The 72,089-nt window shown below is 37.1% G+C and overlaps 1 protein-coding gene across 1 annotated transcript; it reads right to left on the bottom strand.

Moving 5' to 3' along the window:
- Positions 1-33,404: 33,404 nt before the first annotated feature.
- LOC149140508 (uncharacterized) lies at positions 33,405-34,304 on the bottom strand. Its single transcript, XM_089451000.1, has one exon. It carries the CDS (start codon positions 34,302-34,304, stop codon positions 33,405-33,407), a length of 900 nt encoding a protein of 299 aa, XP_089307126.1.
- Positions 34,305-72,089: the final 37,785 nt, after the last annotated feature.

The raw sequence follows: 72,089 nt of genomic DNA, 5'->3' as shown, positions 1-72,089 counted from the left end.
GATGGTTGATTTTGGCTAGAAGAATGTTGTATAATTTGTTAAACATTTTATGAATTTTGAAACATATTCATTATGTTTTTTCTTCACTGCATTGAATTCAGTGAGGATGTACCCATGGTCCCTTTTCTCTCCCCATTTCTACACAAAAGAATTTTCCATCTCTTCCCAGGTAGTGATTGAGGTGTTTGGAGGGATTTGAACCATTGCATTGCCTCCCCATACAAATATTGAAAAAAAAAGTCTCAACACCACATCCAATTGTTATACATTCAAATTTTCTGCAAATGCACAAAATATTTCTATATGTCTTTGTGTTGAGATATCATCTTCTCCAGTGAATCTTGGAAAGAGCTTAAGATAGTCTTGTGGCATACCATTTAGGGGTTGTGGCAAGTCTAGTGGAGCATATTTATTTAGGAGAAAACCAGGGACAACCATGTTTTGCAAAGGAGGTGGTAGGAGGTTTATCACAGGGCCCTACTAAGGAGTTGTCCGAATTGCAGCTAATAGGATCCGAATTGGAAGGATATTTACACTCTTTGTTGAACTGTTTATGAGAATGTAGTATTTAACCTCGTCAGGTTCAAGGAAGGAATGAAATGTGAAAGGAGGAGAGTTGACAGAATCTTCTTCATTTTTGACTCTCAAGGAAAATGGGCCAAACAGTGCACAATGTTCCTCGGGATATTCCAAGACTTTGGAGGAAGACTCAAGGTAATTTATCACAACTTTTTGAGAGCTAGAGGATGATACTTCTGGAAAAGAGGTCATAGGAGTTGGAGTGACAAGACTTATTTCTTTCCTGACTCTCCTAAATATTATATTTTCAGGGTCAAACACAAGAGGAGTTCTTTGTTGTGAGGTATCTGAGCGAGTGTGTGGTTTTTTGAAAGCCACAGTGCTCAAAACGAGACTTAAATAGTGGAGTCACCAAGGTGAGAGATATATAACCCACACCCCTTATTGCTCACCTTACTAAAGGGTGTATGAATTGCATGCCCAACGAAAATGTTTTGATTCGTCCTTGACAATGACTTCAGAAGATATTGTAGCTACTAGATATAGCCTCTGGGTTGAAAGGAGACTAGTGCCTTGGACATCTTGATGATTTCGTCAAGGATTTGGCGAGATTTTCTATTACACTTCAATATTTAACATATTTGAGATGAAATTGATTTAGAACGTTCCTTTAGAGGAGAAATACAAAGTTGAATGCCAAATATAACTCACAAAACCATTAATATTTGGCCTTGTGGCCAACATCATATGCACATGAAATTTTATAGGTCATTTGTAGTATATTAGATAGAAGAATAAAGGAATAAAGAAAACCAACACGCAGGGCTTGAACTTAAGATTCTTGTTCATTGAAGTTCAACATGAAATGTATGAGAAGGATGTTTAAATGAAGTGCTAAGATACATGGCACACATTTTAAGGATAACAATTCATATTAGTATAGGCATATTTAATCAAAATTAGATCTAGATGAATCCAAAAATCCATGAAAACATATCCAACAACTACTATTACATGTAATCTGAGAATAAGAGCGAGAACATATGGAACAAACACAAGAAGGAATACATACTACACATTTATATGAGCTAGAATCGCCAAAAAATTTCATTAGTCTTCCACAGAGCATACATTTCATTGGCAACTTGCAAAGCTTCTCTATTGGAAAACCAAAATTTTGAACCTCTAGTTCTGTATCATGAGCTATTTTTATAGGGCCTCAAAGGGATAGCCCATTACAAAATATTTTTTCTTGATTTTGTAGTGAATCATCATAACAAAATAGCAGCGCGCTCAGTGGCATAGTTGTACTAACTGGATTCTAACTAACTCACATTGTTTCTTCTGAAATAAAATATTTACATAATACAAAAAATCAAAGTATCATGATCGACACGATCAGAAGTATCCTTAGTCATGATAAACATGTTCTAGAGGAAGCATCACTAGGTTGATGATCTAGAGCACAAGATTATTGAAAAATTGTTCACACCTTTGCCATAATTCTGGAGTTGGCAGAGAAGGGTGAAATAATCGTTGATATTCAATCTTGAGATTTGTAACCCATATATAATTCAACCTAGGGTGGAATAAGGTATTTACCAACCCTAACAATTGAAATTCCTTTCTGAGATAGCTAACCATTGTTTTACCTTTAAGGGTGGAAGTCTTCTCATGAGAGGAATTCGCCTTGCTCTTGGCCTCCACTAAGATATAATTATATTGTCTCCATGGGGTTAGCATTCCCACAAGATACCAGCAGCTAGGAAACCCTTCCCTAACTCTATCATCAAAATTATCATTAAAAGCAGCCACATCTTTGAGTACCACCCCTAGGCATTCCTTAGATTTAACTCTGGCCTCCTCCTTCTGGAAAACTTTAGAGATATCCATGATAGCAGACACTCTATCCACTACATCTAATGGCCTCAACTCACTGAGTGACCTTTCATTTACAAAATAAATGAACTTATTTTCAATCTAGGAGTTATTTTCACCATATTCTTTCGCATTTAGGATGAAAAACTCATAATCCTTGATTATAATCTTCTGTTCATCCATCAGAGTTATGTACTCCTAGTTTATTTTCATTTCTACTATGATTTCATCATAGACAAGTTGCTTGGCCTGTGGGAGAAACATTTTTCCTTTCATCTTGCCTTTTAGCTCAGAAATTCCCTGGTTTGTTGCGTGTAGGGCCTTACTGATCAGGTCAGCAATGGTCCTGGTTGTCTCAAGCTATTTTTATTTTTGTGCTAGGTTTCTCTGGGAAGTGTCTAAATCCTTTTGCACCATCTTAAGTTGCCCTTCCGAAAGCTGGATTTCGGTGAGGGTCTTGTGAGTTGTTCTGTGGGATTTTGTGGGTTTTCAAGCACAAACACTGCACAAAAGTGTGTTTCTATCCTCATCTAAAGTTATGCTTCCTATTTCCTGAGGGATATTATCTCATTGTTTCTTTCTATCAGTTATTTGGCCAGGATTTCTTTCTCTTCTTCCACCTGTGCGAGTTCCTTAGATTGCACATGCTCATTAGCTAGAATCTTCAGTTTCTGTCTTAACTCCTGTATTTATGCTTGTGAACTTTAGAGAAGGGCTTCGAATGTAGCTTTGTCTTCTGGGTTTAATTCTAACTTCACAATCAACTCTTTGAAGCTCTCACTCTGTATGTGTAGAGATATGGAGTTAGCTCTCTCTTGTTTTTACCTTGTTGTAACCTTCTCTAGCAGCTTCCAAGCCTTGCTGGTGGTCATTGAATTTCTATTAAGCTCATTGTACAACATTTCTCCCACTTTTCTATGGAAGTCGATATTATCTGTCAGAGGGACACTTTTCAAGTATAATGAAATGTCTAGGGCCTTGAATTGAGATCCTGAAGGTAATGACTGTGCTAGTGGGTATTGCAACGAGAAATTCACTTGAATTCTCTCTAAGTCCATAATAGCCAGAAGTATAGTCTGATATAGGACTGAATGAGATGTCATCTTTTATTGCATCTATTCCCTTACCTTATTGTTTCTTTCTTCAATGGCCTTTCCAATAGGCCATCTTCGCTCACTAGTAGTTTCACTTCCTTTTGAACTTAAAATATATACCTCTAAACAAGATGAGGCAACAGTCTATAATGGGTTTTCAAAAGTCACCTGGAATCTTGGTTGATCTAGTCTTGTCTCTACTAACTTAGTCTCAATTTCTTCTTCCTCTATCTCTTGTATCTTTTCCTTTCTACTGGGGTGTACATCCTCCATCTCGATGTCTTCAGTTTTGTCAACTGTCCTTTTATGTGCCTTTTCCTTCGTTGTCAGAGTCTCGATCTCCATCTTCATTTTAATAGATTGTGAATCAAAGTTAGCCTTCCATTCAATCTGAGGCCTATCCTCATGCTCATAAGTTTAAGCCTTTATGCTCTCCCTTCTCTTGGAAATGACACTAGGTGAGTTTTCTAGGTGAGTTTTGCTTTTATTGTCTTTTGCCTCCTTTTCTATCGCTTTTCTCTTTTTCTCTTATGTGAGTGATATTTTGCTTATTTCTCTTCATGGTTGCTAACTTTTCAACTTATTTTAGCTTTTAGAAGTTTTTTTCTAAGTTTTCGTTTGTCTTTCACAAGTGTCAGATCGATTTTCTTGATTCTAATGGTCGTCATTGTGGTGAATCTCCTCACATAATTGATTTTCCTTTTGTTTGTTCAGTTTCTGGACTTGATCTACATTGATTCATTCATACTTAGTAAGATTTACACCCAAGCTCACATCATCACTTAGTTTTGCTCATTTTTCACACTTCCACCGGGCAGATCTACACTTTCCTTGACTCGATCTTACCTTGCCTAGTTGGGTACTGTGCAATCCTAAGGCTTAAGCTAAGAGCTTGGCCTCTAGAACTGCGTAGTGCATAGTACAGGCTAGCCCAACTACACATTGTGCAATTCCATTGCCCAGCCTTCCAGCTTGTCCACTAAGACTCCACAATTCACACCGATAAGCTTGTCATGTAAGAAGTGTTATATCATCTTGCCACGGGGTTGTTAGCAGCTTTGCACAGGAAGAACAAAGCACCATGGCCCACTCTTCATTTGCAAATTGGATTATACAAGATATATAACTTGAAATTCATGGATACTGAGGGAAAGGAGATAGTGAAGTTTTCATTTAGTACTTGAGACTTTAATCTCTATGATCCCTGTAGTATTTGCAAAGACCATTGTGCAATAGTTCACTTCCAGTGGACCAGCAGGTATTTTCATTGGCGAGAGGAGGATCCATGGATGAATTGCTGCAATGCCTCAAAACTCTGTGAGCCAGAAAGTTTAGCAGAGACTTCATTGGTTACTCCGCATAGGATAGCAACTCCAGAAGAAACACTAGCAGAAGGTAGCAATCCCATGTAGGGAAAGGGAAAGAGAAATATTGTCGACAGTCTAGGTGGAGAAAAAAGCTGCAAGATGAAAGCGGATCCTTTTATTATGAAAGCATGTTTAGCAGCTGAAGCGAAGAGGAAGAAGAGCATACAAAGAGTAGAGAAGAGGAAGAGAGAAAAGCAAAGGTTGCAAGAAGCAGAATTGAATTTGCAGGAAGCATAACATAAGCTAAAAGAAGAATGGGACCAGAGGAGGAAAGAACAAGAAGAGAAGCAGAAGAAGGAAGAAGAATAAAGGCAAGGTGTAATAGTAGGAGAAACAATGCCAACATAGGTTAAAGAATAGGAACAAAACTAGCCAATAGCTGAGGAGGAAAGTAAACAGATGCAGTATCAGGAGCTTATTCAACATATTGAGCACTTGATTGAAGTTACAGACATGGATATGGAATAGGAGCAGGAAAATGAAGATGTTGATATGATGTCAAGCACACCACAGGTCACCGTTCAGTCTCCACCACCTCTAGTAGCAGAGCCATCCTCGAGCGAGGAAAGGGATGGTGTTCCTCTTAATGATGATCCAATAATGGACGTGAACAATATTTCATTTGATGAGTTACAAAATAAGATTGTACAAGCATGGAGAAATCATTTTCTCGATGATCACACATCACCTGCATTCGTTACAGAAAGGGTGATAATGTCGGACATCCGGAAGAATCCAAATGCCATTTTTGAAGTCAACTCAACCTTTGCAGGTGCAATAAGATTAAACATTCAGTATTTGACGACCAAGAATGAGTAATTGGCATAGAAATTATAGGTTTCCAGGAAAAAGGCAGAACAACTCCGTGCAACATCACAGAATACAGTTTCCGCACAGGTCTACTTAAAGGGGATGAGAGAAATAATACTTGCTGAAGTATCAACACTTGGAGAAACCATGCGGAAAATCTATGAGGATTTTGTGACCGTACATATAGTTCTCCATTTCCATGACCTACAATAGCAAAGAAAAGATTTTGTTAAAAATCTCAAGAACGTACAAGCTGGAAAACCTATGTGCAAGAATGGAAAATGCGATACAAGGGGGCACGACTTAACTTAGGGAAGAAAATGAAGCCGCGAGTAGAGCTGGAGAGAGTGAGGGTTAGGATGTTAATTTAGAACAACAAGCAAATAGCCTCATTTGTTGGTAGTATTCAGGCCTCATATGTACGGTTATTCAGTAGTTTAGTTGTCTTGATGAAAACACACAAGATCCCATTAGTTGGCTTGCTCACCAAAGCCAAACCCAGGAACCAGGTCTGGCAGGAGATCGAAGAGTACTTGGAGCAATTGAGATAGATTACCACCAAGGAATATTTGGAGCTGAACTGACAAAACATGCACAACCACATCGGTGGTCTTGTCAAAATTAGAACAATGTTGCTCACACTTCAGAGGGAAGTTGAAACTGGTTCTAAGTCATTATACCTGGATGCCATGGAGGCTAGTGTCTACTTCCAACCAGACACCATCATGCAATTTGGGTATTTCATCGCATGGTACCAAAATTGGCAGCAATATATGACTGAGAAGCATCAACTGGAAGTTGTTGAGCTAGAGTTTCCCCAAACTCAAGCATCATCTTGTCAGGATGTCAAGTTGTCTCTACCCTATTTTCTCTTATATGGGTATGGTTGTAAAATGTAATATTATTTGTAATTATTTTGTAAAGTGAAATTCCAAGTCTCAATATTGGAATTTGAAGAGTCATGATGTATTGTTATGAGTCATTTTAAAGAAGTTGAATATTCATTAGGGTAGTCCAAAGGTCACAAAGGGGAGTTTAAGGCCACCTACCCCCTTGTTATAAATAGAACCTCATAACTCATGTAAGGGGATTTTGGGAGCCCATATTTTGGCTAGGCTTAGGCTTAGGAAGATCTTAGGATTTTTGTGAGAGCCTTGGCTTCTCCGTAGCGTAGAGCGAGTATAATTATTTGGAGGAGAAAGTGTTCTTGACTTTAATGTTCCATTATTGGGGCCAGTGGTATGTTAATGGTGTATGTATGAATGAAACTTTCACTTATAATAAAAATCAGAGCCGGCACAATCATGCATATGTTGTGAATATAGTAGGACCATTCTTGTTGTATTTGCAATGTATGCTATTTAAATTATGCTTATGCTAATGAACTATTTCGTTTGCATTTGTCTGAATCTTGTTGAATGTGTGTTATTGTGTTAGTTCATCACCTTAACTCGTGGACTATTCTGCATGTTAGCTCGTGGTCTCATTATGCTTGTGTGTTCCTTTTAAGTTGCATACTATTACAATATTCCAAGGGGTGCACTTCCTTATCCCTTCGTGTGTTGTAACCTTCATCTGTTGCACTTGACTTTCCACAGGGTCACACACTTGCTCTCACCAAAGTTACCATAGTTCATTCTCCCTGTTTTCGCAGTCAAGGCATAACATTACCACCCACTGTTGGGACTCCTACTCCAAACATTGTGAGGTCTAGTTCGGACTTCATATTGAGGAGATCCATTGAATGTTTGTGGGTCCAACATCGTCAACAAGAAGACAATGAATCAAGCAAGTAAGTAAAGACTTAGAAATTAAATTTGTTGAAATAACGAGACGAAAGTGGAAGAAGACATATATAGAAACGTTGGCATGCACCCTATCACATGGATTTTCTTTTATTATGCTTTTCTCAATCCATGAGTTCATCAAGTCCCCACTCTTCACCAACTCTTCATCTATAAGAGGTGTATCCATGGCATGGCATTGCAAGCACCACAATAGTTTGTCATTAGACCCACAATGATGTGTTTTTTCCACATCCAAAATGCCAACAACATATACATGGTAGACTCCATTAGTATTATTAAGCACAAGATTTTTGGGTCAAAGCATGGAGTTGGGTTACACTTTTTGCCGAAATGAGTGCGCGTTTTGCTAAAAAATGAATGCTCGATCAAGCAATTTTAAGCGCTCAATTGAGAAATTTTTAAGTGCTCAATCGAGCTATTTAGGTGCTTAAAAATAGCTCAATCGAGTCGTTTTCTAACCCGAGTTGACGGCTCGATCGAGAGTTATGGCTCAATTGAGAGTTATGGCTCGATCGAGTTGTATATTTTAATCTAACCTTTGGCTTGATTGAAAAATATAACTCAATCGAGCATTATTTATACTTAAAATACCCCAGCCGAGACTTGCACAAGTCATTTTGCTCAAACTGCGAAAGGAAAAAGGATTCAACGAAACATTTCTAAGGTCAACTGAGATGGAGGAACTCAATCTAGCTATCCATCAACCCCGTGAATGACCAAAAGGCACAAGCTGAGGTATGTTTCTTGTCATTTTTGTCTCTTTAATTTTTTTTTTTCTACAAAATGAAATAAATTAATTTGATAAAAAACATAGCATACAAAAAATCCTGAAAGTCACCATGAAAACCACAAAAAAACACTAAGAAAACCCTTGAAAACCACAAAAAGCAACTTAAAAAACCACCAAGAAAACCTTTGAAGACCAAAAACAACTTAGAAAACCACCAAGAAGACCCTTGAAAAGAACCAAAAAATTACTATAATTTAAGTTTTGTTTTTTTTTTTTTTTCATTGTATATGTTATATGCAATATTAACATGTTTATTATAAATATTTTCTATGGTAAATTTTATTTTTAATTATTTTACGTTTTAAAGCTTTTTTCTTTAGTCAAATAAAATTTCAAAAAAAAAAGATTTATTGTTATTAAAAATGCATTTTAAATTTCGAACAAATTTGATAAAAAATATAGCCCAAAAAATTTCAAAACAAAAAACAATTAAACTATAGAACTCCAATAAATAAATTAGAAACTTTGATTTGACATAATGAATATTATGGTTCATGGTGAACCTTTATTAAATCAAATAAGAAATTTTATTTCATTTTTTTAATTTAAATAAATTATATTTAAATAAATAATTTTTAAAAACAAATATAGGAATTTGTTTTATAAAATCAATTGTATTTTAAAAAAGTATTTTAAATAATATTTTTTATTTAATTAAATATTATTAACCCCCATATATATATATATAAATAAATTTATATTTGAAAAAATTATTTTTAATAATAAATATAGTAAAATTTGTTTTATAAAATTAAGTATACTTGAATAAAATATTTTAACTAAATTAAAAGTCTAAAACAGTTTTTTTTATTTAATTTAATTTTATTAATATATATATATATAACAAAACATAAAGTTATATATATAGATGTTAAGTATAAGTATAACTATAACTATTATAATATAAATATATATAACATCTAACACTTTATATATATAGTTATATTATTACAATAACTATATATATAATAGTTATAGACTATATATATATATATAATAGCTATATCTATTTTTTATATATATGAGACATAACTAGATATATAAATTTTATTTACCCTATATATATAGATAGATAGATATATAACCAAATATTATATTTAGATAAATTTATATTTGAAAAATTATTTTTAACAATAAATATAGTAAAATTTGTTTTATAAAATTAAGTTTACATGAATAAAATATTTTAACTAAATAAAAGTCCAAAACAACTTTTTAATTTAATTAAATTTTATTAACTAATATATATATAGAGATAATAACTATTTTATATATATATATATATATATATAGCATGTAACATAACTATATAACTAGATATATAACATATTTATAGTTTTATATATATATATATATATATATATATTAAGTGTTAGATATATATAAATATAAATATATATATATATATATATATATATATATATAACATAATGTGTAACACAACTATATGACTAGATATATAACATAACTATAGCTATAACATTTTTTTCTCATACATATTTAACATAATATGCTTTTCATAATTTAACATAAGATGAGTGATGCTCAACAACTCGAGTTGATCTATAAACTATAATTTTCCTTAAAATTTTCATTACTCATATTTGTAGAATTATTTAGTATAATGATGTACATGACAATTATATATCTCTTAGTTCCCACCCTTATTAAAAAATTAGTTGAGTAATGATTTTGTAACTTATGCTTCCTATATTGGGGTGTTAGGAGGTGGAGGTATTCTCATTAATCCCGAAGGGAACATCGAAGACAAATATGCTTGGGGCCTAGGTAGGAAGATAAACAATCAAGCTGAAGCTTATGGTTTATTCCTGGGACTTTCTCTAGCTCAAAAAAAGGGCATCAAGAAGATCCAAGTCTTAGGAGACTCAATGTTGATAATAAAACATACGAAATATAGTTCATCAGCAAACAACATGAATCTAAATCAAATCATTCAGAGATCCCAAGGTATGATTCCTCTCTTTGATATGGTGTCATTCTTTCACATCCTACGAGGGAATAACTAGGAAGCAGATAAGAAACCAAATCTGGCCTGTCATTTGAATACAGAAAGAAGTATAGTGAATGAAATAGAGGCAACACTATTCATTCCCTAATCATGGTCGAGTTTTTCAATCATTGGACTGGGGAAGGCACTCTTGGCACGACCAAGAGATTAGGAAATTAAAGCAACATGGAAAATTTGGGGTTTGTAACTATATATCCCTTGCCCCCCCCTCTCTCCCTTCATTCTTTATATTTCCTCCCCACCCCTTCCTCCCCCTACCCTCCTCTCCCATGTCACTTCTCCTCCCTAGCCCTCATCACCCTTCTCCATTCCATTCTGTGATGCCTCCACTTGATACGATCCATCTCCCGCTCCCCCGACCCTGTCTCATTAGCCTTCACTAAGCTCGGACCATCCTTGCACCTCGTGGCATAGGTAGGCTTGCCTTGCTGCTACAACGTGGCTGTTCCCATCACATATGTACTATACGGATTCTGGGAGGTCTCACAATGTGAGAACCTAGCCCTCACGACATATAAACTATTGTAATGGTCGGTTATCTAGCACAGGAGAATTTAAGATAATGGGAGAGCATCAGAAACATTTAATCCCTCTGATCTGAATTGCTCAGACCGCGCATGGGAGGAAGGCATGGGTAAGGATGAAGGATGAAGTGAAAATATGGGAAATTATTGTGGACCATTGGGATCTCGGCTTCATAAGTACCAATTTCTAGTCTTGCATCAGAATCTAGACCTGCATATTCTATAAATGGGGTAACTATTTGATCTTATGTCATGGTTTTTGGTTAGTTTCTACTGAGGTGGTCTCTGCAAAGGCCCTATGACTGAGGATGAGGTCACTAAGCAATAGTTGTGGGTTTCGGGTCAAGATATTGGCCATAAGGGTGGTCACTGGTGGTGTGTGCAGTTGGGCAAGGAAGTTGTGTGTTGATAAGCTAAGTATTGGTAACCTGAGTGTTGGTAAGTTGAGTGCTGGTAAGTTGAGTGCTGGTAAGCTGAGTCAAGTGGGGAAGTTTAATCAGCAAAATCAGGGCTTTGTGTTGATTGCTTGGAATAATTCTGAGTGGGGGGTTCACACACCTCAAATATTGGCACTCAAGTATCTCCCCAGTGGTGAAAATGAGTGTGGAGAGTAACTCAATGGAGGAGGGCTCAATGTCTTGTTCCTGTGGCCATCGGCGGCCTAGGACGAGGGGTTCAAGGGAGGGAAAAGCTCATAAAGGTGGCATCAGTATGCATACATGTAAGGACTGTGTGCAAGAGCATATGGAATTCAAGGAGGGTCTAGCTATTTTGCATAGGTGCATCTGTGTCAGCAGCATAAGGAGGCACTAGATATGTAGGAGCAACAACTCGAAAAGAAGGAGCGCATCTGACAACTGGAGGACGAAGTAGATGCGTAGAGACATCAAATTGAGCTTCTAAAGCTCAAAATGGAAGAGAACATCTCGAGCACTAAGGGAGAATATACTAGACTCGATCTTAATAGTCCACCGCTGATGGAGGAGTAATAGGTTTTCTCTCTCAGTTTAAAAATGTTTTTTGATGGTAAACTATACATGTAAATATTTACTATATCAGTATTGTAGAATGTATAGCCATAGGCTACCAGTTATGGGATATCTTTTTTGGAACTTTGGGAAAAAAAATCTTAGGGAAGGGATGGGGAACAAATGAAATTTTAGAAGCCCTCGACGGGCTCAAAATTTTGATGTAAACTCCCAATTTTGAATGCGAAAAGGTGTGATTTATATATAAATATACTACTCTTTCTAGTTAAAAAAAACTTACACTTCCTATATTTTTATTTAATTATATAACACAATATATACGTATATACATACATATATATATATATATATATATATACATATACATATACATATACATATACATATACATATACATACACATACACATACACATACACATACACACACACACACACACACACACATACACACACACACACACACACACACACACACACACACACACACACACACACACATATATTTATAAGTTTCGATACATACGTTAAATCTATGATGAAAAGTTCATTTAAATGTAAAATATATAAGCATTTTGACTCTTTTCTAATTTGTACCATATCATTTCATTCTGTAGTGTGTCATACCAGAAACATTGTCTTCATGTGCTTGCACCTAGCGCACATCATGTGTCAAAATCAAACATTATAAGAACTTTTCTTATGGAGTATTTGGTTGGCATGAAGTTTTATTAGTTTTGCAAATAGGTTTATTTCATTTTTTTACATATATTTACATATTTCTTCTCTATGAATAAAATGCATTAGTTATGAGATGTGGATGTGAAATGAAGGGGGAAGAATGGGCTCCGTGGTAGACCGTAAGGGTTTTGGTTAACCCCTTCACTGTAACCTGTTACGTCTCAGCCCGAGAACCTGTTGCTACCTGTTACCCGGCCTGATTTTTTAGGTCCATCTGTCGCTTTCAGGATGACTTCAGCTAAAATGGGTGAAGCTATGGAAACGGAGGAGGCTGTTGATTATTCAGAAGACCCGCACCCTGAACAGGTGATATTTGGGTGCCCTTACATTTCATCTGCAGATGTCGGCCCTAGCTGTCCACCGACCACATCGCCGCATATACCTTCTCCGGTGGTAACCCTACCGGTTCATAGCTCTGCTCAACTTTCTACCAGAAATTCTCCCCGGGGTTCTCCTGCCTTGGACCTTCCCCCCCTGTCCCCTGGGACCCTTCGCTTTCTGTCGATTGTTATCCCTCCATCGCTCTCTTTTGATCCACATCCGCACAATACAACCTTCTTCGACGCGACATCTTCGGGTCCTCCTATTTCGGCAGCCGCAGCCCCCTCTGTCTCCCTTCACTCGCCCTTAGGCTGTTTTGAGGCTCCAGCTGTTAGGGTTAGACCTTCAAAATCGATTCATTTGGAAGGCTCCCCGGACCCATTAGTGGATCACCCATCTGCACCGCGTACCGGGAAGAAAATAATGAAGTGTTTTAAAGCAACTTCAAGGGACATCTCGATTCATTTTGGAGATACCTCTGCTATCGAGGAAGCAACTATCATGGCGAGTACCATACTTGTTGGGCATGTCCGCAGGAGAGCGTATTCGGTGACCCAACTCACCCTATGGGTAAAGGAAATTTGGGGAGGGGTCCTCAAGGAATTACCCGAGGTACAAGTTTTACCTAGAGGTTGGTTTTCTCTTCATTTTGCAAAGGAGAACTATACAGACTTGGTGCTGGCTAGGTATTGGCACATTGAGATGGCGTCGGTACTGTTAAAGAGATGGAGCCCTCTCTTTGATCCGGAGAGAGAAAAAATTGGAGCTGGTCCACTGTGGGTTCGTCTGTCGGGGCTCCCTCTATAGTACTAGAGTGAGGAGGTCTTCATGCGCATTGGGAATGCACTGGGATCATATCTTGATCATGATCGAACCTTTGTAGAGTCAAGGAACAGAACTCTCGCACGCATCTTGGTATATTTGGATACCCGCGAAGGTTTGGAGGAGAAGATTACCCTGCACTAGGGGAAATATACAAAGGTTTAGATATTGGATTACGAAGGGGTTCCATTTAGATGTCGTCGTTGCCATAAGGTGGGGCATATATTCAAGGACTGTCCACTCAAAAAGAAACAGGAAGAAACCCCTGCGCCATCCAATGTTCCCTCGAGGACTATCCCGCCATCCACACTGCGTACTCCGGCGCCTGGACCTCCCATCAGCAACCCTCAAAATGTACCTGGAGTCACTCGCAGAACTCTCTCGCCACCGGTCACCGGATCTCGTGCTGCTGCAGTAGTTGCCACTGCTTCGGGTACATCTCTCTCTCCTCCTTTACCTTGTATTTCTTCTTGCTCCTCATTACATATTCCATCCATGTCTGTTGCATATTGCACTTTACCCACATCTCCGGTCTATACTCCATCGACGCCCTCTTTGTATTCTCTCCCCTCGCCATCCTCTTCTCCATCCTCATCTCGAGAGTCAAAACACCATTATAATCTTCGCCCTCATCCTCATTCCCATGGATCTCATCTTAAAATTGCTGGTTTGGGTCTTGTATCATCCGGGTCGACTCCCTTGACTGCCCGGGGGAGAAAATATTCTTTTTCTAAAGCTATCAGGCGTGCTGGAGCGGAGGTGGCCTCCGGGCACCAATCTACAATTGATGGGGTTCTTAGAGCAGTGAACACCCCTGGCAATCTCCCTCCATGAAGTGCCTTTCTTTTAACTGTAAAGGCTAGGCTAGTACCTCCAAGAAACTAGCACTATGCAGACTTTTTGAATCTGTACCTGTTGACATCTTTCTCCTCCAAGAAACCCTCGACCCGGCTGACCCTATTACCGATTCCTTATCCTCCATTATCCCAGGATGGTAGTTTTTGGCTTTGGATTCTACTGGAAGATCGGGGGCCTCACAATAGGCTACAATCCATCTACCATCAAAGCATAAGCCTCCTGGGGAGGTCAGGGGTTTATGGGCATAGACCTCTTCTCGGCAAACCTAGGGACCAGCCTTAGGGTTATTAACATATACGGCCCCTGTCAACAAAGGGAGATTTTTTGAAATAATTTGCTGGGTCTATCTATCTTCTCTGCTGACAACATCATTATTGGGGGTGATTTAAACTTTTCCTTGGGATATGGTGAATCTTGGGGATCCATGGCTCAAGTAGACTCGATCACAGGTTATATGATAGACCTTCTGGAGCGACATAACCTGATTGATGTCCCTATGCACAAACCACTTCCTACTTGGAGGAATAGAAGAATTGGAGAGGCAGCACTTGCCCGCAGATTAGATAGATTTATTATGAAAGGAACCCTTATACAACAGCTGCATTTCTACAAACAATGGGTGGGTACCGGAGGTATTTCGGATCACTACCCAATATACCTGGAGATTTTGGGTCCTCATAAAAAGCCAAAAGCCCCATTTAAGTTCAATCACAACTGGCTACAAGATCCTTCATATATCAATATGGTAAAGGAATTTTGGACTCAAAACCCGATTGATAGGTCAGATTCCCTGGCAAAAGGTTTCTGCTATAACCTATCACAGCTCAAGACCTCTCTATAAAATGGACCAGAGAAAAATACCAAAAGGAAAACACAGCCCTTCTGCTCATAGAATCTGAACTCTCCACATTATTGGATGAACAAGGATTGGGGTTTACCATAGCAGAGGAGAAATCCCACCTAGTGGATCTAGAAAACCAGAAGTAAAAAATATTAAAAGATTGAGAGGAATCCATCCGTCTTCGTAGCAAAGCCATTTGGTTAAAAGCAGAGGATGACAACACTCGGTTCTTCCATAATTATGCAAAAGGCAGAAAGGTCAAAAATACAATCTGGAATATCCCAATGCCAGAGGGAAGAGTAGCAAACTCCTTCAATAAGCTCTCACACCTGGGATCTTCCCATTTCATGAATCTCTACAAACAACCTCCTAGCTCGACTCTTGCTGATATTATCAACATTGTTGGACACTTCCCCAAGTTTGTAAATGAGGATGAGTTGGAGGCACTATATGATCCAGTGACACCTAGGGAACTTGAGGGAACTCTAAAATGCTTCGAAAAGGAGAAAAGCTCGGGCCCGGACGGTTGGACCATTGAGTTCTACATTGCTTTCTATGAACTTCTCAGCCATGATTTACTAAGGGTTGTGGAGGAATGCAGGGTATCTGGGTCACTTTACAATGCCATCAATTCGACATTCATAGCCCTTATTCCCAAATCGGACTCCCCTTCCTCCTTCGATGATTATCGCCCCATCTCTCTATGTAATGCGCTCTACAAGATCATCTCCAAGATCATCACAAATCGCCTCCAACCTATACTGTCCTGTAATATCGCCCCTCGACAATTTGCTTTCCTTGAACATCGGCAGATACATGAAGCCATTGGTTCGGCTCAAGAAGCCTTTCATACCATTTGGACCAGGAACCTTAAAGCCATTATCCTAAATATTGACTTGGCTAAGGCATTTGATCATGTCAGTTGGCTCTACATCAAGATGGTCCTCATCCACTTGGGCTTCCCCATCAATTTCATTACCTGGATCATGGCTTGTATCACCACCCCCACCTTCAGTGTTCTGATAAATGGGTCGGCATCAAAGTTTTTCCATTCTGAACGTGGTCTCAGATAGGGTTGTCCTCTGTCTCCCCTACTCTTCTTGATTTTTATGGATGGTCTGAGTCGATTGATTGCTTCAGCTAAGAGAAATGGGGAATTTAGTGGACTCAAAATATCTGATGACTGCTTTCTCACCCATCTTCTTTTTGTGGACGATGTCATGATTTTCCTTGATGGCAGCATCAGGGACTCTCGTACATTTTTGAAAATCCTCACCCTTTTTTTGTCTACCACTGGGATGCTTGCAAACCATTCAAAATCATCAATCATCCTCACCAGAACCTCTATCCATGAGTCTCAATTTGCTCGGAAATTGTTTCCATTATGTATTGGTCCCTTAGATCATGGTCTCAAATATTTAGGTTTCTGGATCAAGCCTATCAGCCAAAAGATAGCTGACTGGGTCTGGCTTGTCACAAAACTAGAAAAGTGCCTTAACATATGGAGTCACCGACATCTATCCAGAGCTGGTAGACTTGTATTGATTAAATCTATTCTGGAGGCTACACCGGTCTTTTGGATGGCTCTTGCTTGGATTCTGAGGAACATCTTGGCAAGATTACACCAAATATGCAACGGATATCTTTAAAATGGGAACCAGGACAAACGAATTTTTGCATGGGTGGGATGGAAGAAGATAGCACTGCCCAAAAAATGGGGAGGCTGGGGAATAAAAGACATGCCCACATTTGCACAGGCTCTTGCTGCAAAAATGGGGTGGAAATTACTCACAGGTCATAATCTCTGGACTAGCATTACATATCACAAGTACATTTGGCCTATGCACATAATGGAATGGATCCGACTTCTAAATTGGCCTAAATCCGGCATCTCATCTGTATGGAAAGCACTTCTAAAATCCATGCCTCTCATCAGGGACAAACTGGTTTGGAAAGTCAATGATGGATCTATGGCTCGTATCGGTACAGACCCATGGAATGGGTGTGGAGGCAAACATCTATTATCCGAGGCTCTCATACAGCACCTAAATACACACGAGATCAAAGTACTAGTTGACATCGGAGATCCTCACAGTTCATCCATTTTAGAACAGCACTGGAAATCCGCACTACAGATCAATCTCCCATCCCACTGGCATCAGGAATGGACCAATTATATTAATGCATTGATAGAATCTCACATCAGGATTAAATAGGGTCTGGATGAACTTATTTGGCATCAATCCGAGAATGGAATGTATACACCAAAGTCAGGCTATTTAACACTGATCTTGCATAATGTACTGGATCTGATCTCATTTTGGTGGAAGTCAATTTGGAAGCTCACTGCGCCTCCCCAAACAAAACTCTTTTTTGGTGTATTCTAAAAGGTATAGTCCCCACTGGCGAATATCTTATGCGCAAAGCTATATACGGACCTACCTGGTGCACTCTATGCAAAAGCGCAACTGAATCAGTCTCCACCTATTCCTAAATTGCACAGTATTGATGAACCTGTTGCAATCTGTATCCACAACTATACACTTCTCAGGCACATGGGAAGGCAATGATATTAACAGAGCCTGGGAATCATGATATAATCGACACAAAGGATCCAAAATACAGAGCCTTCCCATCATTATCAGCTGGTACCTCGGGTTGGCTCGGAACCGGGCTATTTTTGATGATAAACCTGTGAGCTAGCCACATCTATCGACTCTTATTATATCAGCTTATAATGATATGCCTGAGCCTCCGCAACCTCATACTCGAAGACCGCGCGACCCTCCGCATATTGATAAATGTTCTCCTTGGGCCTTTTTTGATGGTGTTGCCCAGCAGCAGGCGTGCGGGGATGTTTTATTTTATACATCAACAAACATCATTTCTATAAAGTCCGAATGGGTTTGGGGATTGGCTCAAACAATTTTGTTGAACTCATCACTCTTCTTCATCTCATGCATTTCTCATTGGGGCATAATTGCATGAACATTCATATATTTGGAGACTCGAAGATCATCATAGATTGGTTCAACAATATTATTGTTTGTCACACACATACACTCAGTAACATATTGGATGAAATAAATATATTGAAGGCACAATTTATTGACATTACTTGCAATCATATCTGCAAGGAACATAACAACAGTGCCGACCAACTTTCCAAGGAGGCCATGACACTTCCCCGAGGAGAGTGGATGATTCAGGAGCAGCAAGGGTCAAATTCATATCAATACTATCATCGACCTTATATAGACCCACATTATCATAGGGCGGTTAGCCCATGAGATGCAATATTAGACAAAATTTTGTTTATCTTTTGAACAGATTATTGTATATATTGGACAAAATCTTTTTTACAAAGCCCTGCGTGGCAAATATGTACATATAAATAGTAGAACTATAAACGAACATCATGTGCGATGTTTTTGGTTATATACTGATATTATAGACCACATACTGAGCCCACAGAAGGCTAACTGATGCTATAGCATATGCATAGTGCATCTACAATATGTAATTTTTCAAGTTAATGAAAGATTACGATTTTTCCAGTGGAAAAAAATGCATTATTTATAAATGAGAAAAAGTGTAAGTTAGATTTTCAAGATCACATTTTTCGATTGTATTTACATGGAACTCAATACTTTGGTTGATAATTTATCAAAATAGACACTCTATTTAGTTTAGGACTTTAGCCTAGATTATTCTACTTGAGTTTATAAATGGTTTTCTTGTCAACATTCTTTCTATGTCAACATTTTTTTCTTGGATTAGTTTATATGTATTATATGTAATTTGCAGAGCCATCTCCCATACACCCCCAAACCGCAACCCGTCGGAGTGTTGGGGGATCTATTATACATGGTCAGACTAGATCACATAGTCATACTAGAGTGTTTGCTGCACTTGTAGATCCTTGCTCCAACACAAGTCGGAGTGTCAGAGATAGTGCTTCTATCTTTGTTGATGAAACTTGCTACAGATAGTGGACCTTCTTCACCTGTGACATTTATACATATTGCATTTTAAATCCTCTTTAAACTTTATCCGTTTATGTCTTGAAATAGACTTTAATTTTTAAATCGTCTTCAATTGATGTGTTTGAATTTAATGTATACGTTATTATTGTTCTAGTTTGTTATGTATATATTAAATTATGTTTATGATTTGCAGATCCTCAACAGGGTCAGGAGAGCATCAAAGTGAAATGCCGATCCCTCCATGGAATGACGCTATATCCAGTGTCACAATTGAGGATTTTAGGGCCCAACATACATGGATCATATGAGATTTGGATAAAATCTCTTCTAGTTCACCTACTAGGCATAGTTTGTCTCTGATGTTGGATAACTCAACAAGTTAATTGATCCATACCAGAGGGAAGGCCCATAAATCCACCTCCTATATTATATACATAAGATTAGGAGGCTAGAGGTTAGAGGCCCACATACTTGGAAGGTAGTGAAAGATGCCACCAAGAACATTGATATTCATGGAGAGTTGTTTGACATCCCTCCGGAATGTCGTGTTAGACATGCTAGTCTAATTCCGCTAAAATATTTTAAGAATATTGATGTGGCCCATTTTTTCTATGATCAATTCATTGCAGCTTGGGGCTAGTTCCCGCACCATTTTTATATGTAGATTTTGTGCTACATATGAAGCCACATTACACCAGCACCGGATCTAAGTTTTATGGACCTCGTTTGGGACATAGTTATGACCGTGTCAGGCTTGTAGGGACCCCGCGCATGTAGCACCACCTTCGATATTGTTGTCACGACTATCATTTAGCGTGGTATTTCCGACGAAGCTAGAGCAGTTGTCACAACTTGGTGCTAAGACTAGGAATACCATTGAATATAGCATGTAGAGGACATTGGCCATTGCACATGTCACATTGCGTGGGGAGATAAGAAAACCACCTTCAATGCCTCATGGCCCACTAGTTGCATTACATGATGATTCATATCTCGAGAGTCTAGGTCATGACCAAATTTTGTCATATGCACATACGTGTCATATACCAGCTGTGACACTTCGAGTGTGCACGACCCATGTGACATAGACCACGTACATATATATGAGACTTTTGACTCTTATCGTCAAATTTTACATTATTTATATTAATAAGTTTGTATCAGATTGAATTTATATTAATAATTTCATGATAACATGCATGCACAACCCAACTACACAGATGATCTTATGAGGTCATCTGAGGGGGCAGTTGACTAGTCAAAGCAACCTCCTCTAGTGCATGTTTCCATGGCTCGGTCTCCTCCACCTCCACCACCTCATAACACTCATGAACTAATAGTTGAGGTGAATTTTTTTATTCATAATATTTCAACAAAAAAATTTTAAGTTACATGTATGCATGCTAATTAATTCGTAGACTAATTATAATTTGTCTTTGTCATTGTGTACACAGGCCCAAATGCAGAGGGGTGTCAATGTTGTAGTTATGTGGACACATGAGTGGGATGTTGGGTATGGAGGCATTGAGCCACAGGAAGGGCATCATCAAAATGAGATTGATCAGACCCCCATCCCACCTAACTTCCATTTGCACTTGACTGAGTCATAGGTAGGGGACTATTTAAATGCACAGTTCAAAATCATTTATTTCCATATTGTTTATATTTTTACAAATAATGTTTTAATTAATTTTAATTTGAATCTCACTCTGCACAACAGAACACACGTAAGAGTTCTAGAAGTGATAATTTCTAGAGTGGACCATAGATAGTTTGTATATTTTTAGGCCCATTTCATAGGGCATATTCACATGTGATGTACAAACTTTGTATATTTTCATACATGGACAATTTATGGATGCATGAACATTATTTCAGTTTATGGATGCTTATTATTTCAGTTTGTGGATGTTCATGTGTATAATTTAATTTGTATATATTTTCATATGGATAGTTTATTATCATACATAGCTAACAAGATAACAATTTTGACTTCTCAAGAAATAAACTAAGAAAATAAGTACAATCTTAACCTATGATGTAGGTCATTTTGATACTTAAAATGAACTAAAATATATGTTCATTGTTAAAGCAAAATACACAAATATGATTGAAATACATTTTAAATTTAGTTTTAAAAAATGTCTTCAATTGAAATGTTCAACTAATAACTTGTTTTATTAAATTTTATTTATTTAAGGTCATCTACAACAACTTAGTCATAAACATTATATGAGTCCTATGTATTGGAATTTAATATACCAAAAAAATAGTTAATGATATGTTATTCGATAATTTTATATAATTTTATGAACATTCCTAAATTTAGTTTGCTATTAAATGTTTCAATCAATTCCTTATCTTAAGACATTCAATTAAGAACATTCAAGAAGTAAAATTTTACAAAATAACAATTTTGAATTCTAGTTTCATAGACGCATGAAATAATTACAATACTAATAGTTTACATCTTGAAATTTGAATTAAAATCATTGTAATTTTTAACATACGTTGATTTGGCACTAAAAGACACTTTCTACAAGCCAATATTGTAACTAAAATTTCTATTTTGTAAAATTTTACTTCTTGAATGTTCTTAATTGAAGGTCTTAAGATAAAAAATTGATTGAAATACTTAGATAGACAAATAAATTTAGGAAAGTGCATAAAATTATAGAAACATATAATTAATTGTTTAAATTAACATACGTTGTTTGCACTAAAAGAAACTTTCTACAAATTCATTATTAAATTGATGTACATCATATATTTTGGTTCATTTTAAGTATTAAAGTGATTTGCATCATAGTAATATTGTACTTATTTCCTTATTCTATGAAACTAGAATTCAAAATTGTTATTTTGTAAAATTTTACTTCTTGAATATTCTTAATTGAATGTCTTAAGTTAAGGAATTCATTGAAACATTTGATAGCCAACTAAATTTAGGAATGTTCATAAAATGGATCATATCAACTTGGTTGTTATATACTGAAATGGATTTTCTAGAAACCAAATATGTATGACATGTATATAGATCTATAAAATTTCTTGCATGCTCAACATGAATACTATACACATGACATTTAAAAAATTTAAGATGACAAATTTTAATTAAATCTAAATCTAAATCCCTATTGATTCTAAAGCACCTCCTTGAAATTTGGTGTACTTTAGAAACTTAAGCACCTAAAGGAAACTAAAGCTTATATAACATATATGTACACCATTATGAATCCATCCTAGATAAGAGGGAAACATTTCTCTATTCAAAATTACAAAATTACAAGAGTATTCAACTATCACATTTATAGATTACAAAAATCATACATTTGAGATCTCTTATACTAGATTAGATTACACTTGAATGCTATAGACTCAACTTTAGGGCTTTCCATTTGCATCATCTACTCATCTGGCCAATGACTCATAGGAATGCAAGTCTCCATAATACGTTCATGGTTTGATTCTATCATCTTCCATCTCCTTGGCTGGCCTTTCTTTGTTTTTATTTCTTTGAGATTGATCTGAGATGCTATGACTAGATGATTGTATTGACAAGATATATATTCACACATAAAATCTCTATAAATGATGTGATCAATCTATTTTTTAACATTTTCAAAAAAATTTCCTATCACAACCATGTCACCAATTTGGTATGTGAATTATTCATCTTCATATGGTCTCACCAACCTAATTTTCACCTGTGTGCATCGCATCAAATAGTAGGCCACATTCTCATCATTCCTTGTGGGGTTAGTGACAGCAAAAACATCGCCTACAACCAAAATACAAAATATGTATTAGTTAAATACGTACAGGATTTCAATTAGTAGATGAAATTGTTAATGATAAATGAGCCACATACCTTCCCTTACAAGATCAAATACTTGATCATAATCAAGTGAAATAATGTCCTCTTCATTATGCATATCTTGCCATGTCATAATTGGATGAGGTACCTTTGGATTAAGAGGGACATATTTCCATCCTTTCATGTACCATGTTTTTCACGGTGATCAGGTCTACATCCATCAACACCAATGAAAAACTCACAAAAATATGTGAGTTTTCTTGTCTCGATGGAAAATATTTCCCCCATGTCTTCGCTATACATTGATTGTGATTCTCTTGTTCCTTCTATAGTATTACAATACCAAGGAATAGATTTATTCACATTGCCAAGTTCAATATTCTAGAAGAACCTATGCATAGGCCTTGTAGAATCATGACCTTCATGTCCTAAATGGGATCTACACCAGTTGACCATCTCTCTTGACGATTTGAGTCGATCTACATCATGAATCATTTGGTAGCCCTAAGTGCTCGCTTTACATAAGAACCTACACCATCATGCTCACCCTTTCCATGTCCTATTTCAAAGTAGCTCCAAGTATGCTAAATTTGTGTCTTCTTGTATAGTTGACTCAACCAATAAAACGTTTGTGTTGAATTGAAATGCCCTGCATGACCATCTAACCATATCCAATGCTTCCTGAATGATATGCTTTTTTTCTAATGATCCATAAATCAGTTCAAAACAATGTTGCATGAAAAATGTGTCATGATCATGATCATCATTTATGTAAAAGTGATACTCCTTAATCACATCACGTGACTCATCAGTGCTATCCATACCATCAATGTTCAATTGTGCATGTCTGTATAAAACATGTACTAATATGGACACTTGGTCTAAGTGATAATACTCACTCTGTATCTTTGTCTGAGGAGAAAATGTGTAATTCTAAGAAAATTCCACCACTGATAAGATTGTGCCTGTCTGAAATACTTCGGGAGAATGCTTAAATTTTAACGCTTTCCACCTAGACATATGTGAATGTTTGGTATATTTATAGATATGGTTTTGAAACACCCCCGTGAATTGTGAAATAGGAATCACGTCCTCAACATAGTTGATCCTCTTAGGTGGTAGAGTTGAAGAAGATGGTTGATTTCCCATGACATACTCGCAATGATTCCATGTGATGGTGGCATATGACATCCTAGAATAGTTGGGAAGCAATAAGAAAGTTCCTATGGAGCAATGTCAAATCACCACATTTAATGCATCTTCTCCCATCTATACATATTTTCTTGCAATAGAACTCTTCTAGCTCCCTTATGCAAAATATTGATGAAACAAAATCATGCATTGTAGGAGGAGGAGGGTCGTCGTGATAATCCTTCTTGTAAAATTCCAAGAAAGTGTCATAATGAAGCTTAAATTCAATATGATATCGGCAGCAACACGTGTCACGGATTGTATTAGGCTTAATAAACCATGTATTCAAATTTTGAAACATCCTTATGTATATCTTCACATGTCAATTGCTTTCTTTAAATTCCTCGAATAGTGCAGCTTCTATCATTTCTACAATGTGCTTAGCATGTTCCTGATACTCACCTTTAGCTATGATATGTTGTACGACATGATTTCTATCTGGAATAGCATGAGAATGGCTCTCCCAAAATTCTACCACAAATTCTTTGATTCCTATAGTAAGCTTGTCTTGGTAGGGTTTCCTGGTGAAAAGAGCCTAACAAGAAGATTCATAATTTTCATTCACTCGAAACTTGAATTTGGTATGTTTGTGCAATGGCTTTCTCGATACATGGAGAACCTTTGACATTATTGCAAACTTTTGTTGTCTTTATGTACTTGGTGCAACAATAATAGTTGTTCTTGCCCTGCACGTAGCTTGAACATCGGGTTTTCTTGATTTTCCAAACATAGTGAATTCCTTTGACATATTTTCAGTGACATTCATACTTGTATTCTTGCTTTTAGAATCTTGGACACCCAAAAGCTTTATGGCATGTTTTAGTTTCTTATGTTTGATCAACCCGTGTAGTATTTGGGATTGTGCAACAATGGAATGTTTCTCAAAATGTTGTCGAATGATGTTATTGACATGGTCTCTAATAGTGAAAGCAGGGATAGGCCCTCCAAGGTTCTCTATTATGCTTGCATCCAAATTTTCTTCCAATAGTCTACCCCTTCACAAAACTTGCAACTCCTTGTTATCCTGTCAACTTGAGAGGAAACAAATTGTTCTTCCAGTGGTTGATTAGCTTGATAGGGAAAATATTCTTCCTCCACTGGTACGTTAGCTTGACATGGCACATGTTTAAAGAGAAGATTTTTCAGTGAAAATCACATCATAATTCATTTGTCGACGCGTTTCGAACCAACAAGTGTGGTTCATCATCAGGACAAGTTGAAGAACTAGATCATGGCTACAGGTTAAATAGAGAGAGAAGATCATTCAACAGCTATATTTGACCAAGAAACGACTATATTGGATCAGGTAACTGAACTGGACAATGAGATAGGGACAGGGAAAAAATAATTAGTTAGTTAATTAATAAGTTATTTTTGTTATATTTATTTCCATTAATTATTAAATGTAATCATTTGTATTTAACTAAATTGAGTATAAATGAATAACTAATTAATAGACCTTTTATTATTATTTAAAACTATATAAACTATATACAAACCTTATATTATTATTATATGCAATAATAAGAAAAAATTATAAATGTTTATTAAATGGATAACCTAGTTAGTTAGGTAATTAGTTAGGTCAAATATAAACGTTGAATGAGCTGCTCTCTCTATTTAACCTATATCTATGATCTGGTTCTGTAACTTGTCTTGACAATGAACCACACTTGTTGGTTCGAAACATGTCGACAAATGAATTACAATGTCATTTTTACCGAAAAATCTTCTCTTTAAACTCGACATGGATCACAGAATCCTAAATTCAACAATGGCACATGTTGTTCCCATAGTGATAATTGATCATCTTGATAGGGTGCATGTTCCTCTAGTGGTTGATCAGGTCCATAGGGCACATATTGATTATCATTTGGTTGATTAGATTGATGGTACACATCTTCTTCATCATGTGGTTTTTAAATTTCCATCGCTACATAGTGGAATACAAAATATAATTTTAAGTTAAGTGAATCATCATCATAAGACAAGTGAATAATAAATATACACAAGTTTATTTAAGAAATCACCATAGGCGGAAGGTCATGATATGATTTGATATTAGGAAACTAGGTAGCAGAAGTTGACATGGACCAAGGGTTATAAGTTCAAACATGGAAATAAAAGGGTTTTGAGTTTAGGGAAAGATGGTTCGAAGAAGAGCACACTAGTAAAGGTATCGGTCTCTGTGTCAACAAAAAGGGTGATGCAGAATATGATGAAAGATAAAAGAATTCATAATCAATCAATACAAATCAATTTGGAAGCTAACTTTTCAATGTAAGTGTACTTTATCTCAGTATCATTCAAATTTTGACTCAAGTAGTATATAAGGTGTTCATCCCCTTGGTCATCCTATTGAGCCACTACCATAACAATGGTAGTAATATATGTAGCAAGATACAAAAAATAATATCGTTGATAGTCAGGGGGATACAACAATGATGCTTGAACTAGGACATATTTCAAAGCATCAAAATCTTTTTGGGCCATATCATCCCAATGGAAGGGAACCCCTCTTTTCAGTAGGCGAGTAAATCCTTTCATAAGTTTTGCATAACTGTGAATGAATCTCCATAGAAAGTTACCCTTCCCTTAGAGGCATTGTAACTGAACAAATGAAGATGGTGCAGGCAAGTCAAGGATCACTTCCACTTTGACATGATCAATGCAGATTCATTTTTTTGACATGTACAAATCCAATACGTCTACTGGACTGAAAAGAAAAGACATATTTGTGTGGATTTAATCTCATGTTATAATGTCAGGTCTTCACATTGGATAGGTACTCATAGGAAGTGACAAATCTAGTTGATAAACTTCAAATGTGGTTTCAGAGGGAGTAAATTTTAATGTACCCTCGGTAGTTTTTGTTTTATTATTCTTTCAACATGTGTTGCCTCAAGAGGTAAAGGAGGCAATATTTTCATCTTACACAAGTGACAAGGGTGTTTTTTTTCCATGGTTTACTGATTAATTTTAAAATATTAAAGACACAAATCAAAACAAAGGGCTAACTAGGTAGATAAGGATTACCAGGTCAATATGAACTGTGGAATAATGTTTCCAGTACGTGAATGCAATCTCCCCAAATGTTTTGTCCAGTGTATCATAGATAACAAGGAAGCTGACTCAGTTACCTAGGGTTGGCTTTCATCCTAATTGGGACTTCCAAAATATACCCAGAGGTACATGGAAGTGCATTCCGTGTTAGTGTTATATATTATGTCATGTACGATAGGAAGTATTCTAATCTACTTTTCATACATCGAGTGTCGTCTAATATACCTGAAGGTATGTGGAGAACGATATGATATACTTACATACATGGAATACCAACTACCCCCGGAATGTAACGTAAAAAAGTAACGACAACTCCTATGTTTAAAGACGTCATAACACGTCTTTCGCCTAGACCTTTATGTGTGTCGTTAATGTTTCAGATTCTCCTTAGGTTAATTGAATCAATTTTAGTGTTGATCTTCAATTAGGTTTTAGTTTCAAGGATCACAAAATGAGCGATTACCAAATTGAAGGGCCATTATTTCATGAGATAAAACAAAATATATATCTATAAATTCATACAAATTTAATCAGCTATAAGATATAATACATAAATGCACACTCCATTGATACAATAAAGAACATATTCAACTAATTTTGAAGTATGTTAATATTTGAAATCCTACTATACAAGATCAAACTAGTTGGAAAAAAAATCTTCATTACAAGCACCATAGCATTTAATTTTTTAAAACATGTAACTAAAATTATCATAAAACAATAGTAAGAATATATTTCTTAAAGGAAGAACTTATCATAATTATAACGAATCTCACAATTACAAATAAAAAGTGGAAGAAATGTGGGATGAAAAGGACAATGAAATTGTTGATAAGAAAAAAAAAATCAAGAGATAGAGGTTTTAGTGGATTTAGAGAACAAGGAATATGCTTCAAGGTCTTACCAATAATGAATGTACATTGTTATCATTTGTGGTGAAGAGGGGCACAAATGGTTTGAGTGTTGTTTTTGGGAGAATGTACATGGAAAATTTAGCATAACAATCAAGTAGGGCACACGGAGGGGTAAGAGAATTTAAAAAATTATATGTTCTACAAGGAACCTTTTTTATACATGTGCAAAGATGGATATCCAATGTCTTTTATGCTTTCAATTATTTTCATCAAATCTCGACAAAGTTTAAAATAAAGAACTATTTTTTACTTTTGAACCATATTTTTCAATATGTTTCAAGATTATGTTTGTTGAGAAACAACTAGATGAATTTAATCGATATTAGATTGTCACAGTCTAAGAAGATTAACATTGTAGACATTTCTAGTATATCATCAATACATGCATGCTAATTTATTTCTTTTGCATTTATTATTTATGAATTTAATATTGATTGATCGCATGAGTCTTACATGGAGCATTATAGTTATATGCAATAATACACTCCTTTTTATGCAAGCATGAATCTACACTACACTTTTCATGTCTTTAAAAAAATTGTTCTTTTAAAAAAATTCTCATAACCTTCATGTGAGAATTGAAAGAAGAAACTTATGAGGTTTTCAAAGGTAGGGATCATCATTTAGGATTCAAATAACCATTAAATTTTATATATAATGATAAACATTATGAAAGTTTAATGTTGTTAAATATATGTTTAACAAAAAATGTCTTCTCAGTTCATGCACATTGGATGTAGGGATATTCTTTTTTTTTTAGACAAAGTTCGGTTGCTATATATTAAACTGAAAAAAAAGAAGGCAGTTTTCCATACATAAGATGCTTCCTGAGCATTCTGAATCCAAGGAATTACAAAAAAGTTACTTTCCCTGATTCTTACTTTTGTTTTACTGCCCCTAAGACTGCTTATACTACTGTAAATTCTTACAAACTGCAAGCCCCAAAATTTACATCTACAGCCCATGACTAATCTATGTCTATATGACTCATCTTCCTTGCAGTAGACCCTTCTGGGTCCATGTCTGGTTCGTTCTACTTTTCACTAGAAGAGGATGATGCATCTTTGAGTTTTTTATCCATCATAAACTTGAGGATGGATATCTTTTCTTCAGCATGACTGCATCTGTTACTCAAATTGTTAAACTGTTCATGCAGGGAATGAACTCTATGCAAGAAGAGATTCATCTCAGCCCTGTATTTCTCATGGAGAATTCTACATTGTTCTTCAAGCCTAGTTTCCAAACTGCGCACTTGATCCTCCAGGGCTTGCTGTTGTGCACGCACCTCATCAAATTATGCTTGTAAGTCCCTGCAATGAAAGCACTGTTCTGGACGCTCCATTGGGTCTGGAAAATGATTGTAGGCGCTAATCAACTTCTTATCTCGGTGCCTCTGAGGACTTTTCTTACTACTGGTGAGAGCCTCCTTTCGCGCAGTGGCAGCACCTCTCTTGAAAATGCAGAAGCCACTTGAGGGTATAACCTCGAGCTTGAAGAGACTATCGCAAACAGCTTGGAGAGGAGCAGCAGCTATTCCACTCTTGAGACTGTGAATACAAGTTTCTCCTGTGGGGAGATGAGTCTGGACACCAGGGGCATATAAAGACTTTTTCGGTATGCTGTGATGGGAGGAAGATCTGCGCTTCCCAATGTTCCACCGCACCTTCCAACGCATATCTTGGCCAGGATCTGGGATCTGATGGTTAGGACGATTTCCTTCTGCGTGATGTCTGATTCCCATGCTCCGAGTAGATTTCCTAATCTGGATTCTGATACAAGTCCTTTCTACCTTACCTACGCTGTCCCCTGCGCTGTTGATCTGCCTGCAGTCATGGATTCTGTTGATTACGGTTCCCCTAACGTTGACTAGCTGCGTAGTTCTCATGGTAAAGGTTGGAAGGATGAGACGTTATTACAGCTAAGGTTGCCTTTGGAACGTTCACAGGCCTTGTTGGCGTACTTGTCAGCATCTTTATTTAGTCCACGTAATATATGGTAATATCGGACCTCCTCCAGCAAGTCGTGAAGGATCTGGTTCCTACAGTTGATTTGCTGCAGTAGGGTGTTTGGCGTGCTCTGCCTTTGCACCATGAGTTTGATGATGATTGCTGAATCACCGAAGACAATCACCTTCTTAATTCCTATCTTGATCAGTTGGGTGAGTCCTTGGTACAAAGCCAATCCCTCTGCCCTGTTATTGGATAGTTCTCCCAGCCCCCATTCAAAATGAAGAATAGTCTCGCCATTGGCATTGCAGATAAGACCCCCTGCACCTGCTAGGCTGGGATTTGATTTTGAGGCGCCGTCAAAGAACATGTAGAACCTATTGCAATTGCTCAGCCAGAGTGCGAATTCCTCTTCCTTGAGCCTCAGTTTCCAAACGCTGCTTGTCTCCTTCGATTGTAGATTTCCTTGCCTTGGTGCCTGGATGCTGGTTTTGTTTCCTTGTACACAGTTGATCAAATTTATTTCTTCAACGCTGTAATTGGTGGCCTCGATCTTGCCTTGAGTGTGAACTATAATTGCTTCCACCGCTAAATTCTTAGCTTTGTGACACATGACTCTAGTATTGCATCCTTTGTCTTGAAATACCTTTCTGTTTCTTGCCAGCCAGATGCACCAAACAAGGGTTAAAGGTATAGTATTCCATATCCTTTGCGTTAATTTGCTCTTCTTTTCTTTCCATGGACAATTTTTCCTCCAATTGTAGACGGTTTCTGCAATGGTTGCCTTTGGTTCCCATGTGACTTCCCCGATTGAGGCCATCTGTCTCCAGCAATCATCTGCTACCTGGCAGTCTATGAACAGGTGTTGTATTGTTTCTTCAGCTTGACAGCAGTTTGGGCACCTGGACGGTCCCATAATGCCCCTTTTTTTTAAGTTTTCTGTTGTTAGAATCTTCCCTTTCAGGAGAAGCCAGAAGAAGAATTTGACTTTAGGGGGAGCTTCAGCTCTCCAAACCAATTTCCATTGACTCCATATGGCCTGTGGGAAAGTGCTGTCGCAAAGATGTTGATACCCTGCCTTGGCTGTGTATTGAGTTCCCGTGGGGTCCCAGCGATAGCCATCTTGCTTGCCTCTTTGGATCGGAGCTTTACTTTGTAGAAGGTTCTTTAAAGCTACTACGCTTGTTTCTAGCTCTCTAGGATAATCCGGTAGTTTCCAACCTGCCCAAGCTTGAGAATGGTTTCCCCAATGCGTTATTTGAGCTAAGCACCATATACCTCTGTCATTAAGCCAACTAATGGCAGGAGTTGCTTCTATGTTTGATCCCATAGGTTGATGTCCTAATATTCTATCAGTGGAAAAATTAATGCTGCTCCCCCCTCCTGGGACCTTTGATATGTTTTGGGACATAGAGGGTATGACTTTCTTGCAGAGTTTCCAGATTTTTGTGCTGTCTCTATTGGGAATATTGGTGTCCAAGAGTTGATGCCTTGTGCTGTTCAGATACTTGGCCTCTAGGACCGTCTTCCACCATGCTGTGGTCCCTGAAATCAGTCTCCAAATTATTTTAGCTCCAAGGGCTAAGTTCAGCAGTTTTGGAGATCTTATTCCAAGCCCTCCTTTCTCATGAGGCTGAATGACATTCTTCCAGCTAACCAGATTGAACTTTTTTTTCTCCGTTTTTCCTCCTTGCCAGAGAAAGTGTCTAAGAGCTCTTTCCATTTTTTGATGGAAGGCCATTGGAGCTTGGTACAAAGAAAAGCGATAAATGGGCAGAGAGGACAGACCAGATTTTAGAAGTACAAGGCGTCCTGCTGGGTTCAGCCACATAGATCCCCATTGTTGGATTTTTCTCTTTATTTTGTCAAGGATTTCATTCCATGTATCGGCTTTCATAGGTCCCATACTCACCGGCATCCCTAGGTATGTGAAGTGGCTCCAGTTTAGCTTGTATGAGACTCCTAGAGTGTTTGCAATGTTGTGGATGGTTTGAGTTGTTGCGTTCCATCCATAGATGCAACTTTTTACCTGATTAACTTTCCCTCCTGAATAATCCATGAATTGATCTAGAATCTTTTTGAAGCGCCTTGCTATGGTTATGGACGCTCCTCCCATCAAGAGGGTATCATCTGCAAATTGGGAATGATTGATGTTCTTTGTACCTTGCTCAAATTGGATGCCAGTGATTAGGCCAATTCTTCGGTTGTAATCCAAGGCTTTGCTAAGAGACTCAGCCATGAGAATAAATAAGTAAGGGGACAGGGGGCAGCCTTGTCTTAGGCCTCGAGAGGATTGGAAAGCAACACAAGGTCTACCATTGATCAGAGGGGAGATCCAAGGATTCGAAATGCAGGCTTTGATCATATTAATGAAGGAGAAGTTGAATCCCATTTTATGAAGCACTGCAAACAGAAAGGAGTGTCTAACCCTATCAAAGGCATTGGAAAGATCTAGCTTTAGGACAAATCCTTTCTCCTTTAGGCTTATGCTTGAATGTATGGCCTCTTGCACGAGAAGGATGGAGTCAGAGATGTGTCTATTGGGCAGAAAGCCTCCTTGGTTTTCTGAGATCAAAGAGGAGAGAAGAGGCTTGAGCCTTGTTGACAGAATTTTTGTAATTATTTTGTATGCTGAATTGCATAAGGATATGGGTCGAAATCTTGAGAAGGTAGAGGGCCTGTTTTCTTTTGGGATTAAGGCTAGATGGGTTGAGTTGGTGTATCCCCCCAGTTTGCCTTTCCGTAGGACCCAACGTATCATCTTTAGGAGGTCTTTTTTGATTAGCTGCCAGTACTCTCTGTAAAAACTAATTGGAAACCCATCAGGTCCTGGAGCTTTGTCTGGGTGAAGACTCCAGATTGCTTTTTGAACTTCTTCTTCTTCTACTTCTTGAGTGAGCCTGCTGTTCGTTTCTTGAGTGACTTCTTTAGTCATGTATTGAAGTATGCTTGAGTAGTCCTCCTCACTTTTGTCCTCTGTCAGGAGATTTTTGAAGTGGTTGGTGGCTGCTTCTTTTATAGAGTCCTGGGTGTCGTAGCTGTTCCCTTCACTATCTCTAATTGTACTCACAGTGTTCCTAGTCTTTCTAACTGTAGCCTACTTATGGAAATAAGATGTATTTTTATCTCCCTCTTGCAGCCATAACTGTCTTGACTTTAGCCTCCATTTGGTCTCTTCATCCCTTATTGTTTGTCTCAGCTGGGAGTACAGTCTTATCTCATTTTCTTTGGCTTGCTGGGAGAGTCCAACAACTTCAATATTTTGCTGCACTTCCTCAAGATTTTTCTTGATGTCCTTTTTAATCAACTCGGGCTCCTGGTAATTAGTCTTTGCCCAAGTTTTAAGAGCCTGTCTAGTTTGCTTCAATTTTGTTTCCCAGATATATGTCGGGGAGCCTTCCACATGCTGGGTCCAAGCCTGCCCCACCGCGTCTCTAGCTGCAGGGATTCGATTCCAGAGGGAACAATATTTGAAAGGAAGAGGTCCAAGCTGGCAATGACTATGCAAAGTGAGCATTATTGGATAATGATCCGAGGCGGAGGTGTTGAGGATGTTTGACTGGCCAGTAGAGAAGGAGGACAGATATGCGATATTGATGAGGAACCGGTCAAGCCTCTCCATGATATTGCCTGCTCCTAGTCGCCTATTGCTCCAGGTGTACCTGCGGTTCTTGGGTTTTATATCAACCAAATCTTGCTCCTGCATAATGTGCTCAAGTCGGTTTCTGAATGGGTCTGGGCTGAAGTTTCCCCCTCTTTTCTCATTGGCATGCAAGACCAGATTTAAATCCCCTGTAAGAATGAGATTGTTGTCTTGGTCTTCTTCTATATTTGTTTCCAAAGTGTTCCAGCACACTTCCTTTTCCCTGTATTGATTCAGTGAATAGATATTGTATATTTTTACAGTTGTTCCGGTGTCCTTGCTTTCTAGATTAACACTGATCCAGTTCTGATGTATTTTGGCAAAGTTGCAGCTCCATTTACTGTTGTCCCACATTGTTAGGATGCCACCCGAGGCTCCTCTTGCTTCACTGGCACAACCGCTGTAATGCTTTTGCTGATTGATGATGCTGTTGATTTCGGATTGATCTTGCTTTGTCTCTTGAATAAGGATGATTTCAGGTTTTTCACTTTGGATTAATTCCTTAAGGGCTGCTATCTTGGAGGGGTGCCCTAATCCCCTACTGTTCCAGGATAGCATTTTCATCATGATTTACCAGTAGCATGGAGAGGTGCTCGCCTCTCTTTGCCTTTGTTATTGTTTTCTTTATCCGAATGTCCAAGAATGAAGGATTCTATAGGAGTCTGAGATCCCATGGCAATATCTTTCTGTGCACTTTCTTCTCTATGCTGTTTAGCCGATTTTCTGCCTGGCCCGTGTTTTTTGGGTATATCGCTGGGTGCTCCATGATCCTTTGATGAACTTCTGGTGATCCTAGCGGTGGGGGTGTCAGGGGAGGGTTGTGAGATATGAGGGGGAGAGGGATGAAGATGTGGATCTGATGGGGAAGTATCCTGCTTGGTTTCTTCCTCAGAGAGGGCCGCAAAAGGGTTAGAAGAAGGAGGAATGGAAGGATCTGAGGGTCGAGGGGGTGAGGAGGGATGATGAGGAGGGGGCTGCTGAGAGGACGAAGAAGGGTGCTGATGGGATGAATGAGGATGGATGGGTTGTTGGAGGGAAGGCCCAGGGGCTTCAGATTCCAAAGGTTTCAGAGGTGGAGATGTTTTTTTCCTTTTAACAGATTCCCATTGCCCTTCTTGCTCTTCTGATTCTACATTTATTATTTTAGTGCATCTATTTGCAAAATGTCCATATTCGTGACATACCTTGCATTTGAAGGGTATCTGTTCGTAGTCCAGCTGCTGAATATGGCACCACCCATCTACTTTTAGTTTGATTGCTTCCGGTAGTCCACGTCCCAGATCAACTTCAACACAAATCCGCGCACAAGCCTGCATGTTGTCCTTGGGTTCACTGCGATCTATGTATTTTCTGACCGCGTTTCCTATTGCTTTGACCGAATCATCACCCCAGCAGTGAAGAGGGAGATGGGGCAGCCTGACCCAGACTGGAACTGCGCTTGGTATGTCTAGCTCTAGATCGAAATCCGGGGTCCATTTGTTGAGATAGAGACCCCTGGAATCCATGAAGTAAGGCCCGTTTCTGAAGATTAGGTCCTTGTCTTCCTTAGTTTCGAAGTGAAAGGTAAAATATCCTCTGCCATAGAATCTGATGGATATTTTCCCTTGGGTCTTGTATGCACAATTTCGTTCAACCCACCTTTGCACTGTTTTGGGCGAGGGCCATAGTCCTGTAAATTGCCCGATTAAGCCTTTCTCTGCTAAGGAGATGGCTGCCATGCGAGGGATAGTCAGAGGCAAATGAACTTCCTGTAAAACATCTAATTTCTTCACAAACTTGGTTGTTGTTGGCCTTGGTCTTTGCTGTGGTAGAGATTTAACCAGTTTGGAGAAAGCTTGTTGCAGTTCCGGATCCCCACCAGGCGGATCCGGAGGATCCATGAAGCTGAACGATCAAGCAGCAGCAGGCGGGTTCGATGGCAAGCTCAGGCGCATGCGCGCGCACAGCAGCAGCAGCGATTTTCAGTGGATGTAGGGATATTCTTGCTCCTTGTATATCTTGCCACATTTTCTCTATTTTAAATCCTACTTTGGATATAAAACATTAATCAAACTAATTTTTATAGGTTCTGGAGCACCTATCTGACAACCATTTTTGCTAATCCCTCTTACAAATAAATTGTCATGAATTGTAATTCATGTAAATAATATATGAAAATTATGTTCCAATGGTTTTCTTTAGTTAAATCACATCCTTAGTTATTGTGGGTTATCTTAAACCATTACAATTCAAAGGTGATTCATAATTTTCATGAATTCAAGTGGTTTCAAAAAATTCTAATAAACCATGGTTTCAAGTATTTTTCAATAATTTGCATGGTTTCAAGTGGTTTTCTTTAGTTGTTGTTACGTATCATTTTTTAACTACATGGTATTACTTTCAATGCTTATTTTATCTTAATTTTATTATTTCATTCTCCATATGTCTCTGGTTTTTAATCATATTTCTTAATGCAAACAAAATGGAGCAAGTAATATGAGAAGTGAGACAATTAGAATTACCTGTATTTGCATGAACTTCTTGTTCTCTCAATGTCTGGTGTCTTTTTCTCATCCTTTCTCTAGCTTTATCTCATACTTCCTATGTGGATGGAAATTTCTTTCATTTTCGAGATCCAAATCCCCAATTTCCCATGTTTGTTATGAATCTTTGTGTAATTTCCAAGCTATGTTATTTCTCTATGAAAGAATGTTTGTTGTTTTTTTTTCACAGTCAAATTTAGAAACAAAAAAATTTGTTAATAGTAGAGGCTCGATTGAGCGATCCCTTGATATGTATGATCCACCATTATTGCCATTAATAAAAATTTGGTAAGGTCGCTAGTGGGCTAGCTTTTAAGGCTCGATCAAGCTGTTGGTTAACCACATATGCCACTCGATTAAGGGTTTCTTTAACACTTGATCGAGCAATGTGAATTTTGAATTTAAGTGCTCGATTGAGAATTTAAAGCGGTTGATCAAGCTCTTGAAGTCCTAAAAATTGCAATTTTAGCACCTCTTCTGCAAGATTTCTCTACAACCCCATTTTGTACCCTATCGGATTTAGGGCAGAAATTGTCCTTAAGTGGCGGAGTTGATCACATTGGATTCGTGAAAGAATCCTCTATCCAATGGCATATGAATTTGACACTTTCGAATTCATATGATATTTTTCATCTAATTTCTTTTAAACATAACACTTGATATTTTTTTGGACAATTTCAAAGGGGCTGAATAAAAAATCAATAACATAAAATATACACAATGAAAAAATTTCAAAAAATACCACTATCTTTGTTTATGAATCCTCTTCAAAAGGGTATTCTTGGTTTTCAATTTATTTAAAGAGTTGAAAAAAAATATTACGTGAACACGTGTCTCCAAAATGCAATTGAAATATTACTTCGCCAACTTCGAAAAAATAAATAAAAAAATTGCATAAAAAAATAATTTTTTAATATAAAAAAATTATTTCTCTACTTGTAGATCATTCTTATCTATATATATATATATATATAGGGAGAGAGAGAGAGAGAGAGAGAGAGAGAGAGAGAGAGAGAGAGAGAGATTAAATTACTCTTTTTGGACTAATGTATGCTACGTGAACACATGCATATCTCTTAAGTTTTGTGAAGAAATTTGCAAGGACATATATTGTACTTAATAGAAAATTGAGAGATTATATGGCACTAATTTTTTTTGCAAAAAATATCATTAGGACAACAACATAATTCTCCACATATTTTATTTTTACTCCAAATCAAAATTCATAATTCTTACATGAATTTTGAGGGGTGCAATTCAATAGAAAAGGAAAAACTTGAAATTTCATTGTCACATTTGGCCCAAAAGTGTAACCCATCTTCATTCTCTCACCCTTTTGATTGATTCCTTGATTACTGAAACCAACTTAATTGTTTCCTATTGGAGTAACTATATCTATAGCATAATCATGTCAAGAAAGTATGGAATTTCATTTCCTGAAGTTACACAGCAGATGAGATTGTTTCCTACAGATTCAAGAAGTGCTTCAATGATAATCTAATGAAAAATGGAATTTGTTTCAATTTCTTCTTTAGGAACCAAGATTATTCAAAAATAAGTTGAAAAAACCTTAGGAGTCCTAGGAGAAAACACTAATCAAGTGAATTTGAACTCTACCTTTATAAAGTTGTCCCTTTATAAAGTTGAAATGGTGAATTATAGATTTGTGTGTGTGCCATAAGAGGCTACCAAGTCATGGAAAAGGGCACCCCGATAGTGTTTCAGGGTTATTTTTACCCTTCGAATATATATTTTACCATAGATCATTATCATGCATTGTCTAAAAACCTATAAGTAAAGATGATTACATTATTTGGACTTTGCCCAATCTTATACAATGTAGAAAAGTGCAAAGATTTTCTAAGCATTCTATCTCATAGGTAGAGTATCGAAACTACACTAATAGGCATGTGTGTAGATACAAAAGGATGGAAATTTATTTCCAAGGAAAATTTCATTATTAGTGGAGTAACCAACCCATCAATTTCATCTAAATATTGATGTTTCCCTTTCCTCCATTTAACTTGCATTATCATGTTTACATGTCAGTTTCAGATGAGAGTCCTACATCAATTAATTGGTAGATTTTTATATAAGAATTAGTTATGTTCCATTTGTTGGACCAAGTTTAAATTCATTTTTTTCCAACATGAATGTTTCATATATTCATTTTGTTGAACCAAACTCGTGACATATATTTCCAGCCAGGATGTTGAATATGTTTAGCCTTGTTTAGTTTTGTATGAAAGTGGTTTGGACTAAGTAAGTAGTTGGTTGGGGCTAAGTATGTAGCTAGTATGGTACTGAGTATGTGGTTAATTATTGGATAAATGCCAAGGCAAGAGTGTTGAAGGAAAAATAGTTTCTATTTCCTATGCATATATAGATGACAAGAAAGTCAAAGCAATTATTTTCTGAAAACAGGAAATGACTCATACCAAAGCCAAAAAAGAATTGTTTAATTACACTTGTTTTTTAATTCTAATGCTTGCCTAGTTCACTCTTCAAGATCTAGGTAGTTCGACAAAACATTTTTCAAGAATTGTTTAATTAATTTTTATTTATTTTTTAATGCTTGACTAGTTCACTCTTCAAGATGTAAGTAGTTCGACAAAACATTTTGCAAGCCTCTCATAGCACTGACCACTAAGAATGGGTGTGCTCTACCCTGCTAGCATCCCTGAAGAATGCAAGCTATGATTCCAATAAGATATAGGCCAAAAAAACATGTTGGTTGGTCTAAACTTTAGGAACTAAAGGAAAAAAAAACATTCCATGCACATATGAAAAATAATAAGTTATTTCCTAGAAAGAGTAAATAGATGAAAATCAAAGAAAGGTCCAGAATGGAGAGGAAATTTACTTGATATGTTGTTTGTGTTCTTCATGATTCAAAACTTGTGAATCTTTTGGGAGCTTTGCAAAGTAAATTTCAAGATGGTGACAATGATCTAAGTGTTCTTTCTTGAACTCCTCTTCAATCTCTTCCATCTTTGATTATCTTTTTGTAATATCTACATTCAACTCATACATGGTTAAACATCTTGGTTTTTTACATTAAAATTACATGTCCAAAGGAAAACAATAATTTACACCTCACATAAAATTATACAGAAGGTGCAAGTCCAAGACACTAGTTGAACTAGTATAGGTTATTGTGTTTCAACTTCCATATGCTCTAGTCTCAACTATCAATTAATCATACCTCTTTCTTGCATTCCTCATGCTGCTTTGTATCCCTTTGTCTAATAATTTTAATTTCTTCATCTTTCATACGCAATTTTGATGACATTATGCTAATTGTTTCTTCTAAACGTTTACTATGCTCCTGTTGCTTAGCAACATTAATTTTAAACCAAGACAACTTCTGATTGTCCTCATTCATTTGTTTCATGGGTTCCATAACCATTTTATGATATGATCTTGTCTCATACCTCAATCTTGCTTTGCCTGCAAAATACTTTTGCATTGTTATAATAGTTCCTTCAATATAAATTAAAAATTTTACTCACTTGCATCAGACAACATGAACCAAAAAACATCTCTCATGTAATGTGTCTTAGGGATTACATAATAAATCAAATAAACTTGTTGCACATAATCATACTTTCCTAATAAATAATATGCCTATGCTTAATGAGTCGTAACTATGTTAGGAGACACCCAGAAATTTGTTGTACAATTTACATTAGAAATAAAAGTTTAACAATCCACCCCCTTTGTGATACATGTCATATAAACTTCAACGAAATAAGTAATACAAACATTTAGAGCATCTATTTAAAATATTCATTTCTTCTTTTGTTTCAAAGTAACCATATAGTACATGTTTTCCACCTAGATAAAACAATACTCGACATCGCTCCCAGTCATCTTTTCCTCTCCCTTCCTTTAAAAATTGTTTCTGTAACCGCTCTGCCTCCAAGTATCCCATTGCTGATTCCTCAAATATAAGAACACTCATTCCACGATGACCCTTTGGACCATATGCATGTCTCGCTTTCGTGGCTTTATATCCTTTGAAATACTCAGTAGTTCTTTATTTCCCACTCCAAACCACTGGGAAAAAAAGAGGCAATAAGAAAATAAAGTTGTTTTAGTTGACGAGTACCCTTGTTAATAGAATGGACTCTTCCTTAAATTTTTTAGATGCTACAGGTGGGATCTACTCAACCTAACTTAACCATGATTTTCACCTAGTATCATCGATTGAGATATGTCACATCGTTGTGTGAAAATTATGTGTAATTTTTGTTTTATAAAACTTGGGTTGGTTTGGATAAAATTTAGCTTAGTGATATGACTTTCAAATAAGCAGGCATGGCAGGGTTTGAAATTTACAATTTGGATTCGATAGATAGAATACCCTCTTTGGTGGGGGAGAAAATTTAGATATGGTGTTATTTATTAGTTTAGCAAGAAAATAGATAGTGAGCTTTTACAAGATTTCCCAAGAAAGGGTATCCAAATCAAGCTTGAAAAAACTTCCCAAACTCTCCTCCCCAAAAAGTGCTCAAATAAATCCCCCCAATATAGAGGTACTCAAAATTATTGGTTATGAAAGCTTCACATAACTGGACAGAAAACATTCTCCTCATTTATGCCCATTATTTCATTCTTTACATTTCAACTCACCGAGGTGGTGAAATAAAATCTCATTCAAGGTTTCTAAACACTTCTTGTGTTGTTTCTAATTTGGATTTAGATTTTAATTGGGATAGTTGGCTTGGCCTATTCGGGTGGTAACAAGCTGATAGTCTTGTGAGACTCTTATAGGCTACCATATATATTTACTTTAACTTATGGGAATAAATGGGTTACAAAAATGTGGCATCCCCTATTCTAATGATCTTGTCTTTTTTAAATCTTGGATCATTAGTTTTTATTAAGAAACTCCAACACATTTTGTACTGAAAGAACCAGAATGAAAAGGAATTTTCAAAACTTGAAATTGATTTTAATGTTGTAATAAATAGTTACTCGTCCATGGTAGAATACATGTTGCTGGCAACAACAAATTATTGTTGTAATTGTGATTATGTAACATAGTAGTCACTTACGTCAAGATGACCATGAAGACAACAATCATAATAGAATGGCTCTTGCTTTCCCAACTTGCAGCCCAATATGGCATGAAATCGTGACTAAAAACGAACATTGTTTTTGCCTCTCTACTTGAACTAAATGCCTCCTCACAAATTCACTTGGAATTTGATAAATAAATAACAACCTTCTTGATAGAATAGATATTAAAAAATTAACTTTACAAGTAATGTGGTGGAATTCTACATGTTGCAAATTCCATTTGTTTGATCTCCAAAGCCTTTTGCAATAAAAAAGACATAGAGAAGTTCATTCCATGTGTGTGGCACTCTAGGAAGACGCTAGTGGTTGCAATCCTACCTACTTAAGGAAGTAGGTCTAGATCCATTGCCTAAATAATACAGTGATGAGTGACTATCTTTCCTCAGTTGACTCAAATATGTTATGTTTAGCATTTGCACAATATTTTTGTGATTAAGTTACTCCAGTGCTTTGGAGATGATGAGATTGTTGCTCCATAGATGTGGGTCAAGGAAATCAGGTATACTTAGTGTTGGTTGGGTCTCTAAATGGAAATTCCCACCAGCTTTCAATGTCCCTCCCCTCCATGTGAAGAACACAACATGAGATATAAGGGAATTCATCATCATCCTTTGTTTGGATATCCTACCATAAGATCCAAATATTTAAGTGTGTAGGGATTATCAAAGCAATAGATATGGCACAAACCTTGTAGGAATTTACAGGATAAGTTCCTCAGATAGAACACCAAAGTACACCGCTCACAAATAGATCACAAATCAATACACCAGTATTATTGACATGGTTAAAACCCTCAAAGAGGGAAACAGTCCACGGCCTGAGCCAACATGGCCACTTCAGGCAATTTATTAATAAAAGAATGAAAATTTACATAAGCTTCTCTCATGAACGGTCACCCTACAAATGACCCTCCATGCTCTTTAAATAGAGATCATGGACCAATCGGGTGCTAATCCATGGATCAAGTGTCAGTAATACCAAGGAGAGAATGTCACTTCATGTCTAGAACATATCGTGACTGTCAGATTGTAAGTTACGAAAGTACATAGTAAAGAAACACACTTTACCTAACTCTACACTAGACCAAGTTATACTTAACTATTTCCTATGTGTCGGAATATCCTAACAAACCTGAAATGCATAGGAGCATAGGCATGGAAGAATACATGTGCCTTATTTGTATTTACTTCTTGACAAATCCATTCCATCACAGTCTTCATATATCTCTCAAAAGAAATCAGCACATCCAATGTCATGTTTACTATTTCTCCTTTTTGAAAATAGCAATGCCTGTGAAATTCTCTTTGTCAGTCCATATGGAAAATCTTAGATAAAAATTCTAACAAGTAAGAAGTTTTTCAAGTTTAATAAAATATGGAATGTACAGAAATAATTTTGATGTTTTAAATTAGGATTTTGTATTTTCCAATCTAACTTCTTGGAAAAAATACCAAGTAAGCCCAAAGTTTTTTATGGCGCTTTGTATCAAAGAAAGGATCACCATTAAGGGATGCTTATTTGTGTGTCTGAACATACAACCAACATAAAATATGTAGTATCCCATGATTGAGGCCTTCATCTAAATAATACAAAATCCAAATGCAGCAATTGCATTATTTTCAGACTGCAAAATAAAAGCATACCCTCTCAAGGTCTTCCCAAAGTTCCACCAATGCTCTGTGTTGAAGACTAGAATATATGCATCCTTTGAATACTAAGATGTCAAGTCAAGTAAAAACAATTTTAGTGTAATTCTAACTTCAGGAGGGAGAGAGTTTAGGAAGACGACCTTGCAAAACCTAAAATGGTGCTTTGTAATATTCCACAATGCAATTGAACTCGAATTTGAAGGAAAAAAATCCTTGGTGCTTTGAAATGGGGCTTCCATTCACCTCATATATTTGGAGTTTGTTTGGAATTTCCTCTACTAGCATGCAAATGAGTGATTCCCATTATTTCTTCTGATTGAATCACCATCAAATATTTCTCGATGGTTTCATATCCTATTTAGCATGTTGCCTGCATTGGAGCTGATATCACATAAACAGAAATTGGTTTAGACATAGAATATATATCATCCCACAAAGGTTACCAGATTGTGCTCAGTTCTCTTTAAAATTCTAATGGTGTTCAATCTAAAAATTTGTTAAATTTTTTACATCAAAGAGAAAAACATCAGTAAAAGACTACCAATTAAATTAAATAAACAATGACAATATAAGAATGCCATTGGTCTCACTCTGAAATTTCTTGAATCACATAACATCAACATAAGATAGTACTTCGATTTGTCTATTTTCGATCCTTCTTGAATAGAACAACACGGGGGATATAATATTTATTTGTTGATTCATGAAGATTCACAGATGTGGGTTTTGTTGTCGGTGTTTCAAATCCCATATCCAAATCCATTGTTAAGACATGTAAAAATTATGAAGAGAGGGTGAGAATAAATGGTGGATAGGTATGTTTTAAGAAAATTTAGTTGAATCAAGGATATATATATATATATATATATATATATATATATATTAAAATAAAATTACTGATAGATTAAGATGAATTAAAAAGTAAAAATGAAATGTGAAGAGTGAATTAATAAAGATAAACTATATAATTAATAACATAACATATTAATAATATATTAAATTGAATTAATTTGAATAATATATATTAAAGTTAAGAGGATCTAATTGATTTAAATATGAGATGAATGTTAATGATTGAATGAATGAATTGTGTGTGCGTGCGTGCATGGATAATGTAAGATCTTAAAGAAAATTAAAATATATGACATTTATACTTAAGGAAACCTAATAGAATAAAAACTATGAAAAACAAAAAATAAAAATAATCACAAAAATAAAATAAAAATAAAAGGTGGGGAGGAATGAGAGAGGGAGAAATGTAGGAGAAGGGACCAAAAATGGTCATTATTTATGGTTCATATTGATCAAAGTAAACCAATTGTTTCTAATATCAAGGCCATTGTCTCTATTAATGTTATTAGGATGCTTCTTAAATTCAAGGGCTTCTCTAATCTACATTTATAATAATGGTTTTCTTTGGCGATAATCTTAGTATCATCCAAATATATATGATGCTTAGTGGTTTTGGCATGTTCTATTAATGTAGATTTTTTTATTCATTCATGCTTGATATCAACACCATGTTCCTTAATCCTAACTTCTATAGAGTTCCTAGTTTCACCAATATAGCACTTGCCACAAGAGAAATTTATTTTATAAACACCCTGATATTGAAAATTATCTAAACTATCCTCATAGATTTCATGTTAGGAGTAATAGTATTAATAGGTTTGAAAGAAGTTATGATTTATTTTTGTTTAAAAATATTAGCAATCTTATGAGTGGTTCCTTTAAGGTAAGGGAGGATTTCTTTCTTTCCAAAGTCATTTGTCTTAGGGTTATTGTTGTCTAGATTATTGGTGGCTTTATTGAGTGTAGTGAATATATATTTTTTGCAATAGCCAAGATTCTTGAAGACTTCAATCAAGTGACTTATTTCATCATCCTTATGATCCTCTCCAAATATTCTAAAGGCTCTGGTGGTTAGGGTCTTAATGACACTAAGCGTTTGTGTCGGGAAGTGATGAGAATCAACATGAAGGTAATTTTATGTGTGAGTCTTTTTTCATTAGACCTTATGGTCTAAATTTCCATCAGGTTCCTTATTATTAGAATTTCAAGGAAGGGTAAGAAACCATTTTATTTTATCTCCATGGTAAATTGAATATCGGTACATATACTATTTTGGTTTTATAAGAATTTATAGAGTTCTACTTTTCCATGATTCCATATGACATTGGTATCATCAACAAATATTTTCCAAACTTTAGGTTTAAGATGGTATGTGTTAAGGGTCAAGCTTTCATATTATTCCATATAAGGTTTTCCATTACTGGTGAGAGGGGAGAACCCGTAGCCACTTCACTAGTTTGTTCAAAATATTCTACTCTAAAACTGAATAAAGTGGATCTGAGACATACTTTAGCAAGTTCTGTTGTAATTGGGTTAGTGATTTATTAATAACCTGGATAGATTCATTAAGGGGAATTTTTGTGAAGAGGGATACTCCATCAAAGCTTACTATGATGTCTTTTGGGTTGACTTTTACATTCTTGATTAATTTAACAAAATCAGAAGAATCTTTAATGTAAGAGCCAGTATGGCCAAGAAAGGGGTTTAAGACGTTAGCCAAAAATTTAGCTAAAAGATAGGTTGGAGAGCCAATGGTGTTTACTATAGTTCTTAAAGGAATGTCCTTCTTGTGGATTTTTGGAGCTCCATAAATCCTTGGTATAATATCACCATGAGGCATCACTCTCCTTTTGATATGGTCATCCAAGTTAGAAGATAGAATAACCTTTTTGACATCACTGACTACTTTTTTCATGGTGTTATTTGTGAACTTCTTATAGCTACCATTATTAGATAGATGCTCCCTCATTTTCTTATTGTAATCTTCAAGGTTCATTATCAAAGTTGCTCCACCTTTATCTACTTTCAAGACAACAATATTAGGGTTTTCCTTAATCATTCTTAGAGCTAGGTGCTCTTCATCGTTGATATTACTCTTGGGTGGTCTGGTTTTTCTTAAGATAACAACACAATCTTGTCTAATATAATATTTTTCTAAGTTATTCAATGTTTGAATACTATCTTCAATACTACAAATAATTTCATTAACCAGAATGCTTTTAGGTGTAAGGGAAAAGTTTAACCCTTTTTCGAGAACCTTAATTTTGGTATAATCAAGCTGGCAGTTTGATAACATTGATGGAATATCCAATAAAAATCATAATTTGGAGAACGACATCACTGAGATTGTCATTGAATCATCACAACTTCACAATGTCGATATTTCAAATAAAAATGTGATTGTAAATTCCGCTGGCAAGGTTTCTGGCATCTTTTTTTATCTTGAGACCTACATCCTCTAATTCCCAACACATCGATTCTAATAATAATCAATTCATTAAAAACATCTCAGCTTCTACAAACAAAAATTTTGATATTAGTGTTGCGTTGTATAATACAAATTCTTTGGGTTGTATTATTAATAATAATATTTCCTCTCAAAACAATATGTATTGATAAAACTATTGTTGATTTGACCATTGAAGACGATATCGAGAATGAAGTTATGAATTATGATATACCTATCGTTTTGAACACTAAAAATACATCTTTGCCACTTGGTACACCAATTGGAAATTGCGAATATTTAGGTATAGCCAGTCATAATAATAACATTCCAAATGTTAGCAGTGAACACACTTCTGTAAGAAGTGTCAAGCCCCAGAATTGTTGTAACTAATGCATCTTTTTTCCCATTTGATGCCTCACTTATTCCCTTGTTTTACCATTTTATGAACCTTTATCTTGAACTTATACATTATTTTGATGTAATAGAAAAGATTTACATTTGGTTTGCATTTTATACCTTCATTATATGAATTTCTTAGGATTTATGTTCATTAATGTTGTTAATGCAGGTCTTGCACTCCATAGAGATCCTGCACCAAAATGGAAGTATATGGGGACCACTCGATCATATGAACTTGACATGTTGGAAAATGATAGATGAAATATATTCAGAACTATTTTAAATCCTTTCTATAGTTAGAGGTTCAGTTATCTCTCATTGACTTGTTCCTACACTAAAAAGCAACATTCCTGCACTTGAGAGTAACCAATTTGGGACTTTCATACATTGACACATTTTCGGGAAAATACGGGAAAGGTTTTTGTTCAAAATATTGTTTGAACACTTCCACATCAGTCGAAATGCATCAAGGTCATACAAATGGATTTTTAAATATTAATTAATGCTACAGCCCCAAATTCGTAGTAGTTTTCAAACTGGAAACTTCCTCCTAGATTTTCGTGCAGATGAAGTCGAATATGAAAATTATGGAACATGGGTTTTTCTCCCAGTATAGGAAATTTAGCAAATTTCAAGCAATTTTCAAAAATTTTCCACCATTTGGGAGATTCAAAGGGGTCTTTGAGGTAGATTTGTAGAAAATTAGGTAAAACCCAGATTTGCAAAAGTAGCCAAACAATCAACTTCAGGCATGATTTCCGAGGCAATGGAGTTGAATCAGAAAATTACAAGAGAGGTATTTGTTGAAAACATGGGAAGTTAGGCTCCCATCAAATGGTTTCCAAAAGAACATAGTTTTCTAAGAGATACACAAGGATCTTTGAGGCAGTTTTATAAAAAAATGATGTTTTTTTCCATAATTCCAAAATATGCCCAGATTTGCAAAATTCGTATCATATTTGTGTTTCCTCAATTGGATCATGGTTGAACTAGATCTCCCATTAATGGCACATTGTTGGGTTTTAATTTCCTATCTTGTTTGCAATGGATTAACTTGTCTAAAGCTAAATTGTATTGTAAAATTTATATAAGATGAGTTATGACAGCAGAAAACCATTCTTTGTATTCTCATGTTGTCGAGCTGAGTTTTGGGGGTTCTACCCCCTTCCTCTGATCAACTGGAGTTGGACTACTAAAGCCTGTGATGTATTAAAGATTGAGGTTTCATTAATAAAGCATCAATGCCAGGTTCATGCATTTGTTTTATCTATTTCCTGTGATGATAAAATTATTCTCATAGATTAATATATTTTCTTAAAAAGGGAAACAAGCTGGTTGGCTAGGGCCCAACCAACCCAACTCATTCTCCCTCTATCTATTTTATTTTGTGATAAGTAAATGGTGTGATTATTATTTGTGTGTGAAGGTTACTTGTAAGAGGTGTGTATGATTGGATAAACCCTTGTGTGATTTCTTTTGAAACAAGTAATAGAGGTTCAGATCTGAACTCTTGCATTAATGTTTGTGTTTGCTTTTAAAATCTTCATTTTGAAGAAATATTTACATTTATTGGAAGTTACAGTAAGGATTTGGATCTGGAAAGTTTCTTTTCATTTTCAAAGTCATCTCTTCAGTTAAAAGTTTAGATCTACTCTATGGTGCACACACTTCTTTTGAGTGAAGATTTGTAGGGGGATTATTTATTAGATCTTTCTTCGTGATTGATAAATTTATCCTTTAGATTTTTTATATGCAACAAGCGAGTGAAAACCTTTTTATGGTAAATGTAATTATTTGATAGTGTTATTGTGCGAGTGAACTTGTTTTTGCGTAAGAACTTCATGATTTAAATATTACATCATATTATTTTGGTCCTGTTGTATTCAGATTTTCATCTATTTACTTGGGTATTTCAGGTACATGAACATAATATTGTTGTCCTTAATTAATTTGAATATCCTCTTTGCGAAGTCATATTTGTTTCATCTCTAATAAATGTGGAATTTTATCTCGAACACAGCATTAATCAAACCAGAACATGTTATGAACAAAATTACATTTAAGAGGTGATCTCTTTATTTTTGCACAGGAGTTTAAGATTTTCTTTGTTATTCAATAAAGTCTTCATCTTATCTTTATATTTATGCATTGAGTATTCAAAGAGAGTGTGATAAGTGTTTGGGTTTTATCTTAACTTAGGCAAGGTTTCTTTCCACATTAGTTGAGTTTGGGCTTGTTGCACAATATTCTTTTTGGTACAGGAACATAGTGTTTTATTTTTTAGTACAGGAACATAATGTTTTATTTTTTCCAGTACAGAAATGTAGTTGTTTTATTTTTCCTAGTATAGGAATAGAGTACATGAACTGTTTTGTCTTCCCTAGTACAAGAACTGAGTGCAGGAATTGGAATAACTAGAGAATGAGAATTAAGATTGTGCAAGAATGTTTTGATTTCTTGTGCGACTCCTTTAAGCACTCTTGTGGGATTGATTGAATTGAGACATGTATTCTTTTGATGATTTTCATTATTTATATAGTTTGAAATATCAGTTTGCTTTATACGTTAATGAGTGAAGTAGCTAGTGTCCAGATTGATCAAGTTCTTTTTCTTTTAATGAAATTGTCAAATCTAGTGTAGGAATTGAATTGAGAATTTATGAATTGTTTTCTAGAACTTAGAAGTTTGTTAATGGTTTTGCAGGATTACTATTTATGGTTTCACTTTTAATGAATGCCTTTGACTGCAGGATTGGAGTGGGTAATAATTGTTGTTTGGAGGACAAATTAGGGTTTTTTTGTAGGTTGTTGGAGTCATTCTTTGGTATTTCCAGTGTCACGCCCCTAATTTCATGAACTCCCAAATTGAAAATTAAATTTTGGTCCATTAATATTCCCTATATTACAACCAACATTTTAGCACTGTTTCCAGGGAGGCGCTTAGGGGATTGACCTTGGCGACCTGCTACAATTTGGATTGCTCTTTACCTAGTTTATCTTGCAAGTTTTTTTATTTTGTTTCTTTCATCCATATGTTGATTATATTTTTAAGTTTTTCATTTATCGGGTGTTGTAAGAACCGCCTCCCCCCCATATATATACATTACCCTTGTGCTGGCGAAATATACCAGTTGGCTTCTTGAGAATGGGAAAATCGTATTTTGAGGAATATTCCAATGAGGAGTTTTAATGTTGCTGAAGAGAGATACAAATCATCCAATAATGACCTCATAAGTGAAAAACTTAATATTTTTCTTGAACATAAAGATAATATTATTAAATCATTGATTTCAAAATTAGAATATTTGCAGGAAGAATAGAAGAAGGATGACGAACCATTGTTGATCATTTGCGCCAACTCATGCAACAGAGCATTACCCATCACTGCTAGGATTACTAAAGGTACTTAAGAAATCAAGTAAGGAATCAAATCAACCTCCAAGTATAACTCAAAAACCCATTCTTTACTTGGACTAAAGCTTATTATCCTGAGTAGGTTCCTCAACAGATTTATAATCCTAGAATTCCATTGCAAACTTTTGATCCTCCTCCAACTGAATACCTTACTTTGTGGCCATGGTGGCCCTCTCCCTAGACCTCATCCTTGAATCAAATATCCCCATGGCCTCAGGAATGGTTTGGAGCCCCTTCCCTAGGGTAGTCTTTCATTGAAAATCAACAAAAACAACCACAATTTCCACTCAATGTGTTACCAAGCCATCCTCCTCCATGGTCCCAGCTACCTGTGCAACCTTACCCTGATCCATACCCTATCCCTTATCCTAATCCATACCCTAGCCCTTATCCTAATCCATACCCTAGCCCTAATCCAAACCCTAGACCTAATCCTAGTCCATACCCTAATCCAAACCCTAGACCTAACCCTAGTCCAAAGCCTAACCCAAATCCTAATCCAAATCCAAATCCTAGTCCAAGCCTTAACCCAAACCCTAGCCTAAACCATAGCCCAAACCCTAATCTAAACCAGCAGGTTGCACAACAATTTGAAACACCTATTCTTCCCATTGACTCCCCTACTGAGTGTAATGATATATCTTCAAGGTTGGGGGAAGGGGTGAGTTTGGAAACATCTCCTATCACTATAGAAAATTCACCTCAGGAAGATCTAAGACCATTATAGCAGAAATCTATAATTGTAACTTGTGCCAAAACTATTGTTGAAGCTCAAAACCCTAGAATTTCCCTTAACTATTCTTGTCAATATGAAAAGAAGATATTTGAGCCTGAACTTGAGGGATTTTTCTTTTGTCTTTCACCATATCCTTCATGCCTCCAAGAGAGTTATCCTCAAGTTGTGGAAGATTTGTACAAGTTGGAGAATCAAAAATATGTGGATCCCATTGGATCTTGGTTTCAAGCAGTCATCAAAACATTGTATTCCCTCATAATTCAACAACTGGTGGTACCATATCAATTAAAGAAACGGGTTTCTCATACTCCGGTATGTCTTGAAGTTTATTCTTTAAAATTGAGTGTGAGTATATTTAACATTTTGTTATGCACATGGCTACATTGGAAGTACTCCTACACTTGAAGGAGATCTTCCTCTCTCTAAATTAGGGTAGGGTAGTATAATAGAAATGAATAAAAATGCCATTTGAAATAAAATTGTTACAACAACACTCTTGAAACTGCAATTCCTAAGGCACAACTATTGAAATTTTTGTCATTATGCACTCTTATGGTAAGACTTGTTAGAAGAAATTCACTCTTAATGCCTCATATTTTATAAAGTGACTTTTATTATTGGCCAAGATTATTCATTGGGTCAGTTAGGGGGATTTTTATTGTTATACTTTCCATTCATAAGCTTAAAAATCTACTACTAGCCTATTCATTCTAACAGATTGTCATCCAAGAAACCTTTTCAAGTTTCTCTTCGAAGGTATTGATGAAAAGCCTCCTATGGTGGACCAGTCCTATAAAATCCTAACGATATTTCATGAGAACCCTGGCATGATCAACTTGAGGAATCTTTCAGTCATTATCTGATATGTTTGATTTAAAATGGGTCTTTAGGGTAGAAGTACCAACCAGTAAATATTAGTAATTAAAAAAATTTCATGACATCCCGTGCTCTTAAGTAGCATATTTTCATCCCCACCTATTAAGTAACCTATTTGAGGTTAATGATAATCAGGGTCTTTTATCCTAAAAAAATTAATTGAGGGATAGGAGTTCTCATTAAGAGTCGATATACCATGATCATGGGTCCTAACAAGAATGACATTACTGCTACTGGTCACCAAGTTAGGGTAATGGCTTTGAATTGAAAAGATGGAAGACAAGAGGTCTCATCACAAGTGGCTTGTTCATTCTTGTTAATTGTTGTGAATGGCAGTAGCATTCGCTGGTTACCAAGCCAAGATAGTGGCCTTCATTTAATTCCTAAACCAAATTAAATGCTTTTAAATGACTCTGAATCTATATCTAATAGATGGGACACAGGAATTTCGTACGGTTAAAAGGCATCCATGTCGAGGCTATAGATGCTTGTTTGCAGCAGGGCCATGCCTATGGTATTAAAGTCAATTTTACAGTATCATTTACTTGGTTGTTTTTGTCTTTCCTTGGACTCATTATCATATCTCTCTGAGAATGTCTTTAAGATCCTTTCGATAATGTGCTTTGGAGTTCTATTTTTCATAAATATGAAGATTTTCATGGATGTGGGACCCTTAGTGCAGGTGATTCACTTTGCTTGAACAAGACGAGCTTCAAATATATGCTTGGGTATGGTAAGATGGTCATCCTGGGAAGGTATTGTTTTGTTATCTTTCTTTTTCTCTATTTCCATACATACTTAACATCATATCTTTCAAATCATGTCACTTTTATTTATAATGAGGATATTGATCTGGATTTAAAGAGGAATGCAACAAACTACAGAAATAACCATAAATACAAATATGCAACAGAAATAATACTTCATTTCATTAATGTAAAATACTGAAATATGCTTACAAACAAAAATGGAAATAAATCAGCTAGGGCGATGGTAGCTTATCTCTGAGAAGAGATGTGGCGGCTACATGCCTCTGAACTATGTTACAATGAGGCTCGAAGGCCTATTTATTGTTGAGAAATAATGGAAAACCCTAAACATCCAAAAATCTAACCCTAGAAGATGAAATGCCAAATAGTGGGCCCCGTTTGGGTAAATTGGTACATCAACTTCCCGGGGTTGCAACTTTGGCATACGATTTCCGTTTGACACGCACAATATCTCGTTAGAAAGATCTATCCGAGAAATACAACTTTGGGAAGACCAACATTAGTCCATGGACCCATGTTGCTCCTAGTTTTCCCAAAAAACGTCATTTAGGGCCTCAAAACAGCTCCGGAAGTTCAGGACCCAAAAAACTGCTAAAAATAGTAAATTGTGCTACAATTAAGGAAACTGAAAACCTGAAAGAAACAATGGTGTGGGTCCAAGTGGATTTGGCGGGTGGCCACCAATATCCACATGGATCATTCCTCACCCCTTAGGAAGCAATGGTCCCCATTGCGTTGAGTTCCTCCATGAGATGAGGAAACTTTTGTTGAACTTGGTCCCTGGTGAGCCACTTGCCCTGGTGAAGAAGTTGGTCTACTTTGACAACTCGATACAGTTGGATATGCTACTAGCGAGTGTGTTTGATCTATGTGTCCATGATCCGATTAGTTGCAGCTTGTTCCATGCAATTTGGAATTAAGTCTGTGGGTGTGAGTTGTCCTGCAATGTCAGATGTGTCTAGTAATGGTGGGAAGCATGGTCGAGGGCGGTACACATTGAACACTTGGTGCAGGCGAAGGAATGAGGGAATAATGTTCTCCAAAGCATTGTTTCTCACAGCCTTGGCAATGATGTAAGGACAATGTCGGAGTGGTCTGAGCTTCTGATGGGTTCTGGTAAGTTGTTCTTTCTGCTGAGGCGACCAGACTTTGTTGCCCACCTGAAACTTGTGTGGTACCCCTGTGGGTGAGGAGAAGTTGTTCCCGTGTTCTGTCATGATCATATCTCTTTGTTGCAGCTGCTGCATGGAGGAACCCTTCGCGGGGGTCATGGATGTGGCGACGATCTTCCCCTTACTTTGGGAGCGAACCAGACAGAAAATAAATTTCCTAGCCGCTGAGATGAGCTTGCTACCTTTCTTAGCAGCGATCAAAGAAGTGGTGGTAGGTGGGGCTACCTCTGGTATCGTGCATAATGAATTACCCAAAGAAATAATAACAACACGAGGCCTTGACTAATACACATCATGTCGCCTCCACAAGTATGGTTGGCCTAATAATACAACACAAACATCTAGAGGTGTAACATCACACAATACCTCGTCTGTGAAGGGTTTGATGTTGTAGGAAAGGTGGCACTATTGGCAAACTAGAAGATCTCGTCCTTGGTGAAGCCACGTGATACTGTATGGCTATGGGTGTGGTGTAGTCGGTAGGCCCAACTGCTTCACAACCTCTGCTGAAATGAGTTTCTTTTGGCTGCCACTATCGACAATGAATTGCAGCGGCGAACCCTTCACCCACATCTGTGAGTGGAAAAGACGCTCCCCCTCCTCTGGATCTTCAGGCTCATTCTTCTGGATCTTGGCGGTGGAAACAATGGCGCTGGGCTCTGCGTTAATGATCTGCTTCCCTTTGCCATTCCCCTTGTTGGGTTTTGACTCAGGGTCAGAACATGTATCTGATTCTGAAGCCTTCAACTCAGCCACCAGCGACTGCTTGGTTTGACACTCACTTGTGTTGTGAGTGGGGCTCTTATGGAACTCACACCACTTTCCTGTGTCCTTCTTTGACTTTGTGGTGTTGTTCTTTTCTTGTGGCTTTGACGGGTTATCTTGGGTCACCTCGCCTTGGCTTTTTCCTTTGGTCTTCGGATTTGCAGATCCAAAGTCTTACTTCTTCTGTTTAAACTTCTGCTCGATTTTGATAGCGTATCGGTACGTCGTGCCGAGAAAGGAGATGTTTAGGAACTCCATCTCTTCCTAAATGTATCTGTGTAGGAAGCCGCCATAGTTGAGTACCAAATGTAGCTCAGAGTCCTTGATACCCAACTGTGTGTGAAGGGTATGAAAATTGTTTGTGAACTCTGGCACATCTTGGTCCCTTCCCTGCCGCAGCGTGGTCCACTTTATGTATTTGTCCTCATAGCTTTTGATAAGGTAGTACTGCTCCTTGATGGCATCCCGAAATGAATTTCAAGTGGGAGTGGATGAAAATAGTGAGCCCATACTTTCATCCTTCTACTTGCAATAGGTTTCCCACTAGTCCTTGACGTGGGGGGCTGCTTTGAGAAGAGCGAAAATAATATTTTCCCGACTGGAAAAATCATGAAAAGGAAAATACCCTTCTAGTAGATTTAACCATTTAACTATGACATTTGCATCTATTTGACCCTAACTTGTACCTTAAAGGGTGTGGCATTTCCAGATTAGCTGTTGGAAGTCGATGCGTTGCCTCTAGGTAGCCGCTGAAGGATCTGGGCAAAGTTGTGCATCATCGCGTTCCTTTTCTGCTCAAGGGATTCTTCGAGCAAGATTTTGATATGATCTCCTACTCCCTCATATTTCTTTTCATCCGCCATGGGAGGCCGTCGGGATTTGTGAGGCTGGTCTTGCAAAGGTTCGACTAGTTCAAGCCCTAACTCCTTATATCTCGACCTCGTTGGGGACATGCAAAGAAAAACAGAGAAAAATCAAACCGCTCTGATACCACTAATCCAGATTTAAACAGGAATGCAACAAATTATAGAAATAGCCATAAATATAGATATGCAGCATAAATAATAATTCATTTCATTAATGTAAAATACTGAAATATGCTTACAAACAAAAATGGAAATAAACCAGCTAGGGCGATGGTAGCTTATCTCTAAGAAGAGATGTGGCAGCTACATGCCTCTGAATTGTGTTACAATGAGGCTCGAAGGCCTGTTTATTATTGAGAAACAATGGAAAATCCTAAACATCCAAAAAACTAACCCTAGAAGATGAAATGCCAAACTGTGGGCCCCATTTGGGTAAATTGGTACATCAACTTCCCGGGGTTGTAACTTTGGCATACGATCTCCGTTTGACACGAACAGTATCTTGTTAGAAAGATCTATCTGAGAACTACAATTTTGGAAAGAGAAACATCGATACATGGACCCATGTTGCTCCCAATTTTCCCAAAAAACATTGTTTAGGGCCTCAAACTGGCTCCGGAAGTTCAGGACCCAAAAACTGCTAAAAATAGTAAATTGTGCTACAATTGAGAAAATTGAAAAACTGAAAGAAACAATGGTGGGGATCCAAGTCGACTTGGAAGGTGGCCACCAATATCCACCTGGGTCATTCCTCCCCCCTTAGGAAGCAATGGTCCCCATTGCATTGAGTTCCTCTATGAGATGAGGAAACTTCTACTGAACTTGGTCCCTGTTGAGCCACTTGCCCTGGTGAAGGAGTTGGCCTACTTTGACAACTCGATACAATTAGATATGCTGTTGGCGATAGTGCTTGATCTGTGTGTCCATGATCCGATCAGTTGCAGCTTGCTCCATGCAATTTTGATTTAACTTTGTGGGCGTGAGCTGTTCTGCAATGTCGGATGTGTCTAGTAATGGTGGGAAGCATGGTCGAGGGCGGTACACATTGAACATTTGGTGCAAGCGAAGGAATGAGGGAATGCTATGCTCCAAAGCATTGTTTCCCACAACCTTGGTAATGGTGTAAGGACCATGTCGGAGTGGTCTGAGCTTCTGATGGGTTCTGGTAAGGTGTTCTTTCTACTGAGGCGACTAGACTTTGTTGCCCACCTGAAACTTGTGTGGTACCCCTGTGGGTGAGGAGAAGTTGTTCCCGTGTTCTGTCATGACCATATCTCTTTGCTGCTGCTGTTGCATGGAGGAACCCTTCGCGGGGGTCATGGATGTGGCGATGATCTTCCCCTTAATTTGGGAGCGAATCAGACAGAAAATAAATTTCCTAGTCTGTGAGATGAGCTTGTTGCCGTTCTTAGCAGCAATCAAAGAAGTGGCAGTAGGTGGGTCTACCTCCGGTATCATGTATAATGAATTACCCAAAGAAATAATAACAGCGCGAGGCCTTGACTAATACACAGCATGTCGCCTCCACAGGTATGGTCGGCCTAATAATTCATCCCAAACATCCAAAGGTGTAACATCACACAATACCTCGTCTGTGAAGGGTTTGATGTTGTAGGGAAGGTGGCACTGCTAGTGAACTTGAAGATCTCATCCTTGGTGAAGCCACCTGATACTATATGGTTGCAGGTGTGGTGTAGTCGGTAGGCCCAACCGCTTCACAACCTCTGCTGAAATGAGGTTCTTTTGGCTGCCACTATCGACAATGAATTGCAGCGGCAAACCCTTCACCCACATTTGTGAGTGGAAAAGACACTCCCCCTCCTCTGGATCTTCGGGCTCATTCTTTTGGATCTTGGCAGTGGCAACAGTGGCGTTGGGCTCCGCGTCAATGATCTACTTCCCTTTGCCATTCCCCTTGTCGAGTTTTGACTCAGGGTCGGAACATGTATCTGATTCTGAAGCCTTCAACTCAGCCACCAACGACTGCTTGGTCTGACACTCACTTGTGTTGTGAGTGGGGCTCTTATGGAACTCACACCACTTTCCTGTGTCCTTCTTCGACTTCATGGTGTTGTTCTTTTCTTGCAGCTTCGACAGGTTGTCTTGGGTCACCCCACCTTGGCTTTGTCCTTTGGTCTTCGGATTTGCAGATCCAAAGTCTCGCTTTGTTGGGTCCCTATAATACTAGTGATTACCCCATTACTATTGTAGTTATACCCCTTATTTATATTGATGTACTCATGTAGTGCCCATATTGTTACTATTGTGCCACATAGAAGCCCACTATTGTTATTGTTGTGCCCTACAATATTATTGTTATGTAGGCTTTGATTGTATTGGGACCACTTAGACTCCTATATATAGAAAGGAGGTATTTTCATTTGTATCATCCAAGAATTGTTCATTTATGTAATGTAAAGGAGGTTTCCCCCTTGAAGAGGCTGAATTCTAAGGCGTGGATCTCTCTTTTCTATCGTTTTGTGAGCTGGTTTCATAACATTTGGTATCAGAGCTTTGGATTCTAGGGTTTCGCTGCTCCAAACAGGTCATCGTGGCATTTTCGCTATAACTTTTTTTCTGTGACGTTTCAGAAGTCCCAAAAAAAACCCATTTGAGAATAAATCGTGCTGAACATTGGGTCCAAATTTCAGATCTTTTTGGGCGATATTTTCGGAGATATGATCTCAGGAAGTTGGTCTTTTTGCAGACTCCTGAATTACACTCAAAATAGGTGACCTGGGGAAAATCATCATAACTTTCTTTCTGAGCATCGGATTGAAATTTCGTAAGAAGTTACAGAAAGATGACGAACTTTAGTTTTCTTTTATATATTTTTCAGAGTCAAGGGTTGAAACAGTGACACGTGGCACTTCATACAAGTTCGCTCTACTGAACCAGTCTATAATCAGGTCACTGCGGGAGATTGTGCATAACTCTTTCTTGGAGAATCCAATTTGGTTCAAACTAGTGGCATTGGAAAGAGGACATAGAAATATACTACATATCACAATTTTAGAACTGGATGATTCGAAATTACAGAGGTACATCAGATTCAATATCAGGCTTCTACAAAGTAAAAAAAGGTGTGTAGTTTTTATTTTTTATTTTTGCATAAGCTTGGTTTGAAGGAATTCAAAGGGCCTAGTAAAGCATTATTATCGGTAACTGATTCCCCGAGGAAAGAAAATGCAAACGCCTAGTAAGGAACCTGAAAGCTCTAGCATGACTCATGAAGAAGAGGAAGAAATGCTACATGATATATCAAAATTACAAGAACAAGTGCAACAAATGTCACGCTCACAAAAGCTAACAGATGCTAAGATAAAGGGCATGGAAGCTAAGATGGACGATTTGAAGACTGATTTGAAGACAGATTTGAAGAAAGACATGGCAAGTTTGAAGACAGATTTGAAGACAGACATGGCAGATTTGAAGACAGATTTGACAAATTTTCTACAAGAGATACTTACTAATGGTGAAAAGGTTGTAAAGGAAACTCATGATGTGAACAAAAGTAATGTTAATCATGATTCCATAGATTCTAATGTTGGATCGAAGACCCACCATATTCCAAAAATCGATATGAGGAAGTTTGATGGGAAGGATCCCGCCACATGGATATTACAGATGGAGCAGTTCTTTGATCTCAATAATGTGCAAAACACACAAAAGGTATGTATGGCAACTTTATATTTGGAACCAAATCAATTTGTATGGTATCAATGGCTTTGCTCTCGTAAACAATTTATCACTTGGGCAATTTTTACGGAAGAATTGATAGCACATTATGAGGATACAAAAAGCAACACTTTTTTTAGCCAATTGATAAGTCTCAAACAAAAGGGTTCAATAATGGAGCACATTGAGGAGTTCCAAAAATTGAACATAAGGGTAAAAGATATTCCAGAGCAGCATAGGATTGATGTGTTCATAGGGTCTTTAAAGGATAATATCCAACATGATGTTCACCTTTGGGAACTTGATTCATTAGAGAAGCCATTCAGGTTAGCAAGAAAAATGGAAAGCAAAATTATGGCAACTAGGAAGCATACCATTCACAACTATAAAGATGGAAGTGTTGTTGCCCATAGTCTTCCACAACCTACAAGGTTGACACCACAACAATTGGAAGAAAAAAGAGCAAAAGGGCTTTGTTACAATTGTGATAGCAAATACACAAAGGGTCATAAGTGTGGTGAGAAGAAATTATTCTACATAGATTGTGAAGAGGAAGAAGAAAATGAGCAAGAAAGGTCAAAAGAAGAAGATATACTCCAGGAACAAAGCCTAGATGAAGAACAAATAAATCCAACCATATCTTGTAATGCATTGGTGGGAATTACCACTCCTCAAACCATCAAGATAGAAGGACAAATCAAGAAGAAAAAGGTGATAGTGTTGATTGATTCAGGAAGCACCCACAATTTTATTCATTGTAGGGTAGCAAAAGAATTGAATTGCTTCCTATATCCAGCACCAGAGTGTCAAGTGATGATTGCAAATGGAGGAACAATAAATTGCTCTGGAAAGTGCCATAATATCAAGCTATCCATGGGAGAATATGTATTGACTAGCCCAATGCTTTCCATTCCAATGGGAGGTGCTGATGTTGTACTAGGAGTCCAATGGCTACAATCCTTGGGTACAATAGCTTTTAATTTTCAAGAACTTTTCATGAAATTTTCTGTGGAAGGAAAGGAAGTTGAATTAATGGGTGTAATTGCACAATTATGTTCGCTAGATGTTTCCACATTAGAATCATCTATTTCTCCAGATCTTCAAAAAGTCCTGGACAATCATTCCAAGGTATTTGAGACTCCCAAAGGTCTCCCACCTATGCGTGATCATGATCATGCTATTCATCTGATTCCAGGAAGTGTTCCTCCAAACATCAGGCCGTACAGATATCCCTATGTCCAAAAAAGTGAAATTGAACGTATGGTTGCAGAAATGCTAGAGGCTGGTATAATTCAACCGAGTCAAAGTTCTTTCTCTGCTCCAGTAGTATTGGTGCACAAGAAGGATGGATCATGGCGCATGTGTCTGGATTATAGGGAGCTCAACAAGCTCACTATTAAATATAAGTTCCCCATTCCTGTCATTGATGAATTACTGGATGAATTGCATGGATCAATTTACTTCACCAAGTTGGATCTTCGTTCAGGATATCATCAAATCAGAATGAAGATTGAAGACATTCCGAAAACGGCATTTAGAACTCATGAGGGTCATTATGAATTTTTGGTCATGCCTTTTGGCCTTACCAATGCCCCTTCAACATTTCAAGGTTTGATGAATTCAATTTTCAAACCATTCCTTAGAAAATTTGTGTTAGTATTTTTTGATGATATACTTATCTACAACAAGTCTTGGAAGGATCATGTTGAACATGTCGACAGGGTGCTACAACTATTGGAAGAGAAACAATTATATGCCAAAAGATCCAAATGTTTCTTTGGAGTCCAGGAGGTGGAATATTTGGGTCATATTGTATCTCATGAAGGAGTTAAGGTAGACCCTACCAAAATTAAAGCCATTAAGGAATGGAAAATCCCCACATCCATAAAGCATTTGCGCGGATTTCTTGGGTTGACAGGGTATTATCGCAAGTTTGTTAAGAATTATGGGAGAATAGCAGCACCTCTAATGACATTATTGAAGAAAGATGCATTTTCATGGACTCCGGAAGCAACAAAGGCCTTTGAACATCTTAAAGAGGCAATGTGCCAAGCACCGGTCTTAGCTACACCGGACTTCACAAAAACCTTTATTGTGGAATGTGATGCTTCAGGAAATGGAATTGGTGCTGTTCTAATGCAAGATGAAAGACCCATTTCTTTTGAAAGTCGTCCAATCAAGGGAAAGTTTCTAAGCAAAGCTATTTATGAGAAGGAAATGTTGGCAATACTCCATGCACTTAAGAAATGGCGACCCTACCTAATGGGAAGACACTTCAAGGTAAAAATAGATCATGATAGCCTTAAATACTTTTTAGAACAAAGATTATCCTCTGAAGAGCAACAAAAGTGGGTCACAAAGATGTTGGGTTATGACTTTGAAATCATCTACAAAAAAGGGAAGCAAAATGTGGTGGCAGATGCACTCTCAAGAAGGATGAGGATGTGGAAGCATTGTTGTGCGCTATTTCTATCATCCAACCAGATTGGATAAATGAAGCAAGGGAGGAATGGAAGAATGATGAAGAAGTGTGGGCACTTATTCGAAAGCTACAACAAGATTCCAGTACGTCTGATACATTTAGCTGGAAAAATGATTCGTTATGGTACAAAGATCGCTTATACCTCTGTAAGAATTCCCAGCTAAAACAAAAGATTCTTATGGAATTGCACACTTCTCCCTTAGGAGGGCACTCAGGATTTTTAAAAACTTACCACAGGGTTAAGAATGAATTTTTTTGGGATGGCCTTAAATCAGATATTCAAAAGTTTGTGGCAGAATGTTTGGTTTGCCAACAAAATAAAGTTGAAACAATTAAGACACCAGGTCTATTACAACCTTTACCCATTCCAAGCCAACGTTGGGAGGAGGTATCAATGGATTTTATCACAGGTTTACCCAAGTCTGAGGGAAAGAGTGTCATCATGGTGGTAGTTGACAGACTTACCAAGTATGCACACTTTTGTGCATTATCACATCCATTTAAAGCCAGTACAATTTCTACTGCATTTATGGAAACAATTCAAAAGCTACATGGAAACCCAAAGATTATTGTAAGTGACAGAGATCCAATTTTCACTGGAAATTTTTGGACAGAATTATTTTCTTGTCTTGGTACTCAGTTAGCTCATAGCTCATCTTATCATCCTCAATCTGATGGGCAAACTGAGATAGTAAACAAATGTTTGGAAGGATATCTTCGTTGCTTTGTATCTGATAAACAGACACAATGGGTCAAATGGTTGCCTCTGGCTGAATGGTGGTATAACACTTCCTTTCATACAGCAACAAAAATGACCCCATTTATGGCACTTTATGGGTATCAACCACCATCCATCACATCATATTTAAGAGAAAATTCTAAGGTTCAGGCAGTGGAACATGACATCGAACATCAACAACAAGTCCTCCAACTCTTAAAGGATAACATTGTGTTGGCACAGAATAGAATGAAACAACAGGCAGATCAGCATCGCAGTGAAAGAAGTTTTAATGTAGGTGATTGGGTATTCCTACGACTACAACCATATAAGCAAATGTCCCTCAAGCAAGCTAAGAAGGATAATAAATTATCACCAAAGTATTATGGTCCGTACAAGGTGTTGCAAAAGATTGGTACTATGGCATACAAATTGGAGCTTCCTACAGCTTCTCGATTGCACCCAGTTTTCCATGTTTCATGCTTAAAGAAGGTTATAGGTGACAAGCTCCCAGTTCAAACAATATTGCCAGAACTTGACGAAGAAGGAAAAAATATATTGGAACCGGAAAGCAGTTATAGAAACAAGAACTCGACAGCTACGAAATCGATCAATTTCAGAGTACCTTATCAAGTGGAAGAACTTATCCGCTGAAGATTCCACATGGGAGGATGAGAATTTTATGCAGAAGTATCCTGAACTACTCAAGCGTTGAGGACAACACTTTTTTGAAGGAGAGGGGCATGTTGGGTCCCTATAATACTAGTGATTACCCCATTACTATTGTAGTTATACCCCTTATTTATATTGACGTACTCATGTAGTGCCCATATTGTTACTATTGTGCCACATAGAAGCCCACTATTGTTATTTTTGTGCCCTACAATATTATTGTTATGTAGGCTTTGATTGTATTGGGACCACTTAGACTCCTATATATAGAAAGGAGGTATTTTCATTTGTATCATCCAAGAATTGTTCATTTATGTAATGTAAAGGAGGTTGCCCCCTCGAAGAGGCTGAATTCTAAGGCGTGGATCTCTCTTTTCTATCTTTTTGTGAGCTGGTTTCATAACACGCTTCTTCTATTTAAAATTCTACTTGATTTTGATAGCATGTCGGTATGCCGTGCCGAGCATGCAGATTTTCACGAACTCCATCTCTTCCTGGATGTATCTGTGTAGGCAGCCACGGTATTTGAGTACCAAATGTAGCTCAAAGTCCTTGATACCCAACTGTGTGTGAAGGGTATGAAAAATGTTTGTGAACTCTGGCCCATCTTGGTCCCTTCCCTGCCGCAGCATGGTCCACTTTACGTATTTATCCTCATAGCATTTGACATGGTAGTACTGCTCCTTGATGGCATCTCGAAATGAATTCCAAGTGGGAGCAGCTGAAAATAATGACCTCGTACTTTCATCCTTCTGCTCGCAATAGGTTTCACACCAATCCTTGACATGGGGGGCTACTTTGAGAAGAGCGAAAATAATCTTTTCCCGACTGGAAAAATCATGAATAGAAAAATACCCTTCTAGCAGATTTAACCATTTATCTATGGCATCTGCATGTATTTGACCCTCGAAGATGTGGATTTCAAAATTAACTTGTACCTTAAAGGGTGTGGCATTTCCAGAGTAGTTGTTGGAAGGCGATGTGTCGCCTCTGGGTAGCCACTAAAGGATCTGGGCAAAGTTGTGCATCATCGCGTTCCTTTTCTGCCCGAGGGCTTCTTCGAGCAAGATTTTCATAGGATATCCTGCGCCCTCATCTTTCTTTTCATTCGCCATGGGAGGCCATCGGGATTTGCGAGGCTGGTCCTGCAAAGGTTCGACCAGTTCAAGCCCTAACTCCTTATATGCCGACCTCGTTCGGGACATGTAAAGAAAAACAGAGAAAAAGTAGACCGCTCTGATACCACTAATCCAGATTTAAACAAGAACGCAAAAAATTACAGAAATAACCAAATATAGATATGAAGTGGAAATAATACTTCATTTCATTAATGTAAAATATTGAAATATGCTTACAAACAAAAATGGAAATAAACCAGCTAGGGCGATGGTAGCTTATCTCTGAGAAGAGATGTGGCGACTACATGCCTCTGAACTATGTTAAATGAGGCTCGAAGGCCTCTTTATTGTTGAGAAACAATGGAAAACCCTAAGCATCCAAAAACCTAACCCTAGAAGATGAAATGCCAAACTATGGGCCCCATTTAGATAAATTGGTACATCAACTTCCCAGGGTCGTAACGTTGGCATACGATCTCCGTTTGACATGCACAATATCTCGTTAGAAAGATCTATCTAAGAACTAAAACTTTGGGAAGAGAAACATTCATCCATGGACCCATGTTTCTCCCAATTTTCCCAAAAAATGTCATTTAGAGCCTCAAAACGGCTCCGGAAGTTCAGGACCCGAAAAAATACTAAAAATAGTAAACTATGCTACAATTAAGGACATTGAAAAACTGAAAGAAAAAATGGTGGGGGTCCAAGTGGACTTGGAGGGTGGCCACCAATATCCACCTGGATCATTCCTCCCCCCTTAGGAAGCAATGGTCCCCATTGCGTTGAGTTCCTCCATGAGATGAGGAAACTTCTGCTGAACTTGGTCCTTGTTGAGCAACTTGCCCTGGTGAAGGAGTGGCTTGCTTTGACAAATCGATACAATTGGATATGCTGCTGGCGAGTGTGCTTGATCTTTGTTTCCATGATTTGATCAGTTGCAGCTTGTTCAATGCAATTTGGATTTAAATATGTGGGTGTGAGCTATTCTGCAATGTTGGATGTGTCTAGTAATGGTGGGAAGCATGGTCGAGGGTGGTACACATTGAACACTTGGTGCAGACGAAGGAATGAGGGAATGTTGTGCTCCAAAGCATTGTTTCTCACAACCTTGGTAATGGTTTAAGGACCATGTCAGAGTGGTCTGAGCTTCTATGGGTTCTGGTAAGGTGTTCATTCTGCTGAGAAGACTAGACTTTGTTGCCCACCTGAAACTTGTGTGGTACCCCTATGGGTGAGGAGAAGTTGTTCCTGTGTTCTGTCATGACCGTATCTCTTTGTTGTTGCTGCTGCATGGAGGAAGCCTTCGCGGGGGTCATTGATGTGGCAATGATCTTCCCCTTACTTTGGGAGCGAACTAGATAGAAAATAAATTTCCTAGTCTGTGAGATGAGCTTGCTGCCTTTCTTAGCAGCGATCAAAGAAGTGGAGGTAGGTGGGGCTACCTCCGGTATCCTGTATAATGAATTACCTAAAGAAATAATAACAACGCGAGGCCTTGACTCATACACAGCATGTCACGTCCACAAGTATGGCTGGCCTAATAATATATCACAAACATCTAGAGGTGTAACATCACACAATACATTGTCTGTGAAGGGTTTGATGCTGTAGCGAAGGCGGCACTGCTGGTGAACTCGAAGATCTCGTCCTTGATGAAGACACCTGATACTGTACGGTTGTGTATGTGGTGTAGTCGATAGGCCCAACCACTTCACGCCCTCTACTGAAATGAGGTTATTTTGGATGCCACTGTCGACAATTAATTGCAGCGGAAAACTCTTCACCCACATCTGTGAGTGGAAAAGATGCTCCCCCTCCTCTAGATCTTCAAGCTCATTCTTCTGGATCTTGGCGGTGGCAACAGTGGTGTTGGGCTCTGTGTCAATGATCTGCTTCCCTTTGCCATTCCCCTTGTTGGGTTCTGACTCAGGGTCAGAACATGCATCTGATTCTAAAGCCTTCAACTCAGCCACCAACGACTGCTTGGTCTGACACTCACTTGTGTTGTGAGTGGGGCTCTTATGGAACTCACACCACTTTCCTATGTCCTTCTTTGACTTCATGGTGTTGTTCTTTTCTTGCGGCTTCGACGGGTTGTCTTGGGTCACCCCACCTTGGCTTTGTCCTTTGGTCTTTGGATTTGCAGATCCAAAGTCTCACTTCTTCTATTTAAACTTCTGCTCGATTTTGACAGCATATCGGTATGCCTACCGAGCGAGGAGATTTTCACGAACTCCATCTCTTCTTATATGTATCCATGTAGGCAGTCGTGCTATTTTAGTACCAAATTTAGCTCAGAGTCTTTGATACCCAACTGTGTGTGAAGGGTATGAAAAATGTTTGTGAACTCTAGCACATCTTGGTCCCTTCCCTGCCATAGTGTGGTCCACTTTATGTATTTTTCCTCGTAGCTTTTGATAGGGTAGTACTGCTCCTTGATGGAATCCCGAAATGAATTCCAAGTGGGAGCGGCTGAAAATAGTGACCTCGTACTTTCATCCTTCTGCTCGTAGTAGGTTTCCCACCAATCCTTGACGTGGGGGGCTACTTTGAGAAGAGCAAAAATAATCTTTTCCCGACTGGAAAAATCATGAATAGAAAAATACCCTTCTAGCAGATTTAACCATTTATCTACGGCATCTGTGTCTATTTGACCCTTGAAGATGGGGATTTCAAAATGAACTTGTAACTTAAAGGGTGTGGCATTTCTAGAGTAGCTGTTGGAAGCCGATGAATCGCCTCTGGGTAGCCACTAAAGGATCTGGACAAAGTTGTGCATCATTGTGTTCCTTTGCCGCTCGAGGGCTTCTTCATGCAAGATTTTCATAGGATATCCTGCCCCCTCATCTTTCTTTTCATCCGCCATGGGAGGCCGTCAAGATTTGCGAGGCTGGTCTTGCAAAGGTTCGACCAGTTCAAGCCCTAACTCCTTATATCCCGACCTCATTGGGGACATGCAAAGAAAAACAGAGAAAAAGCAAACCGCTTTGATACCACTGATCCAGATTTAAACAAGAACGCAAAAAGTTACATAAATAACCATAAATACAAATATGCAGTGGAAATAATACTTCATTTCATTAATGTAAAATACTGAAATATTCTTACAAACACAAATGGAAATAAACCAGCTAGGGCAATGGTAGCTTATCTCTGAGAAGAGATGTGGCGGCTACATGCCTATGAACTATGTTACAATGAGGCTTGAAGGCCTATTTATTGTTGAGAAACAATGGAAAACCCTAAACATCCAAAAACCTAACCCTAGAAGATTTAACACCAAACTATGGGCCCCATTTGGGTAAATTGGTACATCAACTTCCCGGGGTCATAACTTTGGCATACAATCTCTGTTTGACGCGCACAATATCTCAATAGAAATATCTATCTGAGAAATACAACTTTTGGAAGAGCAATGTGGGTCCATGTTTTCCCAAAAAAACGTTGTTTAGGGCCTCAAAACGGCTCCAGAAGTTCAGGACCCGAAACACTGCTAAAAATAGTAAACTATGCTACAATTAAGGAAATTGAAAATCTGAAAGAAACAATGGTGGGGGTCCAAGTGGAATTGGTGGGTGGTCACCAATATCCACCTGGATCAGATATTCAGGTGGAGACCGACTGATATGTACTTCTCTTGAGATGCTTTGTGGAAATTTTGAAAGTTGGATATTTCGTGATGACACTATCCCTACGATGACAACATTGTTAGCATTCCCATGGGAGCCCTGGCATTATATTTTCTTTTGATAAGTCTTAATGAATAAAGTTGGACCAACAAGCATTTTTCTGTCAAGATAGTCAAATCTATCAAGGAACAATATTATGAGTCCATGAACATTTATGTTTCAATTATGGTTTTTTGCATGTGAGCATTGACATAGAAGTTTATTCTCTTGCATGAGGACATGAAATATTATTGGCATGGGGGGTGTTAGGCCCCATAATTGTTGTATCTAATGCATCTTTTTTCCATTTGATGCCTCACTTATTCCCTTGTTTTACCAGTTTGTGAACCTTTATCTTGCACTTATACATTCTTTTGATGTAATAGAAAAGATTTACATTTGGTTTTCATTTTATACCTTTGTTATATGTATTTATTAGGATTAATGTTCATTAATGTTGTTAATGCAGGTCCCGTACTCCATAGAGATCCTGCACCAAAATGGAATTATGTGGGGACCACTCGATCATATGAACTTGCCATGGAGGAAAATGATAGATGAAATATGTTCAGAACTATTTTGGATCCTTTTTTACAATTATAGGTTCACTTATCTCTCGTTGAATTGTTCCCGTACTAAGAAGCAACATTCATGCACTTAAGAGCAACCAATTTGGGACTTTCATACATCAACACATTTTCGGGAAAATCCGACAAAGGTTTTTGTTCAAAATTATTGTTTAAACACTTCCACATCAGTCAATACACCCAGGTCATAAAAATTGATTTTTAGAAATTAATTAATGTTACAGCCCCAAATTCACAGCAGTTTTCAAACTTTCAACTTCCTCCTCGATTTTCGTGTAGATGAAGTCGAATATGAAAATTATGGAGCATGGGTTTTCTCCCAGTGTAGGAAATTGAGTAAATCGTGTGAGGTTTTCCAAAATTCACCACCGTTTGGGAGATCTAAAGGGGTATTTGAGGCAGATTTGTAGAAAATAAGGTTAAACCCAAATTCGCAAAAGTAGCCAAACAGTCAACTTCGGGCATGATTTTCGAGGCAATAGAGCTTAATCAGAAAATTACAAGAGAGGTATTTTTTCTAAGAGATACACAAGGAGGTTATTATCTATGTGTGAAGGTTTCTTGTAAGAGGTGTGTATGATTGGATAATCCCTTGTGCGATTTCTTTTGAAACAAGTGATAGAGGTTCATATCTGAACTCTTGCATTTATGTTTGGGTTTTCTTTTTAAAGTTTCACATAATTTGAAGAAATATTTACATTTATTGGAAGTTGTAGTAAGGATTTGGATATGGAAAGTTTCTTTTCATTTCCAAATTCATCTCTTCAGTTAAAAGTTTAGATCTACTCTATGGTGTGCACACTTCTCTTCAGTGAAAATTTGCAGGTGATTATTTATCAGATCTTTCTTGGTGATTGATAAATTTATCTTTTAGATTGTTAATATGCAAAAGTGGGTGAAAACATATGTTATGATGAATGTAATTATTTGACAATGTCACTTTGCGATTGAACTTATTTTTTCTTGAGAACTTCATGATTCAAATATTACATCATATTCTTTTGGTCCTGTTGAATTTAGTTTGTCATTTAGCTACTTGGGTATTTTGGGTACAGGAATATAATATTGTTGTCATTAATTAATTTGAAGATCCTCTTTGTTAAGTCATATTCATTACATCTCTAATAAATGTAGAAGTTTATCTCGAACATAGTATTAATCAAACCAGAACAAGTTATGAACAAAATACATTTAGGAGGAAATATTTTTATTTGTGCACATGAGTTTAATATTTTCTTTGTTATTAAAGTCTTCATCTTATCTTGAGATTTATGCATTGAGTAGTCAAAGAGAGTGTGATAAGTTTTGGGGTTTTCTCTTAACACAATCAAGGTTTCTTTCCACATTAGTTGAGTTTGGGCTTTTTGCACAATATTCTTTTTGGTATAGGAATAGAGTGTTTTATTTTTCAGTACAGGAAGAGAGTATTTTATTTTTTCAAGTACAGGAACAAAGTTGTTTTATTTTTCCTAGTACAAGAATAGAGTGAAAGAATTGTTTTGTCTTCCCTAGTACAAGAACTGAGTGCAGGAATTGGAATAACTAGAGAATAAGAATTAAGATTGTGCGAAATGTTTTAATATCTTATGCTCTTTTGATGTTTTTCATTAAGATTGATTAGATTGAGACATGTGTTCTTTTGATGCTTTTCATTATTTATCTAGTTTGAAATCTCAGTTTACTTCATAGGTTAATCAATGAAGTAGCTAGTGTGCAGATTGATCAAGTTATTTTTCTTTTAATGAAATTGTCAAATCTAGTGTAGGAGTTGAATTGAGAATTTATGCACTATTTACTAGAACTTAGAAGGTTGTTAATGGTTTTGCAGGATTAATGTTTATGGTTTCGCTTTTAATGAATTCCTTTGAATGCTGGATTGGAGTGGGAAATAATTATTGTTTGTAGGACAAATTAGGGTTTTGTTTTACACGTTGTTAGAGTAATTCTCTGGCATTTCTAGTGTTGTTCCTCGAAGTTCATGAACTCTTGGATTGACAATTAAATGTTGGTCCATTAATATGCCCTATATTACAAACAACACGAATGTTTGGCACTCACAATAATACTAATGAACCTAATATCACCCTAATAGATAAACAACATGGGAATGAAAAGAATGTGGTAAACCTCTCAAACTACCAGCTTGATTCTACCAAAATTAAGCTCAAAATAAGATTAAACTTTACCATTACACGTAAAATCATTCCAATTAATGAAATTATTTGTAGTATTGAAGATAGTATTCAAATGTTGACTGACTCAGAAAAAAATTGTATTAGACAAGATTATGTTGTTATCTTAAGAAAAGCCAAACCACCCAAGAGTAATATCAACAATGAATATCACCTAGCTCTAATAAGGATTAAGGAAAAACTTAACGTTGTTGTCTTCAAAGAAGATAAAGGTGGAGAAATTGTGGTAATGAACCTTGAAGATTATAATAAGAAAATGAGGGAGCATATATCTGATAGTGGTAGCTACAAGAAGCTCACAAATAACCCCATCAAAAAAGTAGTCAGAGATGTCAAAAAGGTTATTCTATCTTCTAACTTAGATGACCACATAAAAAAGAGATTGATGTATTATGGTGATATTATACTTAGGATTTATGGAGCTCAAAAAATACACAAGAAGGAAATTCATTTAAGTCTTATAGTAAACACCATTGCCTCTCCAACCTATATTTTAGCTAAATATGTGGCTAAGCCCTTAAACCCCTTAGTTGGCCATACTGAATCTTACATTAAATATCCTTTTGATTTTGTAAATTAATCAAGAATGTAAAATTCAACCCAGAAGAAAACATAGTAAACTTTGATGTAGTATCCCCCTTCACAAAAATTCCCCTTAATGAAGTTATCCAGGTTATTAATAAAATAGTTGACCCAGCTATTAGCACTATGTAATTTAATAAGGCTGGGAAATAATTGCAGAGGTAACCACAAAACCACTTTGGAAGTTGGGATCTAGCCCTACCAGCTTCTTCAACTTCTTCATGGTTGAAAGGTCTCTCATGAATAGCCTCTATAATCTCATCATCCATTAACTGATCATCTTCATAGTAACCTACCAAGTATTGTATAAAAATTTCAAAATAATCACAATAGTTTTGAACCAGAAAAAAATATGGATAATCTTCTTTGTATTTCTCAAAAAATATAGTATGAAAATGCTTTAAAGAACATATACTAGAAGCTGTTAAATTTTCATACCAAGACCTGGCATTTCCTTCCAAAGTAAGAATGAACATCTTCATAAGACAATATTCATGACATTCAACCTGTAGCCTCCATAAATGAATATGGAATTTGATAAGATGTAAAGCAGCATTATTACCTTTCTCATCTTTGAACTTTGGAGAATATGATTTCCAATCTATCTAAGGCATGCAATGCGGAAATCTAGGGACACTGGATCTGTCCATAGGAGCATATCTGCATTCTATTCTTGAACTCATCTTGAAAACAATCAACAATAATTGATGAAATTACATACCTTCACATATTGGAGTCACCATGAGTGTTCTACAATCTAGATTTTTTGACAATGGAGTCACCATGAAAGCTTTGAGCTCTAGATTCTTGAACATGGAGTCATTAGGTGAAAGATTTAGCCTTTTTGTGTCTGATCACTATCCACCATCAGTAATCAGATTTTGAAAT

The sequence above is a fragment of the Pinus tabuliformis genome, chromosome X, assembly GCF_031772625.1.
Source record: "Pinus tabuliformis cultivar Carrire ecotype Pingquan chromosome X, CPIR1, whole genome shotgun sequence".
NCBI lineage: Eukaryota > Viridiplantae > Streptophyta > Pinopsida > Pinales > Pinaceae > Pinus > Pinus tabuliformis.
The sequence above is the reverse complement of the archived record's forward strand: the minus strand, read 5'-3'. Positions and strand labels throughout refer to the sequence as shown.

Excerpts from the sequence above, each read along its gene's own strand:
- LOC149140508 (XM_089451000.1), bottom strand. The coding sequence starts at position 34,304 with ATGTGGGACAACAGTAAATGGAGCTGCAACTTTGCCAAAATACATCAG.